Genomic DNA, 72089 nt, shown 5'->3' on the forward strand with positions numbered 1-72089 from the left:
TACCCACCCGCCCACAACCCCAGCAACACACCAACCAGGACCTGAGCCCCCGAGGCCCGGCCAGGGCCCCAGCCCAGAGACGGAGCGCCCCCAGAACCTCACGCCCGTCCCGGACCCACCCAGGGGCAGCCAGGCTACCAGGTCAGTAACCCACGTCCGTCAGCACAGACCCTCCCCTAGCCCCGCTGCACGCAGCCACGAGGAAACCGTCACCTAAGAGCCAACAGAGCCCTTAATTGGCCATGACCGCTACCCCGGGTTGAGCCCCCCAAGGAAGATGCTCCTGGGGAACCCCCCGACGCCCTAAGCCTGTCCCTACCCCCACACCAATCACAACAGTGAAGGTGGGACCAAACTATGACCCCCCACCAGAGCAATTGATCTGATGTGGTGGCAGAGGCTGTATCAAGACTAATGTAATCTAATAGATAATTTCTATACTGGTTAGAATTAAGATTATTTTTATTTTTCCAGTTCATGAGGACTGTTTTCTTGGCTATGCATAGGGCAGTGAAAACCATGTGGGCTATATTCTTTTCTGAAGTGACATTATCTAAGCTGCCCAACAAACACACTAAAGGAGAAGTTGGAATGTTACATTTCAGACACTTCGATAAGTCTTCACATATCTCACGCCAAAACTTCTGAACTGGTGGACAGAACCAAAGAGCGTGGATATAATACACTTCAGACTACACTTCAGACTGTGTGGCCACCCATGGCTCCAACACCATTGTGAAGTTTGCTGATGACACAGTGGTGTTGGGCGCCATCTCCAACAACGATGAGGCGGCCTACATGGATGAAGTGAAAAATCTGGCATCGTGGTGCCGGGACAACCACCTCCAGCTGAACGTCGGCAAGACCAAGGAGCTGGTGGTGGACTTCAGAAGGAGTCAGCACAGAGACTACAAGCCCATTATCATTAATGGAGCTCCAGTGGAGAGTGTGTGTCCACATCTCCTCAGACCTGACATGGTCTGCCCACATTCAGGTCCAGACCAAAAAGGCTAGGCAGCGCCTGTACCACATACGACAACTGAGGAAGTTCAGGGTCTCTCCAGTGATCCTCAGGACTTTCTATACAGGCGCTGTAGAGAGCATCTTCACACAGAACATCACATCCTGGTATGGAAGCAGCTGTGTCAAGGATAAAAAAGCTCTTCAGAGAGTGATCCGTATGGCAGAACGCTGCTGCAAGACTGCTCTCCCTTCCCTACAGGACATTTACGTCAGGAGATGCTGGACTAGAACAACTCAGATTTTGAAGGACCCATTCCCATCCCAGCAACGAACTCTTCCAGCTTCTGAAATCAGGCAGAAGGTTCCACACCATCCGAACAAAAACAGAGAGGCTCAAGAGGAGTTTTTATCCTCAGGCCATTCGTGCGTTGAATCATGTCCAGAGCTTCTCCTAGCTTCTCTAACAGATCTCCTTGGACCAGTTGTAGCCACCTGGTAGTGACCAAGTTTATAAAAATTTCAAGCAGTGTCTGAGATACTGTGCCAGACAAGCCTGAATGAAGGGATTGTAATTGTATCGCTAAAGGACACACCCAGAGAACAGACCAGCTATTTATTTATGTTGTAGTAAGCTCAACAATGCAAAAGGTTGCATGATGCTATGAAAAGTATTTGTCTGCTTTCTGATTTCCTTCCATATTCGTCACATTAAAATGCTTCAGATAATTAAAGTTTTTTTTATAGATTTGGACTTTTTTTAAAATAAAAGTGTCTTTTGTATTTACCTGAGTTATTTTTTTTCCTAATATTAAGATTAGTTTAATGTTGAACAAAGCAAGACATTAGGAAATCAGGGGTAAATATTTTTTCACAGCACTATATATCTATTTTTGCATAGCGGTTTGTTCTTTAAATTTGACTTGTGCATATTCACAACCCACTTCCTTCCTCATATTTCTAGGCTCCACTTGAGCATACAGGCCTCCCATTTCTACTGCATTGCTCACAAACTTTCTGTTAACTCCCCTCACCATGCACTTCTCCTCTTCCAAATAAGATCTGCCAGGTGGATTCATGTCCAAAGACTTTTCACCCTTCTTGTTCTTGCTTTTCATCTTCCAGTTCACATTAGAGTAAATCAGTTCGCACTCGTCCCCTTTCTTGTCTGATTTTTTGCATCCTCCTTCTTCATGGTTTAGCCCAGAGTTTGGAAAGTCAGTGCTGGTTGGTTCAGTGATTTTTGCAGGGTGAAGATTTTCTGCCCCTCTCAGTCCATCAGCATTTGCATAAATGCACTCTTCTGTTGTGTTTGGTTCCTACAATTACATAGAAAATATCAGTGGTGAAGATAATCTACTTCTTGCTGTATAGTTACAAAAGCATCAGCATTTGTCAACACTGTTAAAAGGAACTTAAAGCACCTCATTTCCTTCTTCAGTTAGAGGCTGACTCATTGCAACTGTGTTGTTTTCATCTGTTAAGTGACCTTTATTTTTACAAGGATTCTTCTGAACCCTAAAAAATAAAGTAGAACATCAAGCTTATATGCATACAATTCATACATCGTAGTTTTGCCAATATTTACTTTTTAGTTCGCAGCATGAACTTACAAGACATGCTGTAACAAAAAGTTACCAGCTCAACCACCTCTACAAAAGTGAGTTAAGGCTTATGTTAGATTAATTGTCAGCTAGCACCAATAATACAGTTGTACATGCATTGCTGAATGTAAACAGACGTCTTGAAAATTAATACATGCAAATATTAACCACCAGTAGCATGTCATTAGAACACATTTGATTGATATTACATATAATCAATAGTGTTACCAATGTTGAGTATAAAGTCAGCTGCAAAAGTGTTTTTTTAACAAATGAAGACCCAAATAAACAAGGTAATTATCAGCATTTAGTCAAGTAGAATCAGGACAAATAAAGTTTACTGTAACAGTAAAGTGTGAAGGTTTTCTGAAAAAGTCTCAAGTTGTTTACTTACCTGATAAAAAACACATATAGTAGCAGTGCTAACAGTAGCACTGCAAGAATGGATATTACCGCTGGATACAGAACTGAATTCAAAAAAAGAAAAAGAAAAATACCCTGTATATTAATTGTGTAGTCTTTAAAAAATAATGTTTGTTTGAACTCACAACATACATTTTATGAAACTCCTAGTGTGTTTATTATAACTGGACTGAAGTAACAGAGTCATTCCTCATATGGATTAGAGGGTATCTAAAACATTTTGCAAAGAAATTGATTGCAAGTGACTCCTAGAGGAGTATAGATGCAATCCTAACATTATCTCTTAGTGGGCTCTGTAGAGTACACTGTATCACTGGCTAAGGTTTCAAACATCCTTGGTCTCCACTTTAGTACGCATACAACTTAACCAATTATATTTACAAGTGTACAAAAGACATACGTTGATGTTCTGTGGAAATTTGTTGGCTGCTGACACAAAATTGTTGACTGGCTGAGCCCAGGGAGTTGAAGGTGCGGCAAAGCAGGGTGAGATGATCCTTCTTATGAGGCTGATTCAGAGTGAAGAAGCTCCTCAGAATTGTCCTGTTCAGAGTCTCATTGAATATTTCACATTTAGAGTGATTGACAGGTAGTCCATTCAAATACCACTGTATAGTGGGGGATGGGTTTCCCAGAGTCTCACAGGAACAGTTGAGCTGACTTTCTGTTGAGGTGCAGTGTGATGAGAACAGGATCTGTGGAGGATCTGTCATTGAAGAGAGAGAGAGAGAGGAGTTAGTCACAATCATGTTGAATACATTTTACAGAAATTACCAAAAAGAAGCACTGATCATGGTTATTACTATGAAGCGAAATCCTTTTTGAAAATGGGATGCTTTAAATTTTACTGACTGTGATTTCATTTTCAGACTAGAGCTAAACAGACTGTTAACTTTAAATCTTTAATTTAGAAAATTTGTTTGTTCCCCATCAGTTTTCAAAGTTATTGTTAGCGCTGCATCACAAATACTTTCTTACTGCTCAGCTGGCATTACTCCAGCATGTCAGAGTGACATTGCTGTTTGTTGGTATCTTGGGTTTTACATACACAGTTTTGAGTTTATGGACTTTAAATTCTTATATGTTATTAACATTTTCTGTTTGGCTCTTAGTTTTTTTGTTTGTTTGTTTTTTATCGCATTTTCATCTTCATGTATTTAATTCTTAGTTACAGATTCTATTTGTATAAGAGGTTATTTTTTATTCCGCTCAGTATTTCTCCATGTTTTCCTTCTCTGCATTTCCTTTAGGGCTGGGTATCGTCACTGATTTCTAGAATCGATTCGTTTCCGATTCACAAGGTCCTGAATCGATTCGATCCACGATTCAATTCGATTCGATTCGATTCAATTCAATTCAATTCAATTCGATTTGATTCTGGGAAATTTTGACAGTCAGAAATATTATAATTCAGTTCAGTACATTTACATATTTTTGTATCTATAAAAAGGAAGCTGACACACGCAAGACTTTATCAAAGGTGTGAGCATCACAGCAGATGCCTTTGTGTCAAAGTAGCTGAAGATAAAACACAGAAAAACATGAAGGTGGTTTTCCTGGCCTGGGATTTTATAAAAATATTCTGCAGTACATCAAAAACGAAAGAAAACCATTAATCAACATATGAACATTACCTCTGACGTTACAGCGGTTTTATTAGACACACGGCTAAGCGTTTTGCATTTTGCATAATTTTAAAACGTTCAAATTTGTTCAGTATTGAACGGCAGAAATTAGGTTTTCTTTTCGGAAGTATGTAAAACGAAAAAAGAAAACAGCGGCCGACAGCGCTGTAAACAACAGTGGACTTGTGCCAGAGAGAGAGAGAGAGAGAGAGAGCTGTGTGTGATTTTATCGTGGTGGAAGCAAAACAGTAAAAGTCAGAGTGCATTCATGACAATGTTTATGTGAAGCGTAGTTTGGATCTTCTTTTGCTGCTGGTTAAGAGATAAAACTAACAGCTTTAGAATCAGCGCAAAAGGGGCGTGAACACAAAGCGCGGACCTGCCGAAACATCAGAATCAGCGAGCTGTCGGCTTTCAGCCCCGACCGTGTCCGTGCTGTCGGGTGAGAAAGGCGACGTCTCACTGATTCCGATCCGCGGGTCCGCGCTGTGTCTTTACGTCCTTGTGCAGAATCCGTGCACCTGCTCTCATTGACTGTCTTAGCTGTTTGGTGGTTGTTGAAATTTTGTGAGGTTTCACCAGAGATTCTGGTGTTTCAGGCAAAATAAATTTATATTAAAAAATCGATTCAGGATTTTAATGAATCGATTTCATGTTATCCAAGCCAGAATCGATTTTAATCGATGAATCGATTATTAAAACCCACCCCTAATTTCCTTCCTTTAGTGTTGTGTCTGATTTTCCCTTGGTTGTTATGGTTACTAACTTATTCTTAGTAATTGTGTAGTGCTACTAGGTTTACTTGTCTCTTCGTCATTAATTGTCTTAAATCTTTGTGGAAGCCTCTAGTGACCCTGCTTTGTTTCATTAACTGATAACCCTTTGTGCATATAGTGCTTTCTCCTTTGCTTGTTTGTTATGTGGATCCTAGGTGTGCTTGTGCCAGTTTTTAAGATTATACATTTTGCCTCATTTGCTGGATTCTTGACATTTATGGACTCTGTTTATATTGTCTCCTGCTCCGGCTAAACAAAGGTCATTTTTGTCATTGTCACTGTCATTGTCTGCCTCTCTCTTTTTCTTTTCTTTTTTTTTTTTTGTTGAATCTTAATATTATACAAATACACATGCAAATTAGATGTGGATATAGAAAATGTTAAACAGATGTAAAATGTGATATTTACACTGAAATTCAATTTGAATGCTGCTGGAACGTCCAAAACCGATCTCATTTTCAACTTTGCAAAACAATATTCGCCTGTCTTTGGAGACTTTAATAGATAAACTCATTCCTGTCCCAATAAAGGTCTCCTGGTTTCCATTTGCACTGTACCAGGTGTAGTTCTTCACTGCTGGGTTGGCATTGCTGCTGCAGGTCAGAGTCACGTTGCTGTTCTCTGGTACTGGACCAGAGGGACTGAATGAAACTGTGATGTTTTTAGGTGAATCTGAAAAAATGAGCATAGAAACATGCACACTGAAATGTTGAGGCAGTTTTATTTACAGAATAAGTGTGAATATCTGTAATACAGTAGTGGAACAAAAAAAATTAATAATAATAATAAAAATTAATTTAAATACTCTTCAACACAATATTGTACCTCTAAGTATTAGTAGAGAACAAACCACACCAATAAAAAGGTTTAATCTTAAGCAGAAACTGTAGAGTAAAAATGACAAGTTGTTTTTCTTGGCTTGTATCTTTCTGAAGACTTTGTTCATGCCCAATGACATAACTTTTTCTTCTGTCTTTAACTTTAACTGTTTTTAATCTTTAACTGATTTATTGATGCAAGCTTTAGAGACATTTGAAGAAAGCTGAATTTTTTATTTCTTCTAAGATGTGCCTAATATTGTGCCTGTCAGAAATCCCTAATTTTAATAACCAATACTTAAACTAACTACTTGTAATGTGATTATTGTCAGTCTCAGAATTTAACTCTACCTCAAAGATGTTACTGCTTTTAGTTTCATTACAATAATCTATGTATTGTACATCCTTCAGTCCTATTAATGGAATTCTAGTTGGGATATGTAAAGAGTAAATATGGAAAATTAATACATACATTGAACATCTATTTGTAGGTTTCTTGATCGTTCACATCCGAGTGCATTTGTAGCCTTGCAGAAAAATGTACTTTTGACTTTTGAAACAGCAACATTAAAAGAGCTTCCAGTTCCAATAAAAGTCTCCTGGCCTCCATCAGCTCTGTACCAGGTGTAGTTTTCTACTGCTGTGTTGGCATTACTGCTGCATGTCAGAGTCACATTGCTGTTCTCTGGTACTGGACCAGAGGGACTGACTGAAACTGTGACGTTTTTAGGTGAATCTAAAAATAAGTATTATGATAATTTGTTAAATGTAATATTCTTTAAATTACACATCGCAGCTCCTTTTGCACTTTAACTGAACTATTAATAGATCATCATATTACAGACCACAAAGCCAAATGTCAAAAGTAAAACTTTTCTGCAATTCTACTTTCTTGTTCGAGCTTTAGAGTGAATCTGAAAGCTCCGACAAGCTCATGTGTAAAATTAGAAACATGATAATGTGAGAAAATGTTATCATAGGATGTAAATGAAAAACTGCTGTTTAAAATAAAAATGACTGTGCAACATGACTCACTAAATGTAGTTTTGTTTTATTGTCAGTTTTGAAGACAACCTAAAGTAAAAAACAGAGCTAACAAAAGAAAGACGTAAATCATTAAGACAATCACAAATTGGTGAAAATAGTTTGAAGAGAAAAGTCTGCATGTATGAAATTAAATTCAAACTTTAAAAGCTTTCATTATATTTTATAAAACCCAAAGATGTCGTTATGGCATAGTAATAAAATAAGTGCAAATGACTAATCATTTTATGTCTAATTTAAACCAAATCAAGAAAAGTAAATCATTACGATTTCAGTTTAGAAGAGAAAAAATAAACTCACATGTAATATCAGGAATTAAGCTTCTGACAGCAGTGACATCAGTGCTACCACGATTGTTCTGGTAGTCAGCAGTGCAGGAGATTTTATTTCCATGATGGAGGTGAGATGCAGTGAAATTCATAACAGAGGTCTTGACTTTAGTTTTGTCCTGATTCTCCTGCAGTGTCTCCTGACTCTGACCCAGGTTAGGGCTCCATGTCAGAGCTGGAGGATGAGACCAACATGGAGCGGGAGCAGAGCACGTCAGGCTCACTGAGGCTCCCTCCTTCACCTTCAGTGTGGATGGAGTCAGAGTCAGTGAGGGAGGGTTATCTGGTGGGAAGACATATTCTGATCAGCAAATCCTTTCAGGTTTCATATGCTTTGTAATATCAAGTAAAGTCAGAATGAAGCTAAAGGCAGCTCCACAGCTGTCATTTGTTCATAAATTGTGAGTAAATTGATAAAAAAAAAACTTACCTATGAATGAAATATCTACACCAGCTTCTTTAAAAGTGTATTTTAATGGATTTTTACACTCCAGTCTGAAGAAATATTTAGTACTTTGAAGGAGACGTATATTATTGAAAGTTGTGGTGCAGTCTTTCTTTGTTAAGTCTCCTGTCATGTCTTTAGTTGGCTTTTGTTTTGCATTTTCACTGTTAAATGAAAGTGAATCACTCCAATATGCTTTGCATGAATCATCTAACTTATTTTCATGCTTGTTCTCTACATCAAAGGAGCAGGGGATGGTCACACAGGATCCTCTCAAGAGATTTATCTTCTGTGGCATTTTGATGTTGAACGTTCCACACAGAGCACCTGAAACACAACACGATAATAAAAAACAACAATAACAACAAAAACCCAAATAGTTTTATCTCTTCCTTCTTCCTACAGATTTATCGTATTACAGTGACTCAGTATTAAATTCAAATACTAATACAAAACAATTTCACTGTTAAATATCTCATAAATAAAAAGCCTTGGTAGTTTACTGCACATTCATCTTGAACAGTGATGTCAGATAATTTGATAAGTAAATGTTTTAAATTAACAACAGTGTATTATTATTATCAAATTTAATCATCTTTACGCAAAGCACATGCTGAGTTCCTCTCACTCACCCTGCAGCAGAGAACAAACGAGAAGAAAAGTCAGAGTCCCAGCCATCTTTGTTGCAAGAGAGTGAAGTTTAAGGGAGTCTGAAGTTTACACAGGAAACAGTTTACATGATTATTTGTTAACCATTGACTTCTTCAAGATGCTACTATTCTTTTGAGATGCTTATGATAAAAATTGGAAGAGAACAGCCCATATACGGCATCTTAATTTATCGTCCACCTGGGTCTGCTGCGTCTTTTTTGTCAGACCTACAAGACCTTTTAACTTCCACTATTAAAATGGGCAAGGTTATCATTGTTGGAGATTTCAACATTCATGTGGATGACTCTACAAACAGTACCACTAAGGAGTTCCTGAGCATTATGGACTCTTTCAACTTTGTTCAGCATGTAGCAGGGCCTACTTATAGGGCTGGGCACACTCTGGACTTGGTCTTCACCTGTGGTGTTTCCCTTGACCACATGAATCTAAATGAAGTTGTTTTTAGTGACCATAAGTCAGTCTCTTTTACTGTATCTGTTAATTCAGAGTCCCATCCTCAAGGCTCTACTAGGCGCAGGCGCTTCATTGATGACTCTATAATTTCTGAGTTTTCCTCTCTTTTTAATTTTAAAAGTTCCTCTAACGAGGTTGAGCTTTTAACTAATTCTTTCAATGAACACTGTCTTGCCATTCTAAATCAGGTTGCTCCTTTCAAAACCAGTTATTGCTCTGTTAGTTCCCGCACACCATGGTTAAATAATCAGACTCGTGGTCTTCGACACTCCTATCGAAAAGCAGAGCGTCTGTGGAAGTCCACTGGTCTGACTGTCCATCGTGAGCACTTCAAAGAACTACCTTACCTATGTAATGAGTCAGTCAAAGAGGCCAGATCATCTTACTTCAATAATCTTATAAATCGTCATAAAAATAATTCAAGAATTCTGTTTGATACCATCAACAGTATTGTTTCTCCTCCAACCCAGCAAGCTCTGTTGCTTTCTGATGAAGATTGTAATACCTTCCTTAATTACTTTGTAAATAAGGTGATGGACTTGAAATCCAAAATTTCCCCAAGTGCCTCCCCTTATGAAGACACCCCCTGCTGTCTTGGATCATTTACCTCCTTTTCTCCAATCACACTAAATGACTTGATTATAGTTTTAGGTAAAATGAAATCCTCATCATGCTCTGTAGATATATTACCTCACTCTGTCCTGTCTGGGTCTATCACCAGCATTGGTCCCACATTACTATCCATCATCAACAGTTCACTGAGGCAAGGCTGTGTTCCATCTTATTTTAAACATGCTGAGGTAACTCCTCTGTTAAAAAAAACAGAATCTTGATCCTAGCTCTGCTAGTAATTACCGACCTATTTCAAAATTGCCATTTTTAAGTAAATTACTTGAAAAAAATTGTTGAAAATCAGTTCAGGTCTCTATTATGTAAATTACACATTCTTGACCCTTTTCAGTCTGGCTTTCAAAAGCAGCACTCTACAGAGACCGCTCTCTTAAAAGTCTATAATGATCTGTTAATGGCATCTGACGCAGGGAACTGTTCTGTGATCATTTTGCTTGATCTTAGTGCAGCCTTTGACACCATCGACCACAAAATCCTACTTAACAGGCTCAAGGTTTTAGCTGGTGTATCTGGCTCTGCCCTAGACTGGTTTTCTTCATATTTATCAGACAGGACCTTTTCTGTTAGGACTGACAGGTTCACCTCTGACATTGCTGCCCTGACCTGTGGGGTTCCACAGGGTTCAGTTTTAGGTCCATTACTATTTTCTTTTTATATGCTTCCTTTAGCTGCTATCATTCAATCTTTTAGCGACCTGTCTTATCATTTTTATGCTGATGACATTCAGCTCCATATGTCCTTTAAGCCTCATCAGCTGGATAGGCTGTCCACCCTAGTCCAGTGCTTAACCCAGGTTTCTGATTGGCTTTCAAGCAACTACCTCGTTCTAAACACTAACAAGACCGAGACCATGATTATAGCTCCTCCTGAGCTACATTCTAAAATTAGTCAGGTTCTTGCCTCCTTCTGTCCTTCTGTCAAGTCAAATATTCGGAATCTTGGAGTAATATTTGACTCCTCTCTGGGCCTTGACTCTCATGTAAAATCTTTGTCTCGTTCCTGTTTCTATCATTTAAGAAACATATCTAAACTGCGACATATGGTCTCTTCAGCTGAACTGGAAAAACTCATTCATGCATTTGTGTCATCACGCTTAGATTACTGTAATGCCCTGTTTACTAGCTTGGATAAATCATCTCTCTCCCGCCTCCAGGCGATACAAAACGCAGCAGCCAGACTACTAACTCGTTCTACCAAACGTGTTCACATCACTCCCATCTTATATTCTTTACATTGGCTCCCAATAGAGTTTAGAATTCACTTTAAAATTCTTGTTTTAACATACAGAGCACTAAATGGCCAGGCTCCAGATTATTTATCCAAGTTTCTTATAAAATACTTTGCTGCCCGTCATCTCCGCTCACAGACTCAGAGTCTCTTAGTTGTTCCCCGTACACGACTGAAGACAAAAGGGGACAGAGCCTTTCAGTCTGTTGCACCAAGGCTGTGGAACAGTTTACCACTACAATTACGTTTGCTTGACTCTGTGGATTCTTTTAAAAAACAGTTAAAAACTTTTCTGTTCAAACAAGCCTTTTGTTGATCTACATATTTTATATTTTTTACACTATTTACATTTGATCTTTTACGTTGTGTATAATGTCTATTGATTTTATTGTCTATTTTAATATTTGTGTACAGCGCTTTGTGACTGTTTGTCTGTGAAAAGCGCTTAATAAATAAACTTTACTTACTTACTTACTAACCATTACCAAGGAAAAGCTGTTAAGATGTAAAGTCAAATTATTACTGCTAGTCATTGTCATTTTGAAAAACAGAGAGTATATAACAACATACAGTGTTGATTTCACAAAGTTTAAACATTAAATGATGAAAGGGAAGAAAGAGGAAGATGTAAGCCTAAAGCAGTTATGCTTTATGTTTCTGATTTCTGAAAAGTTCTACTAAAGACAGTGAATTCATGTCTTGAAAGTCTCAAAATCTTTGAAAAATGAATCCTCTCACGTTTGTCCAGACAAACTTTTTGATTTTCTTTTTATTTATTTTTCTACAAATATCAAAAATATGACAATTCATCTAAATATCTGTGAATCAAAGAACTACAGAAAATCACATCATATTTTCCTAAAACCTTGATATTTGTGCCATAGTGAAAATAAGATACTTACATTTTCATGATGTTTGTTGAGCAGTCAGTTCTTTGGCTGTGAGGTTTTTAAAGAAGTGTTCAAAAAAAGATGTAAAATCAGGAACTAACATAAAAGCCACAATGAGTGTGAAAATGACCAGAAGTGACTGTAAACACTGCCACCTTTTTTCTTACCACGATCTCTGCAACACAGAACATGCTGTAAACATTTGTATTCACGCCACGTTAATAACTAATATTTGGTTTTGTTTTGTTTGTTTTTTTGCAAAAATTGACTAAATGCCTGAAGTGACCAGAGTGACGACTTGATCTTTAAATAAGAGAAAAATTAAAACAAACTATTTCAGCAAATAAGTATTCTGTTATATATCTATTAATGTTGGCAAAAACTGAACTCATTTATCACTCTGGCAACATTTTACACTGTCCTTAATGGATTTGGTGGTATTAGCACAAATTGACGCTAGGAGGCAGTGTCTTCATCTTTAAGTATTGACTCATTCATTTTCCTTTGCTTTTTTATTTGTGTAAACAACTCTAACTGTATATCCGGTACTTGATCCGGTGACTTCTCCCACTATTATTTTATATTTTTAGAGCCTGAAAATGATTGAAACGATGAATAAGATGATGAGAGGACGATACAGCTCATAAAAGCGTTTATTCCTCTCGAGTTATGTGAATCAAATAACATGCACGGAGCTAGTAAGAGGTCATTACATCATCTGTATGGTGATGATGATGATGGAGATGATGCTGTGTCTGTGATAAAGGTGAACTTCAACACTGCCTGAGACAGGCTGAGCTGCTTCTGTTGAGTTTGTGTCTATGAAATACAACATCAGTGATTATATTAATAAATGGATGAAAGAGCTGAGCAGAACAGTCTCTGAGCATTACAGCTTTCAGTGACTCAGTCAGGTGTGACTGTCTCCATCGAGACATCTGACATCCAGGCTTCCTGCTACACCCACTGCTAATGACAGACAATGTAATCATCTAAATTTCATTTTCATAACAAAAATCAAACTATTGTCATGATTTATGGATTCTGTTTGATCACACCTGCTCTTCTCTCACATGTTATCAGCAGAAGGCTCTCAGCAGAAGAGAAAACCCACCAATCAATTCAGGACAGTTGCAGCAACTGTGGCTGCCTCAAAAGGATCCACACACAGACCACATTACTCAAGATGATTAGACAAAGAAGATGGTAAAATGACTGTTTTTTATCCAGCACTTTTCTACTCTATCTGAGCACTCCAAGAGCTTTATACAACTGGTCTCATTCACCCATTCATACAAGGAGTTTTTTTATATACTTTGTTGTGCAAGTGCTTTCTATCTTATATTCACATCCTGATGAATGTATCGGAGAGCACCTCAGGGTTAGTATCTTGCCCAAGTCTGTATGGAGCCTGGAGCAGCCAGTCTGCAGCCACAAACTTCCGATTAGTAGATGACCTATGCCAGCGGTCCACAACCTTTTTTGCGCCACGGACCGGTTTATGCCTGACAATATTTTCACGGACCGGCCTTTAAGGTGTCGCGGATAAATACAACAAAATAAAACTAGTACCGGTACCGAAAAAAGAAGATTTATTCATAACACACGTGAAAAGACCCAGGAAAACCGAGTTATCGATAAAAACGATAACAAAATAACGCTGAAAACCGATAAAAACCCTGAAAACCATACATTTCACACCTGAGCCTCAACTCTCGCGGCCCGGTACCAAACGACTCACGGACCGGTACCGGTCCGAGGCCCAGGGGGTGGGGACCGCTGACCTATGCTACCTTCTGAACTACAGCCACAGATGAAGAAGTTACAACTTTTGATTCACTCTGGAGATCATCACCTGCAGTGATAACTACTGGCTGATGCTGTGATGCAGGATGACCATGGCAGGACTGCCAGCTTATTCAGTCTGAAACAGCTGCAATAGCACTTCTTCATCCATTTTCTTTTTATGCTTGCAGCCTAGTAGTTTGCTTGTATTTTGATTACTTCATCTTCAGTTTTTCAGCTCTGTTTTCTTGTGTCATCTTTTTTGGACTTTAACAAGTGCTTTAAAGTGAGGTTCAGTATCTGAGGTCGAAATGAAAAGGGTGATGGACAGGTGATCGTCACTGAGAGAGGATCTGCATCTGGTTGTATCTCATCACTGAGAACGTTTATTTACAAATGAAGATTGTCACTCAGTTGCTTTAGCTAATAGTTTCTTCAATTTGAGAGACTTCATACTTGAAAATATGAGACCTCATATTTGAGGTATGAGGTATGAATAAAAACAACAAAAGAACGCTTGTACACTGCTAGCATAATGGACAGGTTTTTGACAGGGCTCACACACAAACGCAAACAGTATCCCACAGTTGTTTATGTTTTTAAACCCATTTTGCACAGAGAGACATTTTGTGACAAATGTATTGATAACAGTGTTGAATATTCTTACACAGTAAAACAAACAAACAAACAAACAAAAGAAACCCAACTATACGTAAAATAATTACACCATAAGGATGGTTTGTTTAGTGGTTTATTTTATTGCAACCTGTAATTTATTGCAGTTTGTTTATTTGTTTAATTGTTTAGAAAAGTTTTGAGGTGTGAAATAAACTGCAATGGAGTTTGAAAAAAAATGAGTGTGTGTGGTGTGGTTGGAGGATGTGTTTGTGTGGGGGGTGGTGAAGATTTTCTTGTAAGACAAAGGGAGGGCCTAGCAAAAAAAGTTTGGGAACCAGTGCTCTAAACATTTAGTGCAATAAACTTGGTTGAGGAGGAAATAATGTGTGAGAAACACATGATTGCCTGTCGATATATATAATTAATATTACATCTACTAAACATACTACTATAGATGGCTACCCATGGAAAACATTTAACATGGTATAAAATAAAAACTGTTGAGCAGTTCAATTTATTCATTTGTTGTGGTAATATTGGTGGTACAAGGTTCAGTTGTGCATGAATGACATTCAGTTGACAAGATATCTTACTCTAAACATTTAGTGCAATAAACTTGGTTGAGGAGGAAATAATCAAGCAATCATGTGTGAGAAACATAAATACTGATAACAGGGCAAATTTACAAGAAACTAATATGTGGCTGGTCTCACAAGGCAGCTTAACTATTGAAGGTCTTTCTCTTAAATGTAGAAAAGAGCAGTTGTGTAGATCATTGATGCCTCTATTTCTTAAACAGTGCTGTTAAACGCTTATGTAACCTAGTGATAAACACGTCCCTGCCCCAGCTTTTTCCACATCAAATTCAAGATGAACATATTATCAAAAAACAAAACAAAGAAAAACTCTATGACTAAGTTAAGTTTAATATAAATTTGAATTATCAGCAAACAGGATTATAGTCAGTATCAGAGCTTTAGGAAGAATTTTCTACAAGTTTTGCGCAATCCCACCAAGTTGAGCAACTCCACCACCCTTTAAACAACTGATATATAAGCACTCAGTTTAAAATCCACACTGTGTTTCACAACCTGCCATGAATAATGATACCATGCACATATTATACCTGCTCAAGTTATGCTTAAACTTTTAAAAATTTTAATTTTGTGATACATACACTGAACATCAAGGTGAGTCAGGTTAGAACGTTCAACCCCGATCTCATTTTCAGCCTTGCAGAAAAATCTTTGTCTGTCTCTGGAGACTTTGATATTTAAACTGGTTCCTGTCCAAATAAAATTCTCCTAGTCTCCATCAGCTCTGTACGTGATGTAGGATTCTACCGGTGGTTTGGCATTACTGCTGCATGTCAGAGTCACAATGCTGTTCCCTAGTACTGGACCAGAGGGAGTGACTGAAACTGTGATGTTGTCAGGTGAATCTGAAAAAATGAGCATAGAAACATGCACACTGAAATGTTAAGACAGTTTTATTTACAGTATAAGTGTGAATATCTTTAATACAGTAGTGCCCCAAAAGATATTTTTAAAAATAATATTTACTCTTGAAGGCAAAACACGATATTGTAGCTCTAAGTATTAGCAGAGAACAAACCACACCAATATAAAGGTTTCATCTTAAGCAGAAACTGAAGAGTAAAAATGACAAGTGGTTTTCTTGGCTTGTATCTTTCTGAATATTCTGTTCATGTCCAAATAAAAAATTTTCTTCAGTCTTTATCTTTGCAAGTGGAAAAAATTGTCTTGTGTATCTTGAGATTTAGAATTTTCTAAATGATGTAGTGTATGGCAAATTGCTATGGTAAACTTAAACCAACTAGTTTTTACTTGTTTTCATTTACATTTTCACTGAATTTTTTATATGTATATATATATATATATATATATATATATATATATATATATATATTAGGGGTGCAACAATACTCGTATCGATATTGAACCGTTCGATACAGTGCTTTCGGTTCGGTATGCATGTGTATCGAACAATACAAAATCTTTAATTTATTTTATCAACTTTTCTTCTGACATGCTGTCTGTGTCGAGAGCTCAGTCGATCTGCGTTCGACTTATCCGCCTAGGCTGCACTGTCGAGGGCAGATCCACTGAGCGCAGCGCTAGCTAGCGAGACAGAAGTTGCTCGTTGCAACATGGCAAATTGAACCTCCCCCACCCTCACTCAGATCTGGCGTTTGGAACTGTTTTGGTCTTCATGTGAAGTATGACCCTGAAGGTAAGCGCGTCATGGACAAAAGTAAAACAGTATGTCGGATGTGCCACGCAATGCTTAATTACATTGGTGGGAACTAGTGTGTTAGCGCAGTTAGCTTGTTAACGTGTTGACGTCCAGCCCCACGCACGGGGCGATCCGCGGTAGCTCCTTAACGGAGATTTGCCGTGTTGTGGCGTTAACGTCATTTCAGATTAACGCTGACAGCACTAGTGGGAACACAATGAATATGACTGCACATTTACGCCGACATCATCCTAGTGCGAAGACAAGTGGAAGCAGACAAAAACAACAAGCACGCATGCTACAAACTTTACCCGAGTCATTTAGACCGCCGTTAGCACATGATTCTCCTTATGGGGACCTGATATGTTTAATATGCTGCTGAGAATATAGCCCAGAAGAAGCTATAGTATAGCTTTTATTTTGGAAAGAGCCATTTCTCTGTAATAAACTCTCTTTTTCCAAAGATGAGTGATTTCTCGATCAGATAGATTTATTACTTTGTTGTTTCAGCAACATTAAATTTAAAAACTGTACTTTTGAGTTAAAATATATATTTATAATTTTAATAAATGACAAATTAAAAAGGCATGAACATTTTTTTGTATCGAAAAAATATCGAACCGTGACACCAAAGTATCGAACCAAACCGAACCGTGAATTTTGTGTATCGTTGCACCCCTAATATACATTACATGTATATCAGTCCTCTGAACTGCTGTTCCACATTATGAGGATTCAATTCAATTCAATTCAATTTTATTTATATAGCGCCAAATCACAACAACAGTCGCCTCAAGGCGCTTTATATTGCACAGTAGATCGTACAATAATAGATAGAGAGAAAAATCCAGCAATCATATGACCCCCTATAAGCAAGCACTTTGGCGACAGTGGGAAGGAAAAACTCCCTTTTAACAGTAAGAAACCTCCGGCAGAACCAGGCTCAGGGAGGGGCGGCCATCTGCTGCGACCGGTTGGGGTGAGAGAAGGAAAACAGGATAAAGACATGCTGTGGAAGAGAGACAGAGATTAATAACAGATATGATTCAATGCAGAGAGGTCTATTACCACATAGTGAGTGAGAAAGGTGACTGGAAAGCAGTAGCGGTTTTAGATACGGGTGACACAGGCGGTTGCCCGGGGCGGCATCGTGGTGGGGGGCGGCATCACGGGCATCGGCAAAAAAAATGCTCTTACTCATGCTGCCCCGACATCATGCCAGCGCATATTGGAACTGGAAGCTGGTTCCACAGAAGAGGGGCCTGAAAACTGAAGGCTCTCCCTCCCATTCTACTTTTAAATACTCTAGGAACAACAAGTAAGCCTGCATTGCGAGATCGAAGTGCTCTAATAGGGTGATATGGTACTATAAGGTCATTAAGATAAGATGGGGCCTCCAAGGTTCTTCACATCATTACTGGAGGCCAAGGTAATGCCATCCAGAGTAAGAATCTGGTTAGATACCATATTTCTAAGATTTTCAGGCCAAGTAAAATAACCAAATTTTTATCTGAATTAAGAAGCAGAAAATTAGCAGACATCCAGGTCTTTATGTCTTTAAGACATTCCTGCAGTTTAACTAATTGGTATGTGTTAGCTGGATTCATGGACAGATAGAGCTGGGTGTCATCAGCATAGCAGTGAAAATGTATGCTATGTCTTCTAATGATACTGCCTAGGGGAAGCATGTATAATGTAAACAGAATTGGTTCTAGCACTGAACCCTGTGGAACACCATAATTGACCTTAGTGTGTGAAGAGGACTCTCCATTTACGTGCACAAATTGGAGTCTATTAGATAGATATGATACAAACCACTGCAGTGCAGTACCTGTAATACCTACAGCATGTTCTAATCGCTCTAATACGATATTATGGTCAACAGTATCGAACGCTGCACTGAGGTCTAGCAGGACAAGCACAGAGATGAGTCCACTGTCAGAGGCCATAAGAAGATCATTTGTAACCTTCACTAAAGCTGTTTCTGTGCTGTGATGAGCTCTGAAACCTGACTGAAACTCTTCAAATAAGCCATTCCTCTGCAGATGATCTGTTAGCTGTTTGACAACTACTCTTTCAAGGATTTTTGATATGAAAGGAAGGTTGGAGATTGGCCTATAATTAGCTAAGACTGTTGGGTCTAGAGATGGCTTTTTAAGTAAAGGTTTAACTACAGCCACCTTGAAGGCCTGTGGTACATAGCCGATTATTAGAGATAGGTTGATCATATTTAAGATTGAAGAATTAATTAATGGCAGGACTTCTTTGAGCAGTTTTGTAGGAATGGGTCTAAAAGACACGTTGATGGTTTGGAGGAAGTAATTATTGAAGTTAACTCAGAAAGATCGATTGGAGAAAAAGAGTCTAAATGAATATCAATGGTACTGAAAGTAGCTGTAGATAATATTACATCTGTGGGATGATTATTCGTAATTTTTTCTCTAATGATAAGAATTTTATTTGTGAAGAAGTTCATGAACTCATTACTAGTTAACGTTAAAGGGATGGTTGGCTCAACAGAGCTCTGACTTTTTGTCAGCCTGGCTACAGTGCTGAAGAGAAACCTAGGGTTGTTCTTATTTTCTTCAATCAGTGACGAATAGTAAGATGTTCTGGCTTTGCGGAGGGCTTTCTTATAAAGCAGCAAACTATTTCTCCAGGCGAAATGATGATCCTCTAAATTTGTGACACGCCATTTCATCTCCAGCTTATGAGTTATCTGCTTTAGGCTACGTGTTTGAGAATTATACCACGGAGTCAGGTACTTCTGATTTGAGACCTTAGTTTTCACAGGAGCTACAGTATCCAGAGTCGTACGTAGTGAGGAGGTAAAATTATTAACAAGATAATCGACCTCTGTTGGAGTAGCGTTCAGGTAGCTGCTCTGCTCTATGTTGGTACAGGGCATTGAAGATGATAACAGTGGGTGGATTATATTCTTAAACTTAGTTACAGTGCTTTCAGAAAGACATCTACTGTGATAAAGTCTACTCTCCACTGCTGTGTAATCAATTATTGTAAATGTAGATGTTATCAGGAAATGATCAGACAGGAGAGCGTTTTCAGGAAACACTGTTAAATGTTCAGTTTCTATGCCATATGTTAAAACAAGATCTAGAGTGTGATTAAAGTGGTGGGTGGGTTCTTTTACATTTTGAGAGAAGCCAATTGAGTCTAATAACAGATTAAATGCCATGTTGAGGCTGTCATTTTTAGCATCTACATGGATGTTAAAATCACCCACAATAATTATTTTATCTGAGCTGAGCACTAAATCAGATAAAAAGTCTGAGAAATCAGAGAGAAACTCTGTGTAAGGCCCAGGTGGACGATAGATAATAACAAGTAAGACTGGTTTCTGAGTTTTACAGCTGGCGTGGACAAGGTTAAGTATCAGGCTTTCAAATGAATTAAAAGTCTGTCTTGGTCTTTCATTAATTAATAGGCTGGTGATGTTCGACTAATGCCACTCTCCAGTGAAGCCAGGACAGCCACTGATCTTTCTTCATTAGTGACAGTTTTCTTGCGTCCACATTTTGGTAAATCCAACACTGAACCAGTTTCACGAAACTTAGCAAGCAGTTTGCTAGCTGTAGCATGGGAGATGGGTGGTCTCGTAGGGTCATTGCAGCATTGAAATCTGCTGCAATGACCCGGTTACTGCGTTCACCAGATATCAACACAATTTCAATCCGCTCCTCACGTGTTAACCTCTTCGACATGTCAATGGCTGTGAACAAAGAGAAACTTGTAAATAACTCATGAAAGAATAAAGTTACATTGAAACCAAGCACACCATTGTTTTTCTTGTGACATTACCAATAAGTTTGATGTGTCACATGGCCCTCTTCCTATTGAAAAAACAAAAGTTGTATCCAAGATGGCCGACTTCTATATGGCCACCATGGTCACCACCCATCTTGAGGAGTTTGCCCCCTCACATATACTAATGTGCCACAAACAGGACTTTAATATCACCAACCATTCCCATTTTATTACGGTGTATCCATATAAATGGCCCACCCTGTATTTTTCTGAAACCTGTGGAGCTTTTATGTTGCTTTTTTTCCCCCCATTTTTTTCTGTCTCAGTCATTCCAAGTTGACATTTGTTGTTAATGTTTTTACATTGCATTAACTGTTTAAAAGCATTATCAGCAACAGAACTAAAGACAGAAGTGGGTCGTTATTACCAGTCATCAAGCTCAGCAGTCTAAGCAGATGAACAGAGGCCATGAAGACAGCAGTCACTTTACAGCATCCGATAAGTCACCTTTGGCCCTTCAACCTCTGAAACACAGCAGCTGTAACATTGTTTTTATAATACAGGTCATAACACACTGACACAAAATCAGTTACTGAGGAAATGTATAGTACTACAGTTGATTTTTACACTAGAATGCTAGAAAGTAGAAAGTACATAGAAAGTACTTCCAGGTTGAACAAAGCACAAAACCTTAGCTTTACATTAGTAATACATCTTTAGATCTTCAGAAAGGAAGTTCAACCTTTATAGCTTATGAGAAACATACCTGGCCAGATAGATGCTGCTTCACTGTGTTTGTGATGGCCCAGTCTGTTTCTTTTCTCAGGTCACTTTTTGACCACAAGATTAATCGCTCTGCCACTTTCTCTGCTATTCAGCCTCAAACAGGAAACTGTTTCCTGTTTGAGGCTGACTAAGGCAGTCAGTCAGAACATGAGAAACCCTGAAAGACTGAAAGAAGGGCTCTGTTTGTTTCACTGAGTTTCCAGTTTGCTAAACACTTCATCACATGTTGTTCATTAAACTCCAAAGCAGTGTGACAAAGGTTAGGTGGATTTGGACAGATTCCCGTGTTAACGTAAGCTCTTTGAAAAATGATTGCATACATATTTATACATCACTTTTCATAATGCAACAAGGAGGAACGTAGGAACTCAAAATCAGGTTAGATCAGGTGATGAACAAATATTATTATCAGCCAATGCAATGCAACCCAGAACATTTACTCTGTGAAATGACATCAGACATCTTAGAGGACAAAGATACAGGAAGTAAAACCTACAAGATATCAGTCAGTCACCCCCAAATCTAGTGTGTTGTACCAAGTGAATACATTCTATGAATACGAAATACCATGAGTGAATCCATGAGTGAACTCGAAAGCACCAAAGCACATTAACAAAAGACAAAAACTCCAAGATGTACTGAATTTTTAAAAAATGTTTGACAAAATAATTTATTGAAAAAACTGAATCAGTTGTATTTATGTTTAAGTATCATTCATTATATTTATAGCCCACAACAAGACAGAAACTTAAATCAAGCACAACTGACTGTGAATCGTCCTAGTATTTTTCATAATTATCATTTCTGCTTATCATGATACTATAATAATATCACTATATTAATATCACCTCTATATATACATAGTGTGTGATTGGGTACACAATACAACAACTAATTATCAGAAGAGTTAACAACATTTTTTCTGCAATTGTATGTTAATAAAACAAACAAAACAGCTTAACAATAAGATTCAGATGTGTGTTGTGATGATGTTCAGTTACCAAGCAATAATATTCCATAAATTATTTTATATTTAATCTTTTTTTATTTAATTATTTTTCGAAGATTGTTCCAAAACATAATTTTATAATGTTCTACAAATTTACCACCAATTCTCTGATGAAGGCCGGAAATGGTTTGAGCATAGACTATTTATAGCAAAAATAATTTTGCATTTAATTACTTGGAATTTGGAGCATTCAATCATAGGAAGGCCTTATCACATCCCACATGAAGCTAGACTATAACTGGGTCATGCTCAGAGCCATGTATTTGTTGCAGGCTAATCAGACTAAAATGAATTACCAGCAAATTTCAAGCATGCAAACTGCATGTTCAGAGCTTCTCCCAGCTTCTCTAACAGGTCTCCTTGGACCAGTTGTAGCCACCTGGTATTGAGCCAGTCTTTGACTATTTCAGGGAGTGTCTGAGATACTGTGCTAAACAAGCCCATGACCTGAACAAAGGGATTATAATTGTATTGCTCAAAGTCTTTGCCACAGTGTGACTAAATGTGTCAAGGACACACCCAGAGAACAGACCAGCTATTTATTTATTTTGTAGTAAGCTCAACAATGCAAAAGGTTGCATTATGCCATGAAAAGTATTTGTCTGCTTTCTGATATCTTATTTCCTTCCGTATTTGTCACATGTTTCAGATAATCAAAAAAATTTTATAGATTGTTTTGAATTTACTTGGGTTATTTTTTTCCCTAATATCAAAATTAGTTTAATGTTCTGAAACTCGTAAGTGTGACCAATATGCAAAAAGCAAGACATCAGGAAATCTGGGGTAAATATTTTTTCACAGCACTATATATCTATTTTTGCATAGCGCTTTGTTCTTTAAATTTGACTTGTACATATTCACACCCCACTTCCTTCCTCATATTTCTAGGCTCCACTTGAGCATGCAGCCCTCCCATTTCTACTGCATTGCTCACAAACTTTCTGTTAACTCCCCTCACCATGCACTTCTCTTTCAAATAAGATCTGCCAGGTGGATTCATGTCCAAAGATTTTCCACCCTTTTTTTTCTTGCTTTTCATCTTCCAGTTCACATGAGAGTAAATCAGTTCGCACTCGTCCCCTTTCTTGTCTGATTTTTTGCATCCTCCTTCTGCATTGTTTGGCCCTGATTTTGGCAAGTCAGTGCTGCTTGGTCCAGCGATGTTTGCATGGTGAAGATTTTCTGCCCCTCTCAGTCCATCAGCGTTTGCATAAATGCACTCTTCTGTTGTGTTTGGTTCCTACGATTACATAGAAAATATCAGTGGTAAAGATAATCTACTTCTTGCTGTATAGTTACAAAAGCATCAGCATTTGTCAACACTGTTAAAAGGAACTTAAAGCACCTCATTTCCTTCTTCAGTTAGAGGCTGACTCGTTGCAACTGTGTTGTTTTCATCTGTTAAATGACCTTTATTTTTACAGGGATTCTTCTGAGCCCTAAAAAATAAAGTAGAACATCAAGCTTATATGCATACAATACATACATCGTAGTTTTGCCAATATTTACATTTTAGTTCGCAGCATGAACTAAACACAAGACATGCTGAAGCAAAAAGTCACCAGCGCAGCTACCTCTCTTAAAGTGAGTTAAGGCTTATGTTAGATTAATTGTCTGCTATCAAGCAATAATACAGTTGTACATGCATTACTGAATGTTAACAGACAAACGTTTTGAAAATGAAAACATGCAAATATTAAACACCAATCCCATATGGAAAACAAATAGAAAAAACTTATAAAAGACTTGCATAAGATTTAGGCTACTTCATACAGTGAATCATATAATGCTTATATGATTTACTCATGAAAGCTGCCACTTTCATATATTGTTTTAGTAAGCATCCAAAACATACAAGTTTCATTTATACAATTTTTCAAGGGATCTTATATCTGTTTTCACTCTTGTATGCTTTTCATACAAGTTTAACACAAGACAGATACAAGCTTTATAAGATTTATATATATATCTTTTCCATATGGGATTATATGGACTGTTGATGAACACATTTGATTGATATTGCATTCAATCAGTAGTTTTACCAATGTTGAGTATAAAGTCAGCTGCAAAAGTGTTTTTTTTAACAAATGAATGCCCAAATAAACAAAGTAATTATTAGCATTTAGTCAAATAGATTCAGGACAAATAAAGTTTACTGTAACAGTAAAGTGTGAATGTTTTCTGAAAAAGTCATTTACTTACCTGATAAAAAACACATATAGTAGCAGTGCTAACAGTAGCACTGCAAGAGTGGATATTATCGCTGGATACAGAACTGAATTCAAAAAAAGAAAAAGAAAAATACCCTGTAAATTAATCATGTAGTCATTTTATGAAACTCCTAGTATGTCTATTATAACTGGACTGAAGTAACAGAGTCATTCTTCATATGGATTAGAGGGTATCTAAAACTTCTTGCAAAGAAATTGATTGCAAGTGAATCCTAGAGGAGCATAGATGTAATCCTAACATTATCTCTTAGTGGACTCTGTAGAGTACACTGTATCACTGGCTAAGGTTTCAAATATCCTTGGTCTCCATTTTAGTACGTATACAACTTAACCAATAATATTTATAAGTGTAAAAAAGACATACGTTGATGTTCTGTGGAAATCTGTTGGTTGCTGACACAAAATTGTTGACTGGCTGAGCCCAGAGAGTTGAAGGTGTGGCAAAGCAGGGTGAGATGATCCTTCTTATGAGGCTGATTCAGAGTGAAGAAGCTCCTCAGAATTGTCCTGTTCAGAGTCTCATTGAATATTTCACATTTAGAGTGATTGACAGGTAGTCCATTCAAATACCACTGTATAGTGGGGGATGGGTTTCCCAGAGTCTCACAGGAACAGTTGAGCTGACTTTCTGTTGAGGTGCAGTGTGATGAGAACAGGATCTGTGGAGGATCTGTCATTGAAGAGAGAGAGAGAGAGGAGTTAGTCACAATCATGTTGAATACATTTTACAGAAATTACCAAAAAGAAGCACTGATCATGGTTATTACTATGAAGCGAAATCCTTTTTGAACAATTTAAATTTTACTGACTTTGACATCATTTTCAGACTTGAGCTAAACAGACTGTTAACTTTAAATCTTTAATTAATAAAATGTGTTTGTTCCCCATCAGTTTTCAAAGTTATTGTTAGCTCTGCATCACAAATACTTTCTTACTGCTCAGCATTACTGCAGAATGTCACAGTGACATTGCTTGGTATCAGATCTGCTGTGGTCTTGGGTTTTACATACACAGTTTTGAGTTTATGGACTTTAAATTTTTATATATTACTAACATTTCCTGTTTGGCTCTTAGTTTGTTTATCAAATTTTCATCTTCATGTATTTAGTTCTTAGTTACAGTTTCTATTTGTATTAGAGTTTTTTATTTAGCTCAGTATTTGTCTGTGTTTTCCTTCTCTGTATTTTCTTCCTCTAGTTTTGTGTCTGATTTTCCCTTTTTGTTATATATGATTGCAAACTTATTCTTAGTAATTGTGTAGTGCTACTAGGTTTACTTGTCTGTTCTTCATTAATTGTCTTGAATCTTTCTGGGAGCCTCTTGTGACCCTCCTGTGTTTCATTAACTGATAAACCTTTGTGCATATAGTGCTTTCTCCTTTGCTTGTTTGTTATGTGCATCCTAGGTGTGCTTGTGCCAGTTTTTAAGATTATCCATTTTTCCTCATTTGCTGGATTCTTGGCATTTATGTACTCTGTACTGAAATTAACTAGTTGTAATGTGATTATTGTCAGTCTCATTATTTAACTCTACCTCAAAGATCACTTACTACTTTTAGTTTCATAACAATAATTCATGTATTGCACATCCTTCAATCCTACTAATGGAATTCTAGTTGGGAGTAAAGAGTAAATATGGAAAATTAATACACACATTGAACATCTATTTGTAGGTTGCTTGATCGTTCACATCCGAGTGCATTTGTAGCCTTGCAGAAAAGTGTACTTTTGACTTTTGAAACAGCAACATTAAAAGAGCTTCCAGTCCCAATAAAAGTCTCCTGGTCTCCATCAGCTCTGTACCAGGTGTAGTTCGTCACTGCTGGGTTGGCTTTACTGCTGCAGGTCAGAGTCACATTGCTGTTCTCTGGTACTGGACCAGAGGGACTGACTGAAACTGTGATGTTTTCAGGTGAATCTGAAAAAATGAGCCCCAAAGCATGCACAATGAAATGTAAGACAGTTTTATTATTGAAAAAGTGTGAATATCTGAGATGGTATGATTTGGACATCTTACACATGAAAATTATGATTATTATAATGATTATTTACTTTATTTTGTGTAATTACTTGCTCTTGAACTAATAACATAAAATCCTATTTCTAAACTTGGGTCAAGAGAAAACAACAAATGTAGTTTTATTTTAAGTAAAAACTGAGAAGTAAAAATGACAAGGTGTTTTTATTGGCCTCTAATGTTTTGAAGACAAAAACACATATATTTTCCTACCATTCAATTCTTTTAATGGATTTCTAGTTGGGTACTACTCAGGGTACATAAGTAGCAATTTTGAAAATTTATACGTACACTGGACGTCTATTTGGAGGTTGATGGATGTTTTAAATCCAACTGTATTTGTAGCGTTGCAGAAGAAATTACTGTTGATTGTTGAAACTGTAATATTTAAAGTGCGTCCAGTCCCAATGAAAGTCTTCTGGTCTCCATCAGCTGTGTACCAGGTGTAGTTCCTCACTGCTGGGGTGGCATTACTGCTGCAGGTCAGAGTCACATTGCTGTTCTCTGGTACTGGACCAGAGGGACTGACTGAAACTGTGACGTTGTCAGGTGAATCTAAAAAAAATGAGCATAGAAACATGGACACTGAAAAGGAATGACAGTTTTATTTACAGAATAAGTGTGAATATCTGTAATACAGTAGTGCCCCAAAAGGTATATTTCAAAAAATAATATTAAATACTCTTGAATGCATAACACAATATTGTACCTCTAAGTATTAGCAGAGAGCAAACCACACCAATAAAAAGGTTTAATCTTGAGCAGAAACTGAAGAGTAAAAATGACAAGTTGTTTTTCTTGGCTTGTATCTTTCTGAAGACTTTGTTCATGCCCAATTAAACAATTTTCTTCCGTCTTTATCTTTATGAACTGATTTATTGATGCAAGTTCTACAGACATTTGATGAAAGTTTGAATTTTCTTTAGTTCTTCTTACTATGTGCTTAATATTGTGCCTGTCAGAAATCCCTACATTTATTAACCAATACTTAAATTAACTAGTTGTAATGTGATTATTGTCAGTCTCATTATTTAACTCTACCTCAAAGATCAGTTACTACTTTTAGTTTCATAACAATAATTCATGTATTGCACATCCTTCAATCCTATTAATGGAATTCTAGTTGGGATTGTAAAGAGTAAATATGGAAAATTAATACACACATTGAACATCTATTTGTAGGTTGCTTGATCGTTCACATCCGAGTGCATTTGTAGCGTTGCAGAAAAATGTACTTTTGACTTTTGAAACAGCAACATTAAAAGAGCTTCCACTCCCAATAAAAGTCTCCTGGTCTCCATCAGCTCTGTACCAGGTGTAGTTCGTCACTGCTGGGTTGGCATTACTGCTGCAGGTCAGAGTCACATTGCTGTTCTCTGGTACTGGACCAGAGGGACTGACTGAAACTGTGACGTTTTTAGGTAAATCTGCAATATGAGCCCCAAAGCATGCACAATGAAATGTAAGACAGTTTTATTATTGAAAAAGTGTGAATATCTGAGATAGTATGATTTGGACATCTTACACATGAAAATTATGATTATTATTATTTAATTCATTACGTGTAATTACTTGCTCTTGGACAAATAACATAAAATCCTATTTCAAAGCTTGTTCGAGAGAAAACAACAAATGTAGATTTATTTTAAGTAAAAACTGAGAAGTAAAATGACAAGGTGTTTTTCTTGGCTTCTAATATTTTGAAGACAAAAACACATATATTTTACTATCATTAAATTCTATTAACGGATTTCTAGTTGGGTACTACTCAGGGTACATAAGTAGCAATTTTGAAAAATTAATACATACACTGGACGTCTATTTGGAGGTTGATGGATGCTTTAAATCCAACTGTATTTGTAGCGTTGCAGAAAAAATTACTGTTGATTGTTGAAACTGTAATATTTAAAGTACGTCCAGTCCCAATGAGAGCCTCCTGGTCTCCATCAGCTCTGTACCAGGTGTAGTTCGTCACTGCTGGGTTGGCATTACTGCTGCAGGTCAGAGTCACATTGCTGTTCTCTGGTACTGGACCAGAGGGACTGACTGAAACTGTGATGTTTTCAGGTGAATCTGTAAAATGAGCCCCAAAACATGCACAATGAAATGTAAGACAGTTTTATTATTGAAAAAGTGTGAATATCTGAGATAGTATGATTTGGACATCTTACACATGAAAATTATGATTATTATAATGATTATTTACTTTATTTTGTGTAATTACTTGCTCTTGAACTAATAACATAAAATCCTATTTCTAAACTTGGGTCAAGAGTAAACAACAAATGTAGTTTTATTTTAAGTAAAAACTGAGAAGTAAAAATGACAAGGTGTTTTTATTGGCCTCTGATATTGTGAAGACAAAAACACATATATTTTCCTACCATTCAATTCTTTTAATGGATTTCTAGTTGGGTACTAGTCAGGGTACATAAGTAGCAATTTTGCAAAATTAATACATACTCTGCACGTCTATTTGGAGGTTGATGGATGTTTTAAATCCAACTGTATTTGTAGCGTTGCAGAAGAAATTACTGTTGATTGTTGAAACTGTAATATTTAAAGTGCGTCCAGTCCCAATGAAAGTCTTCTGGTCTCCATCAGCTGTGTACCAGGTGTAGTTCCTCACTGCTGGGTTGGCATTACTGCTGCAGGTCAGAGTCACATTGCTGTTCTCTGGTACTGGACCAGAGGGACTGACTGAAACTGTGACGTTGTCAGGTGAATCTAAAAAAAATGAGCATAGAAACATGGACACTGAAAAGGAATGACAGTTTTATTTACAGAATAAGTGTGAATATCTGTAATACAGTAGTGCCCCAAAAGGTATATTTCAAAAAATAATATTAAATACTCTTGAATGCATAACACAATATTGTACCTCTAAGTATTAGCAGAGAGCAAACCACACCAATAAAAAGGTTTAATCTTGAGCAGAAACTGAAGAGTAAAAATGACAAGTTGTTTTTCTTGGCTTGTATCTTTCTGAAGACTTTGTTCATGCCCAATTAAACAATTTTCTTCCGTCTTTATCTTTATGAACTGATTTATTGATGCAAGTTCTACAGACATTTGATGAAAGTTTGAATTTTCTTTAGTTCTTCTTACTATGTGCTTAATATTGTGCCTGTCAGAAATCCCTACATTTATTAACCAATACTTAAATTAACTAGTTGTAATGTGATTATTGTCAGTCTCATTATTTAACTCTACCTCAAAGATCAGTTACTACTTTTAGTTTCATAACAATAATTCATGTATTGCACATCCTTCAATCCTACTAATGGAATTCTAGTTGGGATTGTAAAGAGTAAATATGGAAAATTAATACACACATTGAACATCTATTTGTAGGTTGCTTGATCGTTCACATCCGAGTGCATTTGTAGCGTTGCAGAAAAATGTACTTTTGACTTTTGAAACAGCAACATTAAAAGAGCTTCCAGTCCCAATAAAAGTCTCCTGGTCTCCATCAGCTCTGTACCAGGTGTAGTTCGTCACTGCTGGGTTGGCATTACTGCTGCAGGTCAGAGTCACATTGCTGTTCTCTGGTACTGGACCAGAGGGACTGACTGAAACTGTGATGTTTTCAGGTGAATCTGTAAAATGAGCCCCAAAGCATGCACAATGAAATGTAAGACAGTTTTATTATTGAAAAAGTGTGAATATCTGAGATAGTATGATTTGGACATCTTACACATGAAAATTATGATTATTATTATTTAATTCATTACGTGTAATTACTTGCTCTTGAACCAATAACATAAAATCCTATTTCAAAGCTTGTTCGAGAGAAAACAACAAATGTAGATTTATTTTAAGTAAAAACTGAGAAGTAAAATGACAAGGTGTTTTTCTTGGCTTCTAATATTTTGAAGACAAAAACACATATATTTTACTATCATTAAATTCTATTAACGGATTTCTAGTTGGGTACTAGTCAGGGTACATAAGTAGTAATTTTGTAAAATTAATACATACACTGGACGTCTATTTGGAGGTTGATGGATGCTTTAAATCCAACTGTATTTGTAGCGTTGCAGAAAAAATTACTGTTGATTGTTGAAACTGTAATATTTAAAGTGCGTCCAGTCCCAATGAGAGCCTCCTGGTCTCCATCAGCTGTGTACCAGGTGTAGTTTTCTACTGCTGGGTGGGCATTACTGCTGCAGGTCAAAGTTACTGTTTGGTTTTCTGATATTGGAGCAGAAGGACTGACAGAAATTTGTACATCTTTGGGTGAATCTAAAAATGAGTATTATGATAATTTGTTAAATGTAATATTATGTAAATCACACATCACAGCTCCTTTTGCACTTTAACTGAACTATTAATAGATCATCATATTACAGACCACAAAGCCAAATGTGAAAAGTAAAACTTTTCTCCAATTCTACTTTCTTGTTCGAGCTTTAGAGGGAATCTGAAAGCTCCGACAAGCTCATGTGTTAAATAAGAAACATGATAATGTGAGAAAATGTTATAATAGGATGTAAATGAAAAACTGCTGTTTAAAATAAAAATAACTGTGCAACATGACTCATTAAATGCAGTTTTGTTTTGTCAGTTTTGAAGACATCCTAAAGTAAAACAGATCTAACAAAAGAAAGACGTGAATCATTAAGACGATCACAAATCAGTGAAAATAGTTTGAAGAGAAAAGTCTGCATGTATGAAATTAAATTCAAACTTTAAGAGTCTTCATTATATTTCATTATAGTTTTGCATTTTCATTGTGAAATGAAGATGAATCACTCCAATATGCTTTGCATGTATGTTCAACGACTCAGTATTAAATTCAGATACTAATACAAAACACTTTTACTGTTAAATATCTCATAAATAAAAAGCCTTGGTAGTTTACTGCACATTCATCTTGAATAGTGATGTCAGATAATTTGATAAGTAAATGATTTAAATAAACAACAGTGTATTATTATTATCAACTTTAATCATCTTTATGCAAAGCAAATGCTGAGTTCCTCTCACTCACCCTGCAGCAGAGAACAAACGAGAAGAAAAGTCAGAGTCCCAGCCATCTTTGTTGCAAGAGAGTGAAGTTTCTAATCCCTAAACCTAACCAAGGAATAAAAAAATGGCAGATTAGCTTGGGTAAAAGACCAAAAGTTGAGGCACACAACGATGTGTGCTGCTGATAAAGTTTCTGGTCTACCTTTCCTCAAAACACCCATCTCTCAAGATTCTCTCCATTTAAAGCAATGCATTATCATGGACTGTAACATCTAGTCCTTTTACTGAATAAGGGAGTCTGAAGTTTACACATGTAAACAGCTAGTCATGGTCATTTTGAAAAATATAGATACATAAATGTTCAGCCTGAAAAAAAGAGAGTATATAACAACATACAGTGTTGATTTCACAAAGCTTACACATTAAATGATGAAAGAGAAGAACGAGGAAGCTGTAAGCCTAAAGCAGTTATGCCATTTATTAAAATATTCTTCAATAATTGTTTCTGATTTCTGAAAAGTCTACTGAAGACAGTGAATTCATGTCTTGAAAGTCTCAAAATTTTTGAAAAATGAATCCTCTCACGTTTGTCCAGACAAACTTTTTTATTCTTTTTTATTCATTTTTCTCCAAACGCCAAAAATATGACAATTCATCTAAATATCTGTGAATCAAAGAACTACAGAAAATCACATCATATTTTCCTAAAACCTTGAAATGTGTGCCATAGTGAAAATAAGATACTTACATTATTTCATGATGTTTGTCGAGCAGTCAGTTCTTTGGATGTGAGGTTTTTAAGGAAATGTTCAACAAAGATGTAAAATGAGGAACTAACACAAAAGATACAGTGAGTGTGAAAATGACCAGAAGTGACTGTAAACACTGCCACCTTTTTTCTTACCACCATCTCTGCAACAGAGAACATGCTGTAAACATTTGTATTCACTCCACATTATTAACTTATATTTGTTTTTGTTTTGTTTTTTTGCAAAAAATGACTAAATGACTGAAGTGACCAGAGTGATGATTTCTTCTTTAAATAAGAGAAAAATTGTATTTTATTGTATTGAATCTTTATTTTGAACATGTTAAAAATACAACCACATAGAAATAATTAAAACAAACTATTTCAGCAAATAAATATTCTATTATATATCTATTAATTTTGACAGAAATTGAACTCATTTATCACTCCAGCAACATCTCAAACTGTCCTTCATGGATTTTGTGGTACTAACACAAATTGACGCTAGGAGGCAGTGTTTTCATCTCTGAGCTGAACTCATTCATTTTCCTTTGCCGTCCATCCATCCATCCATTCGCTTACGCTTATCCTTTTCAGGGTCGCGGTTGGCGCTGGAGCCTATCCCAGCTGTCATAGGGCGAGAGGCGGGGTACACCCTGGACAGGTCGCCAGTCTGTCACAGGGCAATTTCCTTTCCTTTTTTTTTTTTTTTTTTTAAATTTTAATAACAGTAAAAATGCTTAAAAATTATTACTTCAGACTCTCACTTGAATCACTTTGCAGCTGTTGTGTTTTTATTCTGTGACTTTGTGAATTTATTGTTTCACGATCTTTAGCTAACAAACCTGCGGAGGATTTGGAGTCCTTACACAGTCAGATATTAATTTTATACCGTCAAAATATTTATAAAGTCTGTTGGTCATTGTGTTTCATTAACCAAATGCCCTTCATGCCGTTTAATTGTGTTAATAAACGACTCTTGCTGAAATGATCCGTAGATTATCCGGAAAGACGTCGGCTGCTTTCGCCGGAGATTTGCTCTTCTTACATCGTCAGTTATTAATTTTACTGCTTGTATTTGATCATGTACAGTGGTGGTTGATCCACGACGAGCACCATTCATGCAATCTATGTGACTGCTGCTGTACTGTCAAAGGGACATCATGGCTTTGTGTTGATATCACATTTGCAGGCACTGGGCTAACAGAAGAGGTGGACTTTCTTTTGAAAATGATGAAATTGCAGCGTCAACATTTTATGGCCACATCAGACGTTAACTGATTCCCCCCCCCCCCCCCCCCCCCCCCCCCCAGATATTATCATTCTGTCGCTTAAGCTAATAGTGTCTTTAATTTGAGAGACTTCGTATTTGAAAATATGAGACCTCATATTTTCAACCAGTGTCCATACTTCAGGAAGCAGAGGGTAGTTTTTATCAGAAATGATTTTACTCCACACTGTATAAGGGGAGTCAGTCTTACAACTGTCAGGGGAGGAGGTGGAGGAGGTGCCGATATCAGAGCAGGAAGTTGAAACCGTAGTTGCAAAAGAGACAGTTTGACAGCAACTAGTGTCCATATTAAGAATTGTTTAATGCACTCTGACGATTTCAGGCATTACAAAATCTAGAAGGGGAAATAAGAACTTTTTCAGTAGAATTCACACTCAAACACACACCAGCTAAAAGTTTGGTTTCTTCTCTTATTCTGTGGAATATAATATAATTGATAATACATGTACTAAACATACTACTATGCATGTTTACCCATGGAAAACATTTAACATGGTATAAAATAAAAACTGTTGACCAGTTCAATTTATTCATTTATTGTGGTAATATTGGTGGTACAAGGTTCAGTTGTACATGAATGGCATTCAGGTGACAGGATATCTTACTCTAAACCAGTGGCTCCCAAAGTGGGGGTGCGCCCCCTGAGGGGGGAACAGAGCCATTGCGGGAGGGGGGGGGGGGGGGGGGGGGGAATGAATAAAAACAACAAAATATTGCTTGGACACTGCAAGCATAATGGACAGGTTTTTGACAGGGCTCCCACACAAACGCAAAGCAGAAGATGAAACATCGCAATGCTTCCAAAACAACTTTCCTCCAAGCCAAAGACTAGAAAATATGATGAAGCTTATTTTGCCTTTGGCTTGACCTGCACAATGGCGGTACCAAGGTAGGTATCTCTGACAAGACATCCCCAACAGAATGTTTTTCCCTGCGTTGGGAGCACGCGCTGGGCTGTCACAGATAAACAGTTTCCTACACTCTTGATTTTTAGTTCACAAACACTTCTTATAATTAAATTTTGGTGATGTTAACTCTTTATGCAGTAAAGTTACAGTGGGATACAAATCAGGCTGATACCCCCGGTTCAAATCACAGACAAACAGTATCCTACAGTTGTTTATGTTTTCGAACCCATTTTGCACAGAGAGACATTTTTTAAAAATGTATTGATAACAGTGTTGAATATTCTTACACAGTAAAAAAAACCAAACAAACAAACAAAAAACAACTATACGTAAAATAATTACACCATAATGATGGTTTGTTTAGTGGTTTATTTTATTGTAACCTGTATTGTAATGCAGTCTGTTTATTTGTTTAATTGTTTACAAAAGTTTTAGGTGTGAAACTGCAATGGAGTTGGAAAACAAAATACAGGTGTGTGTGGTGTGGTTGGAGGATGTGTTTGTGTTTTTCCTCAACCAATAAACTTGGTTGAGGAGGAAATAATCAACCAATCATATGTGAGAAACATAAATACTGATAACAGGGCAAATTTACAGGAAACTAATATGTGGCAGGTCTCACAAGGTATCTTAACTATTCAAGGTCTTTCTCTTAAACATAGAGAAGAGCAGCTGTGTAGATTATTAATGTCTCTGTTTCTTAAACTGTGCTGTTAAAAGCTTATGTAACCTAGTGATAAACATGTCCCTGCCCCAGCTTTTTCACATCAAATTCAAGATGAACATATAATCCAAAAATAAAACAAAGAAAAACTCTATGATCTGTTAAGTTTAATATAAATTTACATCAGCAAACAGGATTATAGTCCGTATCAAAGCTTTAGGAAGAATTTTCTACAAGTTTTGCGCAATCCCACCAAATTGAGGAACTCCACCACTCTTTAAAAAACTGATATATAAGCGCTCAGTGGCTATTAAATGCATTTTAATAAAGAGAAGTGTGACTGATAATTATTTATCTAGAAACACAAAATAGAACAAAATTAGATAGATCCTGAAGCATCAGTGAAGGTCACTTTGGAGTTGTGTTAATGACATCATACTCAGAAGAGCTGACATTTCTACGATTCAGTGACATGTAAGGTCTGTCCTCTTCTTGTGGCTTCACAATCTTGTGTACTTTGCTACAAGAATACAAAACAATTATTGAAAAATAATTTATGGAAACATCTGTAGGACTTTTGGTTTTAATAAACAACCAGTTTTAACCCTCTCGAGGCAGGCGTTGCCGATTTGCAACAGTTAAAAACTAACAACCTGATTACCCCACATACATATTTTATGAGTTTTTTTTTTTTTTGATAATTTTCCCCAAATATCAGATTTTTCCTGTAACTAAAACTTAATTTGAGCCTGAGTGGGTTAAAACATACGAAAGGAAAGCCGTAAAGATCACACTGATACTGAAAAACACACCAGCAAGGACCCAAGGAAGGACTCCACTGTAAAATCCACAATGTTTTTCACAACCTGCCATGAATAATGATACCATGCACATATTATACCTGCTCAAGTTATGCCTAAACTTTTAAATATTTTAATTGTGTGATACATACACTGAACATCAACGTGAGTCGGGTTAGAACGTTCAACCCCGATCTCATTTTCAGCCTTGCAGAAAAATCTTTGTCTGTCTCTGGAGACTTTGATATTTAAACTGGTTCCTGTCCCAATATAATTCTCCTGGTCTCCATCAGCTCTGCACCAGGTGTAGTTTTACTGCTGGGTTGGCATTACTGCTATAGGTCAGAGACATGATGCTGTTCTCTGGTACTGGACCAGAGGGACTGACTGACTAGATTTTGCAGATTCACCTAAAAACATCAGTTTTTAGGTGAATCTGCAAAATGAGCCCCAAAACATGCACAATGAAATGTAAGACAGTTTTATTATTGAAAAAGTGTGAATATCTGAGATAGTATGATTTGGACATCTTACACATGAAAATTATGATTATTATTATTTAATTTATTACATGTAACTACTTGCTCTTGAACAAATAACATAAAATCCTACTTCTAAGCTTGGGTCGAGAGAAAACAGCAAATGTAGTTTTATTTTAAGTAAAAACTGAGAAGTAAAAATGACAAGGTGGTTTTTTTTTATCTCTAACATTTCGAAGACAAAAATACATATATTTCTCTACCATTCAATTCTATTAATTAAATTCTAGTTAAATACTTGTCAGGGTACATAAACAATACATTTGTAATATTAATACATACACCGGACGTCTATTTGGAGGTTGATGGACGCTTTAAATCCAACAGTATTTGTAGTCTTGCAGAAAAAATTACTGTTGATTGTTGAAACTGTAATATTTAAAGTGTGTCCAGTCCCAATGAGAGCCCCCCCCATCAGCTCTGTACCAGGTGTAGTTTTCTACTGCTGGGTGGGCATTACTGCTGCAGGTCAGAGTCACTTTTTGGTTTTCTGATATTGGACCAGAGGGATTGACAGAAATTTGTACATTTGTACACATCACAGCTCCTTTTGGACTTTAACTGAACCAATAATAGATCATCATATTACAGACCACAAAGTGAAATGTCAAAAGTAAAACTTTTCTGCAATTCTACTTTCTTGTTCGAGCTTTAGAGTGAATCTGAAAGCTCCGACAAGCTCATGTGTTAAATTAGAAACATAATAATGTGAGAAAATGTTATCATAGGATGTAAATGAAAAACTGCTGTTTAAAATAAAAATGACTGTGCAACATGATTCACAAAATGTAGTTTTTTTTTATTGCCAGTATTTGAGACATCCTGAAGTAAAAAACAAAGCTAATAAAAGAAAGACATAAATCATTAAATCACTATTAAATTCAAACTTTAAAAGCCTTCATTATATTTTATGAAACCCAAAGATGTTGTTATGGCATACTGATAAAATAACTGTAACTGACTAATCATTTTATGTCTAATTTAAACCAAGTCAAGACAAGTAAATCATTACGATTTCAGTTTAGGAGAGAACAAATAAACTCACATGTGATACCAGGAAATAAACTGGTTTCAGCAGTGACATCAGGGCTACCATCTTGTTTCTGGTAGACAGCAGTGCAGGAGATTTTATTTCCATGATGGAGGTGAGAAGCAGTGAAATTCATAACAGAGGTCTTGACTTTAGTTTTGTCCTGATTCTCCTGCAGTGTCTCCTGACTCTGACCCAGGTTAGGGGTCCATGTCAGAGACTTAGAGACTTAGACTTAGAGCTTTTTATTGTCATTGTGCAGTTTCTTGCACAGCGAAATTGGGTAGCTGGACCACAAAGGTGCTAAAGTAAGAAAAAGAGAAACCAATATACATCGAAGGTGGAAAATAAATAAATAAATAAATAAATAGAATAAAATAAAATAAAATAAAAAGCAGTGTATATACACACACATATATATATATATATATACATATATATATATATATGTATACATATATATGTATATATATATATATATATATATATATATATATATATATATATATATATATATACATATATATATATATATATATATATATATATGTATGTGTGTGTGTGTGTGTGTGAGTGGAACTATATACATGGTATATTTGTAGGAAACACTGAAACAGACTGGGACCAAAATAATTGCACTTGAGCCAAAAATATTGCACAGAACATGGAAAGACTGAGATATTGCACATAGATGATCAACAGCAGTGTCAGGGTGGATGTGTCGGGGAAGTCTTTACACACTCTTAGTTACCATTAATAGTTCTGACAGCCCACGGGAAGAAGCTGTTCTTTAGTCTGTTGGTTTTGCACCTGGAGGGAGAGCTGGAGGATGAGACCAACATGGCAACACGTTCTCACTCCCAACTCGTCAAATGTGTGACGCATGGTCAGGCTCCCTCTGCTTCACTTATCGACGCGCAGGGTAAACCCCTGGCGTCGAGAATTGACGTGCAGGGTCCTCCTATTGAATACTATGCTGCTCCCTAATCGTTGTTTATTGACGACAAGAGATTTCCGCGGAAGAGCCTGTTGTCCGTATATTTATACATTTCCGAAATCACATTGTAGTGACGTGTACTGAACACAATATATTATATAATGTAAACAACTACCTGAGAAACAGCAGATACAGCAGATAAATTAATTATAGGCCATTACTTTTGTATCGTTTATTGCATTTATGGAGGGAGAGGTGTATGCTGGGTAACGGCACAGCTAGCGACCGGGTGACTTTATTCACCCGCTTCGGCTGTTATCAGTCCATACAATGGGCGTTATTAGCAGAAATCAGTCCCATAGATATGGGCCATCCACCTGCTAGATTGTTCAGAAGGTTGGTATCATCCATCCAGATGGAGGATCACTGACAGGAGCGTGGGAAGACTCCAGAATCCACTCTGGCTGGAATCCGGTGGATACAGCAGTGTGTACAGGTAAGACCATTTAAACGGACAGCATTTATAAAATGACTATTAAAAGTCAGCGAGTGTCAATAATGTTAATGTGGTTATGTTAGTAATACACCGAGTGCTAATATAACAGCTTTAAGATGCATTTGTAGATATTATTACGTGTTTTACCGTCTTTATGGTGCTAGCTTAAAGTTACGGTGTAAGCGTTAGCTTATATTGTAGTAAAGCTGTTATTGTTTAAACGATGTTAGCACAGAAATATTAGCTTCTGTCATGACTCATGAAGTTACTAGTTAATAAAGTTTCTAGTAAAGTGATTAATCGCAGCCACAGATTGACAGTAAATATCCAGATTAGCTTCAATGCATCTGTAATAAATATGTGTTTAGTTTAAACTGTATGATACTTATACTGACCCAGGGTCAGTGTAAAATACAATCCTAGCTGTGTGAACAAAGCCTGGCTCTTTTAATCCTGCATGACAAACCTCAGGATGCAGGTTCTTATTACTCTTTCCTGCTGGCACACCTGTCACCTGAGAGTCAGCTAGAAACTTACAGTGACGTGGACATCATGCAAAGACTGCCAGACTCTGTAATACTGTAAATGATCAGTGACTCAGGTTAACACTAAACTTTAAACAGTCCCTCTGTGTCTCTGTGTTTGCTGAACATCTAGGATTGAGTCAGGCTGCGTTGACTGTGGGACTTTTCTGTGTTAAAAGCAGGTTGAAGATGGCTCAGAAACATTTGAAGATTAAAATTTAGCATTATGGCTGCTGGTGGTTTGTAAAGCCTCTACTCAGCTGTATTTTTGTTACTAATTTATGTTTGTTGTTGCTTAACACAGATTTCAGAAGAGCAAAGATGAGCACTGTTGCTTAATCCTTAATAGTTTAACTGGATTGGAAATCAAAAAAATCCAGATTCTTCTTCCACAGAAGTTTCATTTGTCAGTGTGGGACTGCTGAGTCACCTGAAGAACTCATTTCATTCTCCACGATGTTGATTTACAGAAATGTTTCACAGGAACTGATTCCTCCCAAAGGGTGAACTAGTGTGTTTCCATAGATTACCTCTGTATGAATGTACTTCTTAAATGAAGGCAAGTGTTTGTCCTTTTTTGTTCCTCAGGTACAGTACGTGATATTAAGGGCAGGCGGTCATCACTGGGGGAAGACAAGAAGCAGACGTACTTCCAAGAGGGAGCTGCAGTGAGGACACAGCCTGGTCACTGAGGTCAGAGGTCAGAATCTGAAACAGCTCAGGTTTATATTCTAGGGGTTGTAAAAAAATTGAAATGTATTTATAAAGAAACCTTTAAATAATATTTCAAATAATAGTCATAATTATGATTATTATTAGAAATATCAAACATTTAAGTGGATTTTCTGTTACACGTATTGTCTTAGCCCTGCGATAACTGGCAGCCTGTCTTTGTCCTGTATCAGCTGGGATAGGCTTCATCCTCCCGCGACCTTGAATTGGATACATGAATTATATTGAATTGTATTCCAATTATGTAATCTGATCATTTACAAACTCAAGGTATCCAATCAAAATGTAAGTAATAATGTTAAAAATGGGAAAGCAGAAATAAGTGTGACATGAATGTAAATGTGTTAGCTGACATAGAGGACAGCTACATGTAGTCTGAAAAACCTTTGTTGTCAAGTTTGCAGGTCCATCAGCACGAGACATTCTTACATAGAAGAGACTGTTAAAGTCTCTAACTCAGTGAAGCATTATTGGTCCCGTCTGTTTGGATAAATATACTAAGCTGATGTATGTCCATTTATTGACACATTTTCTCAAGTGCTTATCCAGTTCAGGATCACAGTGGAGCTGCAGCTGGATATGTTCAGTAAAGAAACCTTACAAAAGTTAACAATAAACCTGCATCTCTGTACGTTGTTGTCCACAGGATGAGAAAATCAAACTGGAAGACTGTGGAACATGTTAATAAATGTTTGTGTTTATCCCTGTGTCTTTCACAGGAGGCGCTGAAAGGTTTCCCTAATAGTTTCTGGTGAATCAAAGCAGAACCATAAAGGTTGCTGGACTGCATGATGGCCTTACCCCTGAGCAGTCATCCTGTTAAAGGAGGAACCAGTTAGAAGCTGTTTTCAAAGTAGCTGAGCAGATTTCATCTCAAGTAAGCGATTAACTGTTTGTTCATTTGTTCTGCCACTTAAAGAGCATTTAAGGACGTCTTTTGAGTGTCCAGTTGAATTAATTCTACTGGCTCTCACGGTCATTTGTGATTATGGACATATTTTTCATGTACATCAACCATTTAGTAAATTCTATCTATTTAGTAATATCTGTCAGCTATAAAATGTAATATAAATATAAAAATATCTAAATATCTCCTGCCCTTTATATTTTAATGATGTAAGACCAGACGTCTGTTATCGTGTTACATTAGCATTCCTCACATATCAATGAGATGCTGTACAGTACAATCCTACTGACACAGCAGAGGGATAACGACGGCTATTTAACATCGTTGCACAACACATTCGAGCTGCATGATGCAGACAAAGTGACTAAATCATCTTTTTGTGGGCTATTGTCTTCAAACCAGCAGACAAAGCCAATGGCAGAAGATGTTTGGAGAAGAACTTCAGGCCGTGTACTGACAAGGTATTTTTTTCTTGTTATCAAAAGACATTTAGAGTGACGGCTTCTACAACTGTGCTGAAGTAAAGCTTACAGTCTAAGAAGTCACAGTGTTGATATTCAGCACAAAGAGAAAAGCTCACTTGTTTGAATTTATTTACAATCATAGTTTTTATAAATTCTGACTGTAAACAGCTTTTACAGCTTTGATATTGTTTGACACTCGATATCAGGTGATGGTATTTAATTTAAAGGTTTCTATGTCCCAATGAGCCATTTACACTGACCAGTGTCAGTTTGACTGTAACACATTCATTATTTAGATCCAGCATTTCTAAGAGAAATAACTGAATGTAAAAATGGCAGCCCTCAGGCCAGGTTTAATTGATAGAGATATATGCATGCATTATGAAATTTATGTATCCCAGATCATTTTTATTCATCTAGTCCTGGCAGACCCACCCCTTTCTCCCAAGTTAACTGCAACCCAAAAGAACTAGTGGGGCTATTTACACACTCACAACCAGTGTGGGGTAAAAAGAGCCACCAAAAACCTGTCAGCCTGCACAGCTACAGATGTGCTAAAAGAATTAGAAGCTCTGCTTATGGAGAAACCCTTGGAGAAACTTTCTAAGCCTAACAGAGGACAGGTACTCCTGCCCAAATAACATGATATAACCCCACATACAGCCCAGACATAAAATGAACCAAGTCATTTGGTTAAAGACAGCATGGGACCAAATGCATGTAACCAGCCTGCACCAACCTAACATTTCTTCCTCCTGAATTAAATGAATGAATGGATAAAAGTTAAATGACTACAAACGTAAAGCCACTAGTTCCCACACTGGAGTTCCCTGACACTGTGTTAACTGTACTGAGCTTGTATCAACAGTTGTAACAGGCTAAGCTACATGAGACACTGCATTGAGCGATTGTTTCTATCTTAATGGTTTCAGCTCATATGTTCTTTTTCCTTTCTGTAGATCAAAGCAGCTCGTGCTCTTTCTGCTTCCATTTTGATGGCAAGAAGAAGAAAAAGAAGAAGAAGACTTCAGCGAAGTGGCGTTCATGGTCTCAGTGGACAGTCATGGTCACATACTGCATGTGGTTTTAAAAGCAACATATCTGTTCACCACAACAATCGAGATGTGTAATATCAGTGCAGCTACGGTTTGTTCTTGAACATCAGTTCTGTTTTCTACTTTGACCACCTAGACCAAAAAAGTGTTGTTTTCAGATTCTTTCTTTTAAATCTGTAAAGCACCTGTTCATTTTTTATTACAATTAGTTTCACATAAATAGTAGTGTTTCCTTTATGGTCTTTTAATGCTTACACTAGACTGTACACGTCTACATTAGAGACATTTCTGTTATCTATTTATGAGACTGGGCTGCTTGACTACAATTTGGAAATGGATGCAAAATCGTGCTATTGTTTGTTATTTAATATGATTCAATTCAATAAAACTTTATTGATCCTGAAGGTTGACCCCGAGGGAAATTTGGGTTAAGGCCAACACAGGACGTGTCTGACTAAGCAAAGATTAATCTGATCCCATTTCTACCTGTCTCTAGTGTTTCAACTGTAATTGTCAGGATATATATTTATTCCAGCTCTCATAGGGCAAAAGAATGACTCAGACTTGTCAAATGTTCTTTGACTTGATAAACAATTTGAAGTTCACAATTTTCTTACAAATAAAACTATAATGACAAACATGAACAGCTGTGGTTATTTCTGAGACATGATTTTTTTGAATGTGTTCACATTTAGACAGTGTACATTTGTATGCTGAAACTGTAATGGTGAACCTGAGGTGATGGTCAACACAAGACAAATATATATAAATATAAAACAATACTGAAGTAATGTCTTTACCCTCTGCAGCGTGTGGACGCTGTGCACACAATCACCTTATTCACTGTAGTAAACATGCACCGCTAGCTCACTTGACTGACGGTCTCCATGGTTACATCGTATATTATTAGCTATGCAAACAGCTTCCAAAGATACCGCCATAGCTCTCTGCAGCTGTAACACTTTCATGCTTTACAAATCATTTCACGTTTTTGATAGTTATGAAGACAGAATATGTTTTTAAAGTCATGCTAGGCTGTTGCTATGGTGGTTGCTGTGGACTAGAGTGGACCGCGCGTCCGATTCCTGTTATTAGCTGTCCGCCGTAGGAAGGCTGCGTTCCGTTTAGAAGTAGCTCCAGTCTGCCGAAACTCGAACTCAAACCCCGCTTTGTTCTTTAATTAAAGGGCTTTTACAGCCGTTCATGACACACACGCACACACACACATAAAGCACTTTGCCTCACCATGAGAATGCAACTTTACTAAAACCTTTAAAGTATCTGATATAGGATAGAAAAATGAAGCAACCAGAGATTTAATGATGAAGACTCTGGGTTCTGTAGTTCACGTTTTACAGTCCTGAATGACTCACTGCACATCCAAATAATTTATTGAAGAGGAGTTTAGAATGCACTTTACATTTAGACAGTTGCTGTTTAATTTTTTACATTGTTACTGTGTTATGTCATGATAAGGTTTACCTGCTGGGGGTTTGATGGATCAGCTGGACAATACAGTCAAAGACAGACTTCATCCATCATATGCAAGAATCCTAGTTGGATTTTTGTTTTCACTCATATTTTAGAACCAAATATTGAAAACAACTGTGACAGACTGGATACCTGGTCAGGGTGTACATTACCTTTCACTCAAGGATCCCAGGACAGAGCCCTGCCCCACCATGAGCCTGGGTGGATACGCAGTTATAATATAAAATGACTGATACTGAATATGAATATTTCATGAAAATCAAATTATAATATGAATTCCTAGGTGTTTGTTATATCCAGCAAGAGTAATATGTCAGACATATGTCTGAATTGCTAACCCTAACCCTAGCTCAACAGACCACAATGCCCTGGACTGTCACTATTATTACATGCTGTGAACAGAAGTAGCTTTGATCACAGTTTATGTTGTAAAAGAGAAGGAATATTGAAAAAAAGATCTACATTGTGATATTATTTCTTCCAAACTGACCAGAAACATGCTTGTCATACTCTCACAGCACAGGATCAGACTCACTGTGCATGACGGCTCAGGCCAATAATGTTTGTTAGATTGTCAGTTGTTTAGTATACTTCTGTACAGTTAGGGTCACCATCTCTATTTCAGTATAATTAATATGCAGAAAACACTAAAAGTTGATTGTCTTCCAATATTCTAGCATAATTAAAAAACTTTGACTTTGTTAGTACATATTGTTACAGTCCTAATGCCAATATGATTCTTCATAACTCCTGCTTTGAAATACTGAGCTTTAAAATTGACCTGATGAAAGATAATTTACAGTGGCAGTCTGTCAGGATAATTCTGACTATAAGATCACTGTATTAATCTGAATCCTTCTGAAATGTGCTGTGAATGAATGCTGATGCAATTCACTGTGGGAAAGCTGTTAATAAAATGAATCTGTGACACATGCAACACATTCACAGAGGAAGAGGACACAAAGGGAGGACACGCAGAGACTGTGTTAAAGTCAGAAATCGAAATCTTTAGTCAAAAACAGGCGGCGGTTACAAACAGGAAGACAAGCAGTCCATTAAACAGTCTACAGGGTCAAACATACAGTGAATTCAAACAGCAGTAAAAAATAACTGGACACTGAAAAACTTAAAGCAATGTGTGATGCAATAAAAGGAAGCAGCGCAGTATATTCACTGAATTACAAAATTATAAAAGAGAAAAACGACGATTTCTAAGGTTTGTTTTCTAAATGCAGGTAGAGTGTGGCTGGTAAAGATGGAAACATACAGAATGTAAACTGTGTGAGTTTGGTGAACTTTGTTAGTAACAAATGAGGTAAAAAAAAACAACCCAAAACAGACAAAACACAGAAAGAGGCTCTCAGTATTCATTAATAATTAGAAAGCATCTAAACATTCTGGTCGTGGATTTGTACAGTCTTAGTTCCGCTCGCTGTCATTATTATAATCATCATGATCAATGGCGAGGTCCTGAGGTGGGCGGGGCTGTCTCTGGTGATGTCACCATGAAGGAACAGCATCTGGCACGTGTTGGTGAAACATCCCAGTACACTGGTGTAGTTTCCTCTCCAGCTGTTTGACATTTGACACTTCAACATTAAGGGGAAGAAGAAGAAACAGTGTTAGGTCAGGTGACCACATGGTTTCTAAAAAAACTGACAGGAAGTAACCAGGCTGTTAGAAATGGATATCATGTGTTTATAGTTACTGTAGTTAGGTAACTCTACTTACCAAAAGCAAAGCTGCTGAATGTTGCAGGAACATGCTCATGTGTGGTGGTCATTCAGTGCTGCTCCGGCAGGTTAGACAGTCCAAGACTGATATCCTGCCCATCTGAGAGTTTGAAAACACACATGCAAAGATTTAATTGTATTACAGTCAAAGTTGGATGTTCGTTTTTGTCCTTTAAAAATGTTTGTGTATTTGAAAGCACTAACATTTAGGGATGACTTGGATCGTCTCTCTCTAAGAGTATCTCCTTTAAAGGGGAGACAAGTGTGTCCACTGATCCACGTCACTTTACCTGGATGATGACTCCTCTCTCCCTCACCCAGAAACACTCCTAAAATAACCAAGCAAATAAATAATACCGAAGATTTACTCACATTACAAAAACATCAAAAACATCTCCCTTTGATTCCATTCCTCCATTCCTGCTAAACATCAGGCAACAAATATCCCAGTAAATCACAGTAAAATGTAAAGCACATATTTTCTCTGCTTTGTCTAACCTCTGCAGAGCCTCTGTCAAGAAAAACATATCTGTAAGCATAAAACAAATATACATTTCATAACACTGCACTGGACAAACCTCGGTCAGTTGATTTCCTCTGTGCAGTGCAGACGAGCATCAGTCAGCAAGTCAAGGTGGTGAGATGGACTGGTGCTCTTTGTGACTCTGCTAGTTCTTCTGAGGAAACACCACCGTCTCTCCACACCGTCACCATCTGTGAGCACAAACTGCCGCTCTGCTCTGTCAGCATGTAGGAAATCACATATCACACACACAAGGGTGAAGAAACATTAGGGCTCAACTTTGGATACTTTAGATCTAAACAGATCAAACTAGCTCTTAGTCTCAGCAATCAGACAAACAATGATACCAAACTGATTCTGTATGAATACAATATGGTATTTTCAATACAGGTGTCAAATTAATGTATTAAAACTAATACAGATATATGTATATATATTTTTGATAAATTAGTTTGCTAAATTAGAATATATATATATATATTTTTTTTCATTTAACAATTGCAACTGAAAGAAATTAAATATTGAACAAAAATATATTGTCACATTCTGCATTCTCAAATACAAATTTCACAAAGTAAATTTTTGATTAACAGAAAAAATATGAATTACAAAAAATAATTGTATATTATTAAAATATTATGCAACCGTGACCAAAGTCAGAATCATCATTACAGTATTGTGGACTTACTGCTTGCCTAATAGTGATAAACTTCAGGGGAGATCATGATGACAGAAAACTGTAAACAACACTCTGAAGTCTGAAGCTTCTTTTCTTGTTTCTCTGACCTCAGCACGCTGACAGACTTGAAGTTGCTAAAGATTTTAAAAAGTGATAATTATAGGGAAGAAACTTCTCTTTTTCATCCGTTTAATCAAACATTTGATGCCTCAGCTGTCTCAGTCCTATGGCATTCTGCAACTACAACTAACCTGAGGAGGCTTGGATTTGGCTGCAAGTGCCCCTGTACATCCTTCTCAGCAGCACACATGTGGGTACCATTTAATCATACTTCGTCCTGAGCTTTGCTTCATCACAAGACTAAAGGTGGCATACCGTGTCACGGTCTTATCATCATCCAATTGGAGAAGAAACATTTACGGTCATCCTGGTTTTGTTTTCTGATCCTGCAAAAAGACTGAGGACAACAAAGCCCAGAGAACAAGAGATACACAACGTCCAACATTCAGACTCAACAGCCTCCATAAATGAAGAGCACCAGGTTGGTCCAGTTATACTAGATATAAGCATAATTCACATTACTGTGTATGAATAATAATCAAGAGACAAACTTTGAAGATGCAGAGCATGATGTCCCATCATCAGACTGCAAACAAACATCCACCAGGCTTCTTTGTTGGCAGAGGTGATGATTCTCCCATCAGGGATCAGTAGCGTGTATTAACCTGTGGTATAAGCAGCAGTCGCAGAAATATTACTGTTTCAGATAAGAAATCTAGCAGATAAAAGTCAAGATGGGAGGGATCTCTACAAACTGACTTACCTCTGCAAGTGTAAGGCTGTTCCTCCAGCTTCAACAAAAATCTGACTCTCCAGTCACAGACAAACAAAAAACACCAGCTGGGAGATAGAAAACGTTGCCTGGGTCTTGCTGGTCAGAGTCCACACATTAGCAGAGTGCTGCTTGGTCCCACTGACCCATGTGGACAGCGACTGTGGCGAACTGTTCTGGAAAATGGAAAAGAGAATTAAAATGACAAAAAGCCAAACAGGATTTCCACAAAGACTCTCTTAGAATCAGCAATCAAAAAATCATTGGTTCATATTACAATTAAATATGAACAGGCTCCTTAAATGTAAGCAGTTAAGATCTGATTCGATTTACATCCTTCACACAGCGCATTTGTCCAGGCTGTCAGGTAAACATAGAATTAATCCCAGGTAACATGACTCACGGTAGAGATTCAGTAAGAAAGATTGCTAGCTCTAATATTATTACCACACCAACAGCTCAGATTTCTAGAAGTATTTAAACAAATGTGTTAGGTGTTGGGTTTTAGTGATGTGGTGTTTTGGTTTGTATGTGTTTTTGGTGCCTCCCTTTTTGTATAGGTAGGCGGGGCAGTGAGTCACTGAACCTGGCGCACCTGTTACTCATCAGATGCTCTCTTCAGAAGTGTTTTTAGGAGCTACCTGACAGAAGATTAGTGTCGGAGTATTGGCGTTTTTGGAGTGTGGAAATTCTGCCCCTGCCTGTTGGAGCCCTCGGATTACTTTGGTGTCTGTAAGGAGTTTTTGTTTCCTCCCTAGGATTTTGGCCTCGACTGTTTTGCCTAGCCTGGAGGTTTTGGGCTCCAAACTGTGCCAAGTAAGCTCTCCAACTCTCTGTAAAGTTTTAAGCTTTTTTCGGTTAACGGGCGAGACCCTCCTAATTTTCCTCCCTCTCCTCTTTTCTAGATCGGGTGCACTGCTTATGTGTATTTTCGTCACTAGCACGTCCTGGCTCCGCGTCCTCATTCATACACGTTGTACATATGTTGTCCTTGTAAATATCTCCCCCCCTCACTGTAAATAAACTGCCTTCACTGCAACTCTGCCTCCGTGCATTCTGCTTCTTGGGTCCATCAGCTTTTGCCTTAATAAAATGTCAGTCTATCCATTCATTTTCTTCTGAATATTCAATTCATGTTCACAGTGGGAGGGTGGGGGGTATCGTGGAAGTTTGTAAATAAAGTCTGCAACACAGAAAGAGCTGTGATCAAGCTATTTATTACTGTGCGCAGGAGAGCCAACACACATCAAACATCACAGTTCACAATCATGTCAGCTCTGCCACAGAAGTGGTGCTCCCACTCCTTTATGTATTCCAAGGAAGAGGGAGGAAGTTACAAACTGATCATACCACACTTCACGCGCCTCGCTATGAAACCTAACGGATCAATGGTTATGCTGTTTTGTGCCCTTGGCCTTATCAGCACCTGTAAAGGGAGTTGTTTTCTCAAACTGCTGATGCTGAAGTAAGTTCATCTAGTTTTAGAAACTTTCACTGAACAGTCTATAACAGTATCACAACTAAGCATATGCATAAGCACTTAAATACTTTAAATGAGAATAATAGAAAATTTCTATTACAGGAGCCAGAGCCTGTCCCAGTAGTCACAGGTAGAGCACACCTGGACAGGTACCAGTCTGTCAGAGGACTAACAGAGAGACAGACATCAGAGTAACAAATCTATTTAAAATTAATGTAAGCTTGCTACAGCTGTATGTATGAACATGTGTTTCTGTGCTCTCAGTCCACCTCTCAGGAACCTGGAATTCATTTTTAGTCTACTTTAAACAGACCTCACAAAAGGCTGATGTGGCTGGATCAGTAGTCTGATTTAAGCACGATACCTTTGGCCAGGGATTAATCTGGTACATCGCTTCACTGCAGTCTTACATATTATCCCCACACCTGAATAAAAAATATTGATATTTACAAATAACAGATTCAGCTGATGCAGCCTGACTCAATCTGATTCCAGATGTTCAGCACACACAGAGACACAGAGGTACTGTTTAAAGTTTAGTGTTAACCTGAGTCACTGATCATTTACAGTATTACAGAGTCTGGCAGTCTTTGCATGATTTTCCACGTCACTGTAAGTTTCTAGCTGACTCTCAGGTGTGACAGGTGTGCCAGCAGGAAAGAGTAATAAGAACCTGCATCCTGAGGTTTGTCATGCAGGATTAAAAGAGCCAGGCTTTGTTCACACAGCTAGGATTGTATTTTACACTGACCCTGGGTCAGTATAAGTATCATACAGTTTAAACTAAACACATATTTATTACAGATGCATTGAAGCTAATCTGGATATTTAGTGTCAATCTGTGGCTGCGATTAATCACTTTACTGGAAACTTTATTAACTAGTAACTTCATGAGTCATGACAGAAGCTAATATTTCTGTGCTAACATCGTTTAAACAGTAACAGCTTTACTACAATATAAGCTAACGCTTACACCGTAACTTTAAGCTAGCACCATAAAGACGGTAAAACACGTAATAATATCTACAAATGCATCTTAAAGCTGTTATATTAGCACTCGGTGTATTACTAACATAACCACATTAACATTATTGACACTCGCTGACTTTTAATAGTCATTCTATAAATGCTGTCCGGTTAAATGGTCTTACCTGTACACACTGCTGTATCCACCGGATTCCAGCCAGAGTGGATTCTGGAGTCTCCCCACGCTCCTGTCAGTGATCCTCCATCTGGATGGATGATACCAACCTTCTGAACAATCTAGCAGGTGGATGGCCCATATCTATGGGACTGATTTCTGCTAATAACGCCCATTGTATGGACTGATAACAGCCGAAGCGGGTGAATGAAGTCACCCGGTCGCTAGCTGTGCCGTTACCCAGCATACACCTCTCCCTCCATAAATGCAATAAACGATACAAAAGTAATGGCCTATAATTAATTTATCTGCTGTATCTGCTGTTTCTCAGGTAGTTGTTTACATTATATAATATACTGTGTTCAGTACACGTCACTACAATGTGATTTCGGAAATGTATAAATATACGAACAACAACAAGACTTTCGGTTGGCTGTAGGTGAGCACACAGGTATTTTGGCTTCTAACGCCCAAGAATGTGGACGACCACCATTAATGCAGGACAGGATTGTGGGCGGGCTGGATTCGTTAGTAGGCGAGTGGCCGTGGCAGGTGGATGTACAGAAACACCCTGATGGTCATATCTGTGGAGGCTCTCTGATCACGGAAAACTGGGTTCTATCTGCAGCACATTGTTTCCCCAATCCGTCTGATGTTAGTTCTTACACCCTCTATGTTGGTCGCTACCAGCAGAATAGCTTCAATCTATACGAGTCCTCACATAAAGTGAAACAGATCGTGGTGCCATCTGGTTATACTGACCCTTACAGTGGAAAGGATGTGGCGCTGGTGGAACTGGCCAGCCCCGTTACCTGGTCAGATTATGTCAGTCCTGTATGCTTACCCACCTCTGACACCCTGTTCCCAAGTGGCATGATGTGCACTGTCACTGGCTGGGGGAACATCAGGGATAATGTCCCTCTGCCAGGAGTCGGGACTCTGCAGAAAGTGCAGGTGCCAATCATCTCCCAGAGTTCATGTCAGGAGATGTACCAAACAGACCCGACGGAGCAGGTGGACATCTTGTATGACATGATCTGTGCTGGATACCAGGAGGGCGGCAAGGACTCCTGCCAGGGTGATTCAGGAGGGCCTCTTGTTTGTCAGATGGTAAACGGGTCCTGGGTTCAGGCTGGGGTGGTGAGCTTTGGAACTGGCTGTGCTAACACAAACAAGCCAGGTGTGTATGCCAGACTGATCAGCTACTCAGACTTCATTAGAAGCACAATACCGGAGATTCAACTCTATGGCCATGCTAATCAAAACAAGTGTGCGGGGGCTCTTGTTGTGTTGTTCAGCTGTGTGATCGCTCTATTGATGCTACTTCAGAAATGAGACTCTGAAAGATGTAAAGCAATCGGAATTCGCAAAACTGATTGTAACGAGTATAGGTGGTTCAGATTATTCACAATCAAAATATTTTACTTTGTATCTGACATGCAAATGATGACAAACTGATGTCTTCTATATGCTGAGCTGTCAGTATTGATTCAGAGTATTCAATGTAGTTTTGAGAAGGTTGTATTTTAAATCAAATGAGTAAAGATTATCTTTTGTATTTTAAATAAATTGTGGATTTGATACCTGAAAAAAAAAAAATGCGAACAACAGGCTCTTCCGCGGAAATCTCTTGTCGTCAATAAACAACGATTAGGGAGCAGCATAGTATTCAATAGGAGGACCCTGCACGTCAATTCTCGACGCCAGGGGGGTACCCTGCGCGTCGATAAGTGAAGCAGAGGGAGCCTGACCATGCGTCACACATTTGATGAGTTGGGAGTGAGAACGTGTTGAACATGGAGCTGGAGCAGAGCACGTCAGACTCACTGAGGTTCCCTCCTTCACCTTCAGTGTGGTTGGAGTCAAACTGGATGGAGTTTGACTCCATCCACACTGGACGGAGTGTGGATGCTTCTGATATACTCAGGAGAAAAAACTTCTTAATACAGTGGATTAATAGCTTAAAGGTCAGAATACTTAAAACAAAAATAACCACTCACCTTTTATTCCAGGGGAAATTTTTGACTTTTTCTTCTGTTATTTTTTTCAAACTTATGAAAGTATGATGACTCTCAGTTAATCAAAGAATGATAGACAATCATGTTGTCCTTGCATAAAACTTTGACATCTGTGCCATATTGAAGACATGATAACTTATCTTAACTTCTCACAAGGTCAAAAAAGAAAGGCAGTTCTTTTGCTGCTGGTTCAATGATTTTTGGTTGGAGAGAGATAAAACCTGCAACTGTTGGCTTTCAGCCCCAACGCTGTGTCCGTGTGCGGGCCGTCGGGTGAGAAAGCCGAGAAAGAGAAAGCTGATTCTGACGCGTCAGGTTCGCGCTCTGTGTTTACGTCTTTGTGTGGAGTCCGTTTACCTGCTCTCATTTGCTGTTTGGTGGTTGTTGAAATAGTTTTGTGAGCCTTAACCTGTGATTCTGGCGTTTCTGGCAAAATACATTAATATTTATAAGTCAATTCAGGATTTAATGAATCGATATCGCTTTATTCAAGCTACTCACCCCTTTCTATCTGCCTGCACTTGCGGAGAATTTCAGAGAATTTTATTTTTTTTATTCGAAAAGTTGGTGTGACCTAGGAGTTTTTTTTAGTCGCATCATTGAAAAATTCTGTTCGTATTTATGACCAAATTGGTTGCACTCTAGAGCCCTTCCATCAACTCAAGCCCATTGCAAAATGTTGTCAGCAGAGAATATAAATTTTAAGGAGGCTAAAATCTTTTCATGTTAATAAGAAAATTTGATGTAATTTGTATTGCTAATGTATTGGAAGTCTTTCAACATTTTCTTTTACCTGCTGGTTCAGTGTTTTGTCTATGAAGGATAGAAATTTCCTCTGCAGTATTTCCAACATCACACAGGTCAGACACAGAGATTTGTGCTCAATCTGGGAAAATCGGGTGACAAAAACATTATCCATCCTAAACATATTTTGCCACCCGAGTTCCGAAAGTTGCCTTCAGGTTACTGTTTCCTTTGCCCAAAACTAGAACAAGCACATACTTAAAATTCTTCATTTCCCTCAAATATTGGATTACTTAATGCTAACAGGGGTCATTTAGATACATTTTTCTGTGATTGTTCACATATTTCCTTTAGACTTTTAGAAATTTGTTGTGGTTATTTTATTTGTTTGTTTTATTTTTTATGTATCTGTATATTTGTTTCACTTTGTTACTTGACCTCATTTCTCGTTTATCTCTGCCTTGCCATGCAACAGTGTTCGACATTAGTAAAGACTGTGGGATGTCTGAGTGCGGTAGAAGGTTATGTGATTAACCTCCTCCTGTTCATCTGTCATAAGCCATTCAGTGAGAATTCTTTTTAACAATTATTATTTCATACCATTGACTGCAGACAATTAAAAGTGAAGCTAAAACATCTCTATCGCCCTCTGGTGTCTGGCTGCAGTAAAGGTCATAAAACCCACATTATCCGTGTTAGCAGATTTTTCCAAAAGTTTTATTTTAATTACTGACTTGATGCTGTAAAGCTGGGCGCAATGTCGTGATGACAGCTTTGATTAGCATCTGCAGTTATGGAGAAACTTGTGTATCTCTGTTCAGGAATTGCAGATAAGAGTAGAGACACAGAGAAAAGGTCCAGCATTTACTTCAACATGCTAGATGTATGGCAGAGAATATCCAAGTAGATAATAATTAATGTAATATTTTAATCATCTACAACATTAGTTAATATTAATTTTCATAATTTTTATTATCCCGTTAAAGCATTGTATGCTGTGGACAATGTTGTGCTGACTCTTCAGACAATATTTGTTCATAATTAACCAGAATAATGGAACAATAGGGGGTAACAAACAAGGTCCTGGCTTTTTTAACTGATAATGGTGCTAACCTTATGTGTGAAAAGCAGATTGGGCATACTACCCATGTTTTACACACAATGTTTTTAACACGGATCACCGTGATTTGCTTGATATTCAGCAGAAAAGCTGTGCTATTGCTGCCTTTTTTCATACATATCACTAAACCTGCAGATTAGCTTGATGAAATTCAGGCAGCAGAAGAAAAACAAAAAAACGAATTCAAGCAGCTGAGACAAGGTGGAACTTCGTAGTCTACATGCGGGAGAGATTGTCTGCAAAAGACAGCAGTTACTACAGCCCCGCTTTCTTGGAAAGAGCTCACTTTGCCTTAAAGGAAGGATGGTCTGTCATTACTCTCACCATTGATGTACTGAGGCCATTTGAGGAAGCAGATTGGGATATCAACGGAAAAACATTTTTCCATTTCATTTACCTGATGTCACTGCTTCTCAGAACTTTGGAGCACCAAAGTAGCAAGCTAGTTTCAGGGCTACTGAAGCGTTTTATGGTCTTACTTTCAAAGCTGGACCGAAATGCAGTCAGAGTCAGACCTCTCCACCAAGCTCTGCCACCACCTCTGTTTCAGCTCCTGCAACTACTTAAAGCCTGCCCGCAGGGTTTTTATCACCAGCAGGAGAAGGTGGGATATGGACAGAATTTGACTCTGACATCTCAGCAGTATTGGATAACTGGCACTGATGCTTTCACTGGAATCCTCGGGTACTTAGTCGAGAGGCCATTTCCTCAATATCAGGATCTGCTTGAACGTTAATTAAAGTCTGTGCTGTAGTTTAGACAATAGTTTTACTGCTCTGGCTGTATTGAACAGAGGGATGTTCAGTTACATGGAAACGTTCTCGGCCTGCGCAGTCACCAGCTAACATTAGCCTTTCTGTACTTTTATTGTAAGTACCAAACTAACAGCAAAAGGCTCGATTTGTCTTCTGCTACTGTGTAGAACTGATTAACAAATATCATATTCCATGTTGATATGACTGTGTACATTAAACAAATGTAGCTATTTTATTGTTTCTTTTATTGTTGTAATTTTAATATGTTTGGAACTCTCTTGTAAATGAGAGACTGAGTCTCAATGGGACTACCTGTATAAATAAAGGTTAAATAAAAAATAAAATGTGCAACATGGAAACACCATTACACCACACACCTAACTCTAACCATGATCACATCCTAAACCTGACCCTCACCACCCGCTTTGTGTTATTTTTTTTAAGTAGATATTAGCAGCAGGTTTATTCCGTGGTACAAAACTATGTCATAACAATGTAATTAGTCACTTCCAGTATTGAAACCAGAATAACATGAATTATGATGATTGAGGAACAACACCAACATGAGTATATCAGATACAGCTATCTGTTAGAGGTGAATTACACTTAAAGAAAAAAATATCTTGTGCATGTAATAAATAACATTTAATTGTTGTGAATGATGATTGTTATTTAAACATTACATGTCTTTATCTGATATGCCACTGTGGGCTTCATTTTCTTAAGGATACTTTGTGGAGGGCTTGGGTATTGAACTTCTTACACTGTGACTGTTTTACTTGAGCTTTGTTAATTAATTGTTTGTAATTAGTTCCCAAAATAACTAGGATTTCATGTTCCAACAATGTGTTAAATATTGTGCTTTAAAGCCCTCATTTCGTCCTTATTAATCGTTCACACTTCCTGATTCTGTCCTCCCCTCCCACCCTATCTGCACCACATCCAATCCCAGTCCCATCCACCACCGATACAAGCATGAAAATTCCTCAGATTTAGGACTAGGACAAGACACATATCACAGTATAATAAAAATTGAATCTTCAGAACTAAAATCAGGTTTGACTTCGATGGAGCATTAAAGAGATCAGTGAATATTCTTGGCAGGTAATGCAAAATACTCTGCAGCAGTCACTCAGAGAAATTATTTAAGTTTGACCTAGCAGGCAATGATATGGAGCATAGAAAAAAACAAAACAAACTACACAACATGGGTGTGTTTTGTGTTAAAGCCAAAAAGGAATGTGTAAGTGGGAGTTACCCATATCTAATCTGTGTATATAAATATATATCTACTGAGAGATGAAAAAAATGAATGTGCAAATCCACTAGATATGTTAAAAGTACCAAAGTACAGTCACAAAACACAAAGGTATACTTATATTTTTTTATTGTTTAGGAAAATACCAAAAACATAAGCACTTAAAGTGACAGAAAATTAAGTAAAATACAACCACTTCTCAATCATGCTGATGAACTGGGAAAACAATACCACAAGTGGCATCAATGACAGATTGAAGAAAGATTGAACACAACCATCCAAGGCATAGAAAATAGACACTGAACCTTTAAAAAAACACAAATAAAACAGCTTCACAATACTTAAATTCTTAAATTTAAAACCAGTAATATTTTATATATTAGTTCCTGGGGAGACTCAAACCACTTACATCACGTAGAATGTGTGTCCTATCACAGGTCCAGAATAATTACTCATTATGGTCTACAATTTTGAAAGGTCTCGAATTCTTAATTACACATGAAAGACCAGACATGGTCACCATAAAATTACCTGTTGGTTTCTGGGCTTTGTATTTTCATGCTTCTTTAAAAGACAGAAGAGGCCATGCTTGATTGAATTTTAAGCTCTGTTATTAAGTTGCATCCTTAAACTGTACAGTAAGTGTCTAAAGCAAAGTGCTAGATACGTTTTAATGTGTGCTGAATAACAGACGAATAAAAATCTAGAATAACTTTCAAGAAAACTGAAGCAAAAAGAGTCTGTTGGTAAAATTAACTTTATTTAACACTTGTCAATCATAACAGCCATGCCCAAAACTTTAAGCCTTCCCCAAATTTTTATTTAAAAAAAAAATGTAATAAACTTTTTTAATTCTGCCGCTTTACAGTTGTTATAAAGATAGGTGTTAGCTAAGATATAAACATTTTATTTTGATGACTGAAGTTGGGCATTTTAACATGGGTGTCTAAGGCTACGTTCACACTGCAGGCGAAAGCGCATCAAATCCGATTTTTTTGACCCTATGCGACCCATATCCGATCATGGTATGACAGTGTGAACAGCACAAATCCGATATTTTCAAATCCGATCTGGGTCACTTTCGTATGTGGTACTGAATCTGATACATATCCGATGTATTAGAAAGCGACTGCTGTTTGAACGGTCATGTCGCATTAAATCCGTCTTTTACGTCACTGACACAAGACAGACGGCAATTATCAGTGCCGGAGAAGCGCCCGAGAACACATCGCGAACGCTTCCTGGCCATCCTGTGTAGATGTCAGTGAAACTGTTGGGAAGACAACGTTGGAGAAACGTGAACATTTTATTTGTACTGTATAATCTGCAGATTCTGACAGAAATCTGCAATCATCCTTTGAAGCACCGCTCCTCTAAAACAGCAATAAGGATAATTATTAGGTTATCTACATTATTATGTAAATAACAAAATAACTTAAAGCAAAAATTGGGAAATGTAAAGTCCGAAGTCTTTATATTAAGGGCCATCAGTCAAACAATATTGTTTGCTCTGGGTCTAAACAGAGCGCGTTGTGTGTGACATCTTCTTTTGCGCATGCGGGCCGCTTTGAGCGTTCACACTGGAGAGCGTTTGCTGTCGCATTTTATTTGTAGTGTGAACAAGCAGACAAAAAAATCGGATTTGATCAAAAAATCGGAATTGAGCATTAAGACCTGCAGTGTGAACGTAGCCTTTGAGATCTCCACTGGTGGAATTAAAAGTTTTTGGCATTTTCGTGTTGGATTCATTTATTTTTTCATTAAACTGAATGTAATTGTATATCTATCTTTATTCTTAAATAGTTTGACTAAATGTATTAAGGCAGACCTTCCCAAAGTGTGGGGCCCGCAGAGCCATTGCAGGGGGGGCGCGGTAGGAAAAGGGGAAAAAAAAACAACAACGCTTGGACACTGCTAGCATAATGGACAGGTTTTTGACGGGGCTCCCACACAAACGCAAAGCACAAGATGAATCATTGCTGAATATGTTTCCAAACCAACTTCATTCTAAGCCAAAGAATAGAAAATATGGTGAAGCATATCTTCCCTTTGGTTTCACCTGCACAAGTGCCAAGGCAGGTCTCCCCTGCATAATTGGTTTTCCCTTCGTCGGGAGCATGCGCTGGGCTCTCCAAATCACAGACAAACGGTATCCCACATTCTTGATTTTTATTTCACAAACACTTGTTGTAATGACTAACTACTCATGACATTTTGGAGATGTTAGCTCTTTATACAGTAAAGTTACAGCGGGATACAAATAATATCAGGCTCATCCTGCCACGATTTGTTCCCTCGGTTCAAATCACGGACAAACAGCATCCCACAGTATTTTATGTTTTTAAACCAATTTCCACAGAGAGGCATTTTTTGAAAAATGTATTGATAGCAATTTTGAATATTATTACACAGGAAAAAAACAACTACACGTAAAATAATTACACCGTGACGCCTCTGCCTTTCTAAATAGAGGGACTAACTGCGTGTGTATATGTAAGCATGTAAAACCTGTAGATAGAGACAAAATACTGTCACTGTTAATCTGAATATCTGCCATTCTGCAATTCATCTCATGTAAACAATAACGTGGCGCACAGCGTGACGTGAAAAAAGGCACATACCTTTGACGTTGCGTGACGAACTCTGTATTCCTCGTCCACACGTAAACGCAAAAAAGGAGTTTTAAAAAATCTCAGATTTCGGTGATTCGAAACGCCGTTTATATGTGGACAAAAGGTCCAGCTGCGTTTTCAAAAATACCCGTGTAGTTAGTAGTTTATTTTCTTACTACTTGTCATTTATTGCAGATTACTTGTATTTACTAAATTGTTTACTAAAGGTTTGCGGTGTGAAATAAACCGTAATGGAGCAAAATATGGGTGTGTGTGGTTGGAGGATGTGTTTGTGCGTACGTGTGCGCGCGCAGGGGGGGGCAACATTTTTCTTGTAAAACAAAGGGGGGCCTAGCAAAAAAAGTTTGGGAACCACTGTATTAAGGACACATGCACATAACATGACAACTATATTTGTTAGCTCAGAAATGCAAAATGTAATATAGCTTGTCTTTAAATTTGGCTTGTGTATTTTCACACACCACTTCCTTCCACACATTTTTAGGCACTTATTCATCTTACAAACCTCCCATTTCTAGAGCATTGCTCACATAATTTCTGCTAATTCCCCTCAGAATGCACTTCTCCTCAAGATGAGAGCTATCACGTGAATTTTTCTTTTTCTTGCTCTTGGTCTTCCGGTTCACATTCGAGTAAATTGCATGACAACTGTCCTCCTTTTCTGTGTTTTCAGTTTCTCCTTCTTCATTATTTGCCCTAAAGTTTGGCAAGTTGGTGTTGCTTGGCCCAGCGATGGTTGCATGATGGATATTTTCTGGCACTTTCAACCAATCAGTGTTTGCATAAATGCTATCTTCTGTTGCGTTTGGTGCCTACAATTGCACAGACAATATCAGTGGTGAAGATAATCTACTCGTCCCTGTGTGATTTTACAAGTATCAAACTTTGAAAAAAATTGTTTTAAAGAGTCTAAGTACCTCATTTTCTTCCAAAGTTATAGGCTGACTCGTAGCAACTGTATTGCTTTCATCTGGTAACTGACTTTTAGGTTTACAGGGATTCTTCTGAGCCCTGAAAAATAACCTAGAACATAAAGCATATATATGGTTACAATTCATACATCAAAGTTTTACCACTGCTCGGTTTTTAGTACACAGGACGAATTAACAAAAGCTGAAAGAAAATGTCATCGGGTCAGCCACCTCTACAAAGCTTAGTAATGGGTTAAAAAGTGAAAACATGTTAAAATTAACCAACACTGAAGTATTATATGGTTTGCTTATGACTAAATCTGATTGACATTAAACCTACTTATTAGTATTATTTTTTTTTCTAATGGATGAAGGCCCAAACAAGAAACAGTAATTATGAGTATTCAGACAAAAAGAATTTAAAATCAGGCAAATAAAACTTAGTAATTTGTGAACTGTGGGTAGATTTAACAATGTTTTCAATGAAATTTAACTGAAATCCGGTCTTTAAGTCTGACATCATTAGCTGTGTCTGGGCCCACACTATGCTGCAGGTCCCAAAGTCAAACGATCACTGGGGGATCACTGAGAGTTGAAAAACTTCTTTTATCTGTAATAAAATGATCAGTGTAGCAGCTCTACCAGGTGTAACAATTAAGTTTAACATCCAGACGTCCACGAAAACAGAATTTATGAAATCTAATGGAGTTAGAAGTTAGCAGGGAGATAGCTCGCTAGTTTCGATCTAAATATAATATAGCATGTATTGACTGAGAGATTTCTGAAAGAAATTAAGATGTATAGGCTCCCATCACTTCCGACATAAATGAAGACAGGAAAGTAAACAGCAGTGACATTTTGTAAGGTTACTGAAGTTGGACTAGCTGGTATATAATGATGTACTACATGATTGCCAGCGACTCATTTATGTTAGCATAATATAAACAGTGAAGCTGGAGAACGAACGCTAACTTTTTTCCACTCGATAAATGTTAACGTGAGGGTTCCCAATGCTTAGGGGGCAAATGCAATCACATGGCAGGATGTAAATGGACCAAACTACAGTCAAGAGAACTGATATAATCCATTTACAATAGGAAGTTAGTCATTAATATACTGCTGCATTGCCTGGGCTGTAATTACATCGAAAGGTTTTAAAAACTGAGCAGTAAAACGAATAGGGGTAATAAAAACTGAGCGAGGCCGACAGTGATCACTGACTGTTTTTAGGGGCTTGTAGATCAAATAGAACAAGATGCAAAGCATTAAAACATGTTATAAACATAACAGCCTTAATAAACACAGAGTAGTTTGGGCCCGGAATCAGGATTCATCACGTCATTACTTAAAGACCAGATATAGTTGTTTACCTACCTGATAAAAAACAGCACAACACATATTAGTACCAGCAGTAATGCTGTAAGAGCGGAGATGATCACTGGATACAGAACTGAATCTAAAAAACAGAAATATCATGTGTAAACAAATCAGCTTAGTTATTTCTTACTTATGTGTACAATAAATGCATTGTTTTAATCACCAATACTATTTATATGGAATACAATTAACAATATCTAGAATCTCAAAATGAAAAAGTTTTCAACAAAACCAACAAATTGATTGCTCACATGCATTCAGGGAATCTAAAACTTATTGGAAAGACATTTACTGCAGCTGAATATGAGAGCAGTCTGGAAGAAATCCCCACAATATCTGTTAATGGCCTGTGTAGAGTACAGTATATCACTGACTAAGTCTACCACTACTTCACAGAAATTACTGACAAGTTAAACTGACAAAACAACTTGTAAAAAGTTGTGAGTGAAGATGGTCATGACCCAAAGTGAAGTTCTTTATGAACATGCAATACTTTATCATTGACATTATTTTACTGACTCCTTTTGAACTCCATAAAGTTTTGCAATAAAAAGGAGTGTTATCTTTAAAGCTTTAAAGTTTAGTTGTTCCCCATTAATCTGTGGCGGGCCATGGTCTGCGGTTCTGCTGCAGGGTAGGCGAATGCACCTGCATGGCAATCCGCAATCACACCGCAAAAGTCTCTGCCGGTTCCTGAATGTTTGTTGTTGTTGTATTGTGTGCCTGTCAGCTGAAAAGCTGCAGCCCTTGTGTAAACAAGCAATCATGAATAAAGTGCTGAAAAGCATGAACTTTTCATGCATATTTCACACAATCATATTGCTGTCTGCTGACACTGGATCTATCATGGTCTTGGGTTTTATGCCGGTTTTGAGTTTATGGACTATATTCTTGGATACTATTAAATATTATCTATTTGGCACATAGTTTACGTTTCCATCATGTAGATTCTTCTTCTTCATCTAGTTTTTAGTTCCTAATTGCAGTTTCTGTTTGTATTACAGTTTATTAATTTCCTGTGTTTCCCTCTGTCTTTCCTCTCAAGTTAGTCTTTCATCTTTGCAGCTGTTCCTAATTCAACTCCTTTTGTTGTATTCAGAATATGTCAAATAGATGGGAAATGGGATATTTACACTGAACATCAATTCGAATGCTGCTGGAACGACCAACTCCAATCTCATTTTCAGCATTGCAGAAAAAAGTCTGTCTATCTCTGGAGACTTCAATGTTTAAACTGGTTCCTGTCCCAATAAAAGTATCCTGGTCTCCATCACCCATGAACCAAGTGTAGTTCCTCACTGCTGGGTTGGCATTACTGCTGCAGGTCAGAATCACATTGCTGTTCTCTGGTACTGGACCAGAGGGACTGACTGAAAGTGTGATGTTTTTAGGTGAATCTGTAAAATGAGTCCCAAAACATGCACACGGAAATGTTAACACAGTTTTATTATTGAAAAAGTGTGAATACCTGGGATTGTATAGTACAGTGGAACCCCGACTTACGAAATTAATTTGTTCCCGAGGGTCTTTCGTAAGTCGAAAATTTTCGTAAGTCGAAGCACCCATCGCGCCTTTTGAGTGAACGATAGGCTATAGGCTAATTGCTAACTGCAACAACAATACGTCGTTCAAGTGGAACAGCGAAGCGCAAGTACGAAAGCCAAGGGGGTTGTCACATGATTCGGAAGGCATTGTGGGCATTGTAGGCATTCTGGGCTCAGCCAATCAGAGCCAGCGGATTTCGTAACTGTCATGATTCGGCTGTGTGGCAGTCAGGAAGTGGACCCAAACGCAAGCTCACGGAGGCAGGAATAAACTCAAAACACAGCTTTATTGCTGGACAGGTAAACGGCGAAACAAACTGACAAGAAACTAAACTAGGAAACAATACACTGGTACACGGAGAAACACACGGCCATGAATGAGGGAGAACGCGACACAGAACTGAGGGAGAGGCAGACATAAATACACAGAGGGTTAACGAGGGAAGTGGGAGCACACGGGGAACACAGGTGACACTAATAATCATAACAAGACACAACAGGAGTGAACGCAACACTGACGGGAGACTGTCAAAGTAAAACAGGAAGTGCACAGAGGTTCAGACAGGAGGAGAGAGAGAGCACGGGGAGAGCACAGACATAACGGGCTGGGTAAAACATGGAATAAAACACAAGGAGAGACGAGGGCTCACAGATACACAGAGGGGCACACAGGGGGTAAGAGTCACAAGGGGAAAAACACATAAGGAACAACGTAACAGAGCAACTCAGGAAGCATGGCCTAAATAAGGAACAAAATACATGAAAACTAAGAATACTGGGCCAACATGGCCCAGGACCATGACAGTAACACGGGCATTTTGCCGTAACACGGGCAGAAATATTGCCGTTCAGTGCCTTCGTAACTTGAATTTTTCGTTTAACGGGGTATTCATAAGTCGGGGTTCCACTGTACTACCATTTAATCCTATTAATGGAATTCTAGCTGGATACTAGTCAGGGTATGTAAACTGTAAATCTGTAATATTAATACATACATTGAACGTCTACTTGTAGGTTGCTTGATCGTTCAAATCCAAGTGTATTTGTAGCCTTGCAGAAAAAAATACTGTTGATTGTTGATACTGCAACATTTAAAGTTTGTCCAGTCTCCATAAAATTATCTCCATCAGCTGTGTACCAGGTGTAGCTTTCTACTGCTGGGTTGGCATTACTGCTGCAGGTCAAAGTCACGTTGCTGTTCTCTGGTACTGGACCAGAGGGACTGACTGAAATTTTGAAATCTTTGGGTGAAACTGGGAAAAAATGGACAAAAAAAAGTTTTTGTAGTATTTGTAAGTGCAAAAGTGGCACAGGTGGCACACCCCACTGTAGACCACAAAGCCAAGTGAGAAAAGCAAAAAATTTCTTTCATTCTAATTTCGTGTTCGAGCATTAGAGTGAATTTAAAAGCTTACAGTACACAAACTCATGTTTCGACTGAAAAAATGAAAATATGATATACATGAAAATCTGCAGTTTAAACTGAAAGCAGTTGTCAGATGTGACTCAGTAAATGTAGTTTTTCATTCTAAGTCAGTATTGGAGGGTTTCTGGGAAAGTAAATAATATGGTAATATGGTAAGTAATTGTATGAATTATTAAACATTTTAGATCATGTACTTTAACAAAAATCACACAATCAGCATTAGTTAGAAAAAAGAAAGATTGTACATGTATCAAAATATATAAAACCTCCACTGTATACAAGTCAGGGAAAGGAAGCCATTAGCAGTAACATTTAATTTTAGAACAAAATAAACAAATAAACTCACATGAGATAACAGGAATTAAACTTGTTTCAGCAGTGATATCAGGGCTACCATCTTGTTTCTGGCAGACAGCAGTGCAGGAGATTTTATTTCCATGATGGAGGTGAGAAGCAGTGAAACTCACAACAGAGGTCTTGACTTTAGTTTTGTCCTGATTCTCCTGCAGTGTCTCCTGACTCTGACCCAGGTTAGGGCTCCATGTCAGAGCTGGAGGATGAGACCAACATGGAGCTGGAGCAGAGCACGTCAGGCTCACTGAGGTTCCCTCCTTCACCTCCAGTGTGGATGGAGTCAGAGTCAGAGAGGGAGGAACATCTGAGAAGACATATTTTGACCACAAACAAATGAGCAGCAATTACTCAGGTTTTTATATGATGTGTAAAATCCAGTGAATTCAGAACTACATCAGAGCATCAAGTGTCATTTATTCATAAATTGTGCATATTAATTAAAAACTTACCTATGAATGAAATATCTACACCAGTTTGTGTAAAAGTGTATTTCAGTGCATTATTACACTCCAGTCTGAAGTAGTATTTACTTATTCGAAGCAGATTTGTATTATTGAAAGTTGTGGTGCAGTCTTTCTTTGTTAAGTCTCCTGTCATGTAGTCAGTTGCAATTAGTTTTACATTTCCACTGCTAAATGAAGGTGAATCATTCCAATATGCTTTGCATGTATCATCTAACTTATTTTCAAATGTGCTCTCTACATCAAAGGAGCAGGGGATGGTCACACAGGATTCTCTCAAGACATTTATATTCTGTGGCATTTTGATGTTGAAAGCTCCACACAGTGCACCTGAAACACAACACAATGATTTTTAACGGAAAAAAGGAATTGGTCATTCACAGCAAGAGTACAGTTTTTATCCCTGCTGTGTTTCTCCAGAATGTTTTAAATTCAAATACTAATTAGACATTTTTTTATTGTTAAATATCTAAAAAAAAACCCTGACAGATTTGATTGTTTAATACATGTTTCATACTAACCAATGATATCACAGACGATGTACTAATATGTAAATGTTTTAAATTAGCAACAGTGTATTGATATTAATAATGTTCATAGTCTTTACACAAAGCAGTTTCTTTCACTCACCCTGCAGCAGAGAACTTACGAGAAGAAAAATCTGAGTTCCAGCCATCTTTGTTGCAAAACTGTTAAGTTTAACCTCCTAAGACCCAAACTCTTTCATGGTATGCATTTTTAATTTCTCTTTGCTATTTGGGCTGATTGGGACCTGATGAATATAAAAACAAAGGAATGCGTGAATTTTTTTTTGCCTTATTTTTGTTTCTGAGAAAAATGAGATCCACATATAAGGACATTCACTTTAAATTTCGATAGAACAGTGGCAGCACAATGTCCTTGTAAGTGGATATGAGGCCCTTGTAGAGCAAGATGTTATATTTTGGTCCAGACCAGTCTTTCTCAAACTGTGGTACGTATACCACTAGTGGTACTTGGGCTCTCTCTGGTGGTACACAGGAAATCTCATGCCTTCTTTTTTTATGATTAAATAATATACCATTGTGGAGGTATGAAAGACAACACGAGATTTCCAGAGGCTCTTCTGGGAGCCGGAGTCAACCAGAAAACGTCTCCCCGAGCTTGTCCTCTATGAAGAGCAGGTTTTCCTTATCGCCAGTAGTCGCGGCCACTACAGAGTGCTGGCGGGCTCGTTTTTTCCATGGGCTTAAAATTGCCAAGGCGGTACAGCGCTGTCACGCTGATGGTAAAAACACAGCCCTTTTCCTCGGTGCCGCGATCCCGGCCACTATCGATCAGTGTTGCCAACTTAGCGACTTTGTCGCTATATTTAGTGAGTTTTCAGACCCCCTTAGCGACTTTTTTTCTAAAAAGCGACTAGCGACAAATCTGGCGACGTTTGCTGGTGTTATTGGAGACTTATGACGACTTTTTGACATGAAACCACGTATCGTTCTTACTGTCAACAAGCAGCCGGTGCTTCCGTGGGCACATCGCCCAAGTCAAAGCGCTCACAGGCGGTGGTTAGTTCTCACGCAGCAGTCGCCCCCAGCAGCTGTCAGAGCAGATGTTGTTCACCCTTACGCGTACAAACTGCAAATGAATAGCGCAGCAGCGGTAAATGTTCATTTTTCTTTGTCTAAAATAAATCAGTGCACTAAAACATCATTCCAACATAGTCACTTGCTCATTTCCTCCATCGTGTGTGTGCCTCTCTGTGACATAAGCTAAACATCTAGCTAGCTAGCTCATCATGTCGCAGTCTAAACTGTACACTCAAAAATACAGGAAAGAGTGGGAATCAAACCCTGAATTTAAGGGCTGGTTGAAGCAGTTTATTGGAGATGATACACGTGCATACTGCCTGTATTGCAAGGCGGATTTCTATGCCAAACAGAGTGATGTGAAAAAACACATGCTAACACAAAAACATACTCAAAACGCAAAGCATTATAACAGTTCCACCCAAATGAAACTGCCGTTTCTTACTAAAAAAACAGACTCTTCTAAAAAGGCCGAAGCCACCATGGCATTAGCTATCGCTGAACACTGCTCCATGCTGGCATGTGATCATATTGGAGAGGCATGTAGAGCTGCTTTCTCAGACTCCACTGCTGCCACCCATTTCAAAATGCACAGGACAAAGTGCACAGAAATGATTAATGGTGTTCTGGCACCATACTTTCTGAAAAAGTTGGTTGCAGATGTGGGTGATCAGCGTTTCAGCCTCCTCCTCGATGAGTCCACAGATATAAGTGTTTCTAAGTATCTGGGGGTTGTCATAAGGTACTTTAGCGACACCAAGCAGACAATTGTGTCCACTTTTCTAGGGCTTGTTGAGTTGGAGGGAGGAGATGCCAGATCTATAGCTCGTGTTGTTGTGGGTTTCCTTGAGAAGTGTTGTCTTAAAAAAGACAATCTCTTGGGGATAGGAACCGACAATGCATCTGTGATGACAGGGATTAACAATGGGGTCCATAAAGTGCTGAAGGAGGAGTATGGCCTCAGAGATCTTGTTCTTATTCGCTGTGTATGCCACTCTCTGCAGCTTGCTGTAAGTCATGCTTCCAATGACACCATACCCCGTAGTGTGGAGTACTTGGTACGAGAGACTTATAACTGGTTTTCAGTGTCTCCAAAGCGCAGGGAGGCCTACAAGGCCATTTATGAGACTATCAACTGTGGGGAGAAACCTTTACAGATAACCAAGGTGTGTGCCACACGTTGGCTCTCCATTGAACCTGTGGTTTCACGCATTTTGGACCAGTGGGATGAGCTTAGGCTGCATTTTGCAGTCACCAAGTCCAGTGAACACTGCTACATGGCTGAAGTTTTATACTCCGTGTACACTGACCCTCAAAATATCTTGTACATGACTTTTCTGAAGTCAGTGCTGGGAGAGGTACAGACCGCCATCAAGGCTTTTGAAGGAGAACAGGTAGATCCTCTTAAACTACTTTACAGCTTGGTTAGCCTGATCAAGTCTGTGAGCAGCAGGGTGCTGAATCCACTGGCAAATGTTGATGTACTCAAAGAGCCAATAGAGGGATACATCAGTTCCAAACCATACCTTGGTTACCTTTTTGAGTCGAAAGCAGCTGAGTTGCACCTTGCGCCTGAGGATGAAAAAAATGTCAGAAAGCGGTGTGTAGCCTTTACCATATCCCTTACTAATGAGTTGAGGGTGAGACTGCCGGACAATATTGAAGCATTGCAGTACATGTCAGTTTTCAATGTGGAGGAAACTCTAAAGCACAACAAGAGCCCTGGAGAAATAGAAAAAATTGCTAAACTCCTTGGCTTCTCCCCTGAAGCGATAGATAAGATTGTCCATCAATGGCGTACCATCCATCTTAGTAAATGGAATGAAACAAAAAACACAATGGACTTCTGGAGTGAGATTTGGAAGTACAGGGATGCAGCTGATATCAACCCATTTCAAGAACTTGCAATGGCTGCTGTGTCTGTGTTGTCCTTGCCACACTCAAATGCTGAAGTTGAGAGAGTATTCAGCCAGATGAGTGTGGTAAAAAGCAAACTTAGAAATCGGATGTCCTTGCAGAGCCTTAACTCCATCCTGTACATCCGATATGGACTGAAGCTGTCTGGTGAGGCTTGCTATGAGCACCAGCTGCCTGACAATGTTTTGCAGCTTTTTGGCACATCAGCTGCGTACTATTTAAGTCAAGTGCTACAGTTGCTGAACCTGCAGTAGAGAATCTTGACAAAAATGAGGATGACCCACTCTTTCTGTGAGCCAGCACAGCCTGGATGTCTGGAAAAACAAACAAACAAACCCAATCAGCCTAAACTAGGACCAGACTAGTCCCCAGCATTTTTTCGCATTGCCACTGTTTATTTCTACTGTCTGTTTTTGGTCCATTTAGATTGCTAATGTAGTTTGTTAACAACATTATGGTTAAAAATGTTCTTCTTTTACCCTTATTCTTGTGTGGTTAAAAAGGAAAAAAAAAAGCCAAAAAAAGAAAAAAAGCCCAAAAAAAAAAAAAAAGTAACTCCGCCAGAGTGCCTATTTTGGGTCACTTTTGCCGGTCCCAAGCCCGGATAAAGGAGGAGGGTGGGAATTATGATATTAAAACAATAATTGCTAAAAGAAATGTAACTTGTAGTTGTAAATATAAATGCCTAAATGCATTTAGGATGTTTTTTACTCACTTTATGTCTCGTCCATGGTGCTACTTCTCTCTCCTACAGCGTAGTTTACGAGCATGACCAATTATGCAAATTAGGCGATGACGTCATTTAGCGACTTCTAGCGACTTTTAGGACAGCCAATAGCGATTTTCCTTACTGAGGAGTTGGCAACACTGCTATCGATGAGTTGGAGGCCCCCGGGAGAATCAGTGGGGGTGCGAGAGATGCCGTCGGTGAGTCGGGAACTATCGCCTGGATGCTGAAGCTCTTGATAGCCAGGAGAATGCGATCCGCTTCTTCTGCGAGTGAGTGGTAATCCTTCATGGCCAGCTCGCACCAGCAATTGTTGGAGAAACTCCTCTCTCTCTCGGGCCTGGGTGATGGTACCGCTCTTGAGCGGAGAGCACACTGTCCTTGCTAGGAACGGATGACGGCGGATTTCTCTTCACTCAGGTCTTCCTCCAACAATTGCCCGTGCAAGCTGGTCTCACCAACTCCCCGCTGCTGGCCGTGAAGGATTACCACTCACTTGCACCGGCAAGCCACAGAGAGCATACTGAGCTTCAACGTGCACGAACCACGAAGGAAGGTCGTGAAGCCAAAAATCTGGCAGCTTAACCGCACTAGCAAAAATGAAAACTTCCAGCTCTGCTATCACTTCCAACATAAATGAAGACAAAAAACTAAACAGCAGTGACGTTTGTAAGGTTACTGAAGTTGGGCTAGCTGGTATATCATGATGTGCTGCGTGGTGGCTAGCTACACAGCTATAGTTAGCATAATATACACACAGTGAAGCTGGAGGATGAACGCTAATGTTTTTTCACTCGATAAAAGTTAACGTGAAGGTTCCTGATGGTTAGAGACAAATGTAATTGCATGGCAGGATGCGGTTAACGGACAAAACTTTAGTGAGGAGAACAACTGCAATTTAAGGTTAGTTATTAATATACTGCTGTATGGGCTGGGCTGTAGTTCGTAAGGTTTTAAAAACTGAGCTTTAAAATGAACAGTGATGCTAAAAACCGAGAGAGGCCGACAGTGATCACTGACTTTTTTAGAGGGTTGTTCAGATTAAAAAGAAACAAATACAAAGCATTAAAACATGTTAAAAACACACCAGCCTTAATAAATGCAGAGTAGTTTGGACACGGAAGCAGGATTCATCAGGTCATCACTTAAAGATTGGATATCCCACCTGCTGTGAATATTTTAATGCAGTACAGTTATTATTATTATCACTTGTCACATCCTGTTTATGACAGTTAAAATAAAAAACATTCATATGAGAAATAAAATTGTTTGTGTAAACTGCATGTGGTGTTAACTAGGCCTATACTACTGTACTTTAATGTCAGTCACAAGGGTGGTACTTCAAGAGCCATATATTTTATGAAGTGAAAAGTTTGAGAACCACTGGTCTAGACAACCCAAAATGTGATGTCCACATATGTGGACGCCAGGTCCTAGGAGGAGTCTGAAGTTTACACATAAAATAATTTACACGATTATTTGTTAAAGTTTACCAGTGAAAACCTGTTAAGATGGAAAGTGACACAAAGGGACTTTGATAGTTTGTGCTGAAACTATCATTTGAGAATATTTTTAGTTGGGTACCTTAAGACAACAGTATGATACAGCACACACTGTATTTTTCAGTCACTGGGAGAAACAGGAGTTCATTTTTATCTTTAAAATAAATGACCTATATGGTCATTTTGAAAAGCCCAGTGTTGCCATGTAATTTCAGTAGTAAAAAAAATAGTTTTATAGAAAGCGAATAATATAAAAGCATACATCTTTTATTTCACAAAGTCTAAAACATTAAATGATGTAAGAGAAAAAAGAGGAAGTTATAAGCCAAAAGCAGTTTTAGATCACTTTCCAGATTAAAGCATTCTTTCTGAAACCAACATAATTCATGTTTCTGAAATATTCAGGAGCCAAAATCTTCTGAAGACAGAGAATTAATGACCTATTGACTAACATGAAAGTCAAACTAATTAACTAATAACTAATAACAAAAATGAATCGCTTACCTTTTTTCAGTCAACCCTTTTGGACTTTTTTCTGGAATTTTTATGATAGCTTACATTCTCATTTTGTCCATTGAGCAGTCGATTGCTCAGAAGTGAGATTTTCTATAAAGTGCTTAAAAATGATTTCAAATAAGCAGCCAACAGAAAAGCTCCTTTGGGTGTGACAATTAGATATCCGTGTTACCAGAAGTGGCTGTGTTAAGCACCACCTTTTTTTCTGACATCCTGCACCACTGAATGTGTTGTATATGAAGGAGTATTAGGGCCACATTAAGAAAAGAAATGTTGATCACTTTGAAATTAGAGATTAAAGTTGTAATTACTTTGAGAAAAAAGTCATAAGTGTATTTTGAGAAAAAAGTTGAAATGTACAGATCACAGTTTTCTGCATCATCTATGTTTATGTGCTAAAATAAAAATAATTTTCTTCCTGTCTAACACATTTGTTTTAAGGTTTCTCTGGTTTTTAATTATTCATAGTTTCATGATCCTGTTTTCTGTACTGGTGACATTCTCGCTTTGTGTCTATATGTTTTGGTTATATTCTAGTTATCAGTGCCTTTAGTTAATGAGAGGTCATTTATCTCCTTTTTTATTTTTATTGTCCCCTGTCTATGTCAAGCTCATGTGCCTTAGTCCAGGTCTCAGTGTTACTTATTTCCTTTCTTATGTTGAGAGTCTCACATCAGCTTTGCTTCCTCTGTCTAATTAGTCTGTTATTTCTTTCAGCCTTGTTCCTACCTCGTTCCTATCCTCTCGCTAACTTGTGTTTGTATTTATTGTCTCAGTTTCTCTCTGCTCTTTATTGTGATCTCTCTCTCTTACTGTGTGGCCTCTGTGTACTGTTCTCTCTTTAGAGCAGGGGTAGGGAACGTTAGTCCTCGAGAGCCGGTGTCCTGCAGGTTTTAGATGTGTCCTTGACACAGCTGATTTAAATGGCTAAATCAGCTCCTCAACATGTCTTGA

The 72089-nt window shown here is 37.9% G+C and overlaps 3 protein-coding genes and 2 long non-coding RNA genes across 5 annotated transcripts; 2 read left to right on the plus strand and 3 right to left on the minus strand.

Moving 5' to 3' along the window:
- Positions 1-1847: 1847 nt before the first annotated feature.
- Positions 1848-11940, minus strand: LOC134635511 (B-cell receptor CD22-like). Its single transcript, XM_063484889.1, has 10 exons — positions 11909-11940; positions 8657-8734; positions 8010-8351; positions 7551-7862; positions 6679-6942; positions 5797-6060; positions 3388-3693; positions 2959-3031; positions 2385-2478; positions 1848-2279 (listed from the first exon to the last, which is right to left on the minus strand). Exons 2-10 carry the CDS (start codon positions 8700-8702, stop codon positions 1848-1850), a joined length of 2133 nt encoding a protein of 710 aa, XP_063340959.1. The 5' UTR covers positions 8703-8734; positions 11909-11940.
- Positions 11941-22921: 10981 nt separating this feature from the next.
- On the minus strand, positions 22922-32110 carry LOC134637325 (B-cell receptor CD22-like). The gene is made up of 13 exons (XM_063487726.1): positions 32082-32110; positions 31356-31438; positions 30344-30607; positions 29698-29961; positions 28826-29089; positions 28172-28435; positions 27526-27789; positions 26654-26917; positions 26000-26263; positions 24711-25016; positions 24318-24390; positions 23461-23554; positions 22922-23355 (listed from the first exon to the last, which is right to left on the minus strand). The coding sequence occupies exons 2-13, from the start codon at positions 31399-31401 to the stop codon at positions 22927-22929; spliced, it is 2796 nt and encodes a 931-aa protein (XP_063343796.1). The 5' UTR covers positions 31402-31438; positions 32082-32110; the 3' UTR covers positions 22922-22926.
- An 8646-nt stretch (positions 32111-40756) lies between these two features.
- LOC134637716 (uncharacterized) lies at positions 40757-42378 on the plus strand. The gene is made up of 3 exons (XR_010095165.1): positions 40757-40879; positions 41312-41370; positions 42333-42378. It is a non-coding gene; the product is annotated as an uncharacterized LOC134637716 (long non-coding RNA).
- Positions 42379-44946: 2568 nt separating this feature from the next.
- LOC134637254 (uncharacterized) lies at positions 44947-46947 on the minus strand. The gene is made up of 5 exons (XR_010095092.1): positions 46864-46947; positions 46231-46392; positions 45857-45981; positions 45651-45752; positions 44947-45508 (listed from the first exon to the last, which is right to left on the minus strand). It is a non-coding gene; the product is annotated as an uncharacterized LOC134637254 (long non-coding RNA).
- A 1133-nt stretch (positions 46948-48080) lies between these two features.
- On the plus strand, positions 48081-51642 carry LOC134635512 (serine protease 27-like). The gene is made up of 2 exons (XM_063484890.1): positions 48081-48090; positions 50747-51642. Exons 1-2 carry the CDS (start codon positions 48081-48083, stop codon positions 51640-51642), a joined length of 906 nt encoding a protein of 301 aa, XP_063340960.1.
- Positions 51643-72089: the final 20447 nt, after the last annotated feature.

The sequence above is a fragment of the Pelmatolapia mariae genome, linkage group LG10_11 (genome assembly GCF_036321145.2).
Source record: "Pelmatolapia mariae isolate MD_Pm_ZW linkage group LG10_11, Pm_UMD_F_2, whole genome shotgun sequence".
Classification (NCBI taxonomy): domain Eukaryota; kingdom Metazoa; phylum Chordata; class Actinopteri; order Cichliformes; family Cichlidae; genus Pelmatolapia; species Pelmatolapia mariae.

Bases quoted from the DNA above. Each gene is read 5' to 3' on its own strand.
- LOC134635511 (XM_063484889.1), bottom strand. From the start codon at position 8,702: ATGGCTGGGACTCTGACTTTTCTTCTCGTTTGTTCTCTGCTGCAGG. The intron at 3,694-5,796 runs GTAAATATCACA...CTTCAATGACAG, and splicing joins CATTCAAATTGAATTTCAGT to ATCCTCCACAGATCCTGTTC. The intron at 2,479-2,958 runs GTAAGTAAACAA...TTTATTTTTTAG, and splicing joins CTATATGTGTTTTTTATCAG to GGTTCAGAAGAATCCTTGTA.
- LOC134637325 (XM_063487726.1), bottom strand. From the start codon at position 31,401: ATGGCTGGGACTCTGACTTTTCTTCTCGTTTGTTCTCTGCTGCAGG. The intron at 27,790-28,171 runs GTATGTATTAAT...CTCATATTGCAG, and splicing joins CCTCCAAATAGACGTCCAGT to ATTTACCTAAAAACGTCACA. The intron at 23,356-23,460 runs GTGCTTTAAGTT...ATGTAATCGTAG, and splicing joins TAACTGAAGAAGGAAATGAG to GAACCAAACACAACAGAAGA.